Here is a 72,089-nt window from a genome sequence, read left to right as displayed (position 1 = left end):
GTGAAGCAGTCACTGAAACAAAGAATGTCATGTTGGGTAACATGCTCAGTAATTGGTTGGTCCAGCTGTTTCTTGGCCAAAGTTTGTCAGTGGCCATTCATGTGGACAGACAGATTGTTGGTTGTTGTGCTTACACAAAATGCAGCTTAGTGATTGCAGCTTAGCTTGTAGATCACATGACTGGTTTCACAGGTTGACCTGCCTTTGATGGGATAGGTGATGCTTGTGACCAGAGGTGGGAGGATGTATGGGTCTAGTCTCGCATCTAGATCTGTTACAGGGACATAAGCCATGATGCAAGCCATTGGGAACGAGGTTGGTGCAGAGATGGATGATGATATTGTGTAGGTTCATCGGGCAATGGAACACCACTGTGGGAGGGGTGGGAAGGATAGTGAGTAGGACATTCCTAATTTCAGGGTACGATGAGAGGTAGTCAGATCACTGATGGGGAATGTGATTCAGTTTCTCCAGTTCTATGTGGTACTGAGTCATGAGAGGAGTGTTCCCTTGTTGCTGAGAGTGTGACTTTGGAAGGTTGGAGGGTGACGGGAAAGTTAAAGCACAGGAGATCTATTTTTGTACAAAGTTGTGAGGATAATTATGGTATGTGAAGCCTCGGTGAGAAACTGGCTATGTTTCAATGGGCACTGCTTGTCACTACAGATGTGACAGCCATAGGTGGCTAGGCTACATGTGAGGGACTTCTTGGTATCAAAGGGTAGTGGCTGTCAAAGTGGAAGTAATGCTGACGGATGGAAGTTTGATACAAATGGACCTACTTATGTAACCTTCTTTGCATGGAGCTCAATATCGAAGAAGGTGGTTTGTTGGGTTAAGGGCGAGCAGGTGAAGTGAATTTGGGAGAAAGTGTTGAGGTTCTGGAGGAATGTGGATAGGCCATCCTCATCCTTTATCAAGACCATGAAAATGTCATCAATGAATTTGAAGTTGGGATTCTGGGTGGTTAGAAAGGATTCCTCTTATTGGCCTATGAACAGGTTGGCATAAGACAGTGCCATAAGACATTGTCATACCCTTGATTTGCTTGTACGTGGCGCCATCAAAGGAGAAGTAACTGTGGGTGAGTACATAATTGGTCATAGTGATTAGGAAGGAGATTGTAGATTTTGAATCTGCTAAATGTTGGAAAAGGTAGTGTTCAATAGCAGCAAGGATTTTGGCATTATGGATGTTAGTGTAAAGGAAGGTGGCATCAATAATGACAAGCAGAGGACCATATGGTAACAGAACAGGAACTGTGGATAGTCAGTGAGGGAAATGGTAGTTCTCTTTTACATAGGAGGGTATGATGCAGGTAATAGGCTGAAGGTGTTGGCCTACAAAAGCAGAGATTCTCTCAGTGGGGGCACAGGTACCATCCACAATAGGGTATCATAGGCGGTTTGGTTTACAGATTTTGTTAAGAACATACAAGGTAGGAGTGGGGGGAGTGTTAGGGGTGAGGCGAGTTCATTGACTCCAGGTAGTGGTTCTGGGATGAGCCTAAGGATTTGAGGAGAGACTGGAGACCTACTGGATTCCTGCAATGGGGCAGAGTTTCTAGGCGGATGAATCTGACAGCTGATGTAGTCCTGCGAGGTAACCTTTCCAGTTCAAACCACTGTGGTGTAGCCTTAGTCAGCAGGGAGGATTATAATATTTGGGATCTGTTTTTAGTTGGTGGATTTCGGTTTTTTCTGTGGATTTAAGGTTAACTTGCATGTTGAAGGATTTGGAGAATGATGGTGAGGCAAGGTTTGAGGTTAAGAGTTTCTGGAAAGTTAACTGTGGGTGATATGGGGCAATGGTGTTGGGACACGGTTGGTTGGAGAAGTGAACTCAGTCAGACAGGGTTCAACATTGGTCTCTTGTTGAGTCTGATTGGTTCATGCAAGAAACTGTTTCCATTGTAGGGGTCAGGAGAAGGAGAGAAGGTCTTTAACAAGTTTTGCATGATTGAATTTGGGAGTGGGGCAAAACATGAAGTGTTTGGAAAAGACTGATACGTCTGTGGGGATAAGGCTTTGGAAGGAAAAGTTTGTGACTGTGCTTCAAGTCTGTTTAGGTTCTGGATTCAGTATGGTGGTGGGAGGGAATTTTTGAGGGTGGGGTAAGCGTAGTAAGTCTGCAAGGCAGTGTTTGTTAGCTATGAGGGGATGTGGGGGAGGCTTGGAGGTTGTTGTAGAGGTGGTGCATAATGGTAGTCCAAGGTAGGAGTAGGTAGTGAACATTGTGGACAATTTTTAGGTGGCATTGTGTATGCTGCTCTTTTTCCTGGAGGACATGTCTCAGTGTGTGGTATGGGATCAAGGAATTTGGGACTGCATAGCAGGAAATTTTAGTGATTGAGAGGAGGTGCTACATGGAGGTTAGGGCCTGAGGGCATCGCTTTGGTGAGGATTAAGAACTGGAGGAATCTGAACAGATGAAGGTTATTGTGGAAGTAGGGGTTGCAGCTGGAGATGAGTAATTTGTTGGTAAAGCAATTTGGGGGATTCCATCAATGGAGGAACAGTATGTGTGACTGAATTCTGGCTGGGGATACAGAAACTTTTATGGAAGCAGCAAGGATCAGTGGTGGAGGATTAGAATATGTAAAATCAATAAATAATTTAGAAATAAGTGCGAAAAAATTTGCAAAAATACACACAAATACATGCAAAAAATCACAAAAAGAATTAAATGAATGAAGTATGGGGAAACAAAATGCAACATAAGGGAGCAGAACGATAGTGAAAGGCAAAAACCAACTGCAATCAATGTGAAAACACAAAGAGATCAAAGGAAAAAATAAATAAGAAGATTGTAATGTGGGTTGTATGTCTGTGGGTCAATATGTGTGAAGAAGGGGGACAGCAGATATGACTATATTAGGTGAAGTTAGTATGTGCTAATTGGAATCAGAGAGCAGAAGGTGCGCGGGGTGGGGAGGAGTCGGTAGGCTGCAGTTCAAGTTGGTGTGGTACAGAAAGGTATGGAAAATAACACATGAACATACATAAGAGTGACACAGGAAGGGTGATCAATTTTAAGATCTAGGATTAATGATATTGATGGGAGTAATGTGGATCATGATATGCTGCACCAACAATCAGCATGATCTTGTAGCCATCTGTTGTACATGGTAGAGTATGTTGATACAGTGTGGTTCATAAGCAGAGCATGCTGTGTGATTTGGAATGTGACAAGTGAGACACAGGAAAGCAGAGAAAAGAGGACAGACACTGATTACTGTAATGCATTAGAAAATAGTAACAAACGAAACCAGTACTGAGCTATGGGATGGAAGAGAAATCATTAGGCAACATCAAAGAATGGATGACAATATTATGAAAATAATATATTGCTACACACCATATAGCACAGATGCTGAGTCACAGATAGGCCCAACTAAAAGACTGTCAGACAAGTAAGCTTTGCACCAAAAAGGTCTTCGCTGGAACTAAACAAAATACACGCACACTCATGAAAACACAACTCACACACATATGAGCACAGTCTTTGGCTGCTGAGGCCAGAGTGCAAGTAGCAGTACATGATGGGGGAAGCAATCTTGCTGGTAAGGGTAAGGAAGAGGCTAGTGCAGGGATGGGGAGGGATAGCAGGGTAGGCGTGGGGAATAGTGAAGAGCTTGTGGGAACATACTGGGATGAGTTGTAGAGAGGGTAGGGTAGCTAAGTGCAGTCAAGAAGTCAGGCAGAGGGCAAAGTGGGGTGTGGGGGTTCAGGGGTGGGGGGGGGGGGGGGGGGGGGCAGAGGAATAGGAGAGAAGGAAAAATACTGTGGATGTGTTGGTGGACTAGCGGGCTGTGGTGGAATGAGAACAGGGAAAGGAACAGGTGAGTGAATGACAATGACTAACAAGGGTTGAGAGCAGTAGGGTTATGGGAACATAGGCCATAGTGCAGGGAGAGTTCCCACCAGCATAATTCAGAAATTCTGGTGTTGATAGGAAGCATCCAGATAGCACAGACCATGAAGCAGTCATTAATATGAAGTATGTTGCGTTGGGCAGCATACTCAGCTACTGGCTGACCCAGCTATCCTTTGGCTACAGTTTTCAGTTGTCATTCATGCTTACAGACAGCTTGTGATCCACATAGGACGCAGCATATTGGTTGCAGCTTAGCTTGTAGATCACATGACTGGTTTCACAGGTAGCCCTGCCTTTGATGGGGGTAGGTAATGCTTGTGACCAGACTGGAGTAGGTGACAGTGGGAGGGTGTATGCAATAGGTCTTGCATCTAAATCTGTTACAAAGATACGATTTGTGAAGCAAGAGGCTGGGAATAGAGATTGTGCAGGGATGGACTAGGATATTGCATAGCTTCAATGGCCAGCAGAATACCGCTGAAGGAGGGGTGAGTTGGATAGTGGGTAGGACATTCTTCATTTCAGGGTGTGATGAGAGGTAGCCAAAATCCTGGCAAAGAATGTTATTCTTTTGCTCCACTCCAGGGTACTACTGAGTCACAAGAGCAGTGTTCCTCTGTGGTGGGACTTTGGAGGTGGTGTGTGACTGGAAAGTAAGGCATGAGACATTTGTTTTTCTGCAGGCTTGGGAGGGTAATTAGTCTGTGAAGGCCTCAGTGAGACCCTTGTTATATTTAGAGATCAATTGCTCATCACTACAGGTGTGATGGTCATGGGTGGTTAGACTCTATGGAAGGGACTTCTTGGTATCGAATTGTTGGCATCTGTCTCGGTGGCATCTGTCGAAGTGGAGATATTACTGGTGGTTGATAGGTTTGATATGGATGGCGGTACTGATGTAACTATCCTTGAGGTAGAGGTCAAAATTGAGGAAGGTGGCTTGTTGGGTTGAGGAGGACCAGGTGAAGCAAATGGGAGAGAATGTGTTGAGGTTCAGGAGGAATTTGGATAGGGTGTCCTCACCCTCAGTCCAGATCAAGAAGATTTCATCAGAGAATCTGAAGTAGGTGAGGGGTTTGGGATTCAGGGTGGTTAGAAAGGAATTTTCTAGATTACCCACAAATAGGTTGGTATAGGATGGTACCATGCAGGGACTGTAAAGAGTTGGTTGGAATCTTTTCTGTATGAGAGTAGGTTGCTCCATGGCCAACAATATTATCACCCACAATTACTTCTCCTTCTCCTTTTAAGGCATCATGTGCAATAAATCTGGGGTACAGTAATTTGCACCACATTTCTCCAGTCTATGCCAGCCTATTGTGGGCAATCTAGAGGAATCCTATCTAACAACCCCAAATCTCACACCTCTCACCTGCTTCATATTCACTGATGTTACATTAGTTACATTAATACATGTTACATTAGTACCTCCACTCAGATCACCAGCAATACCTCCAGTCTGACAGCTGCTACCCATTCCATACCAAGAAGTTCCTTCCATGCTGCCAAGCTGCCCCTTGCCGTCACATCTGTAGTGATGAGCAGTCCCTCTTGAAATATGCCAAGAGTCTAACTGAATCCTTCACAAACTGTAATTACCCTCCCAACCTTCTACAAAAACAGATCTCACTCACCACCACCCAAAGTCCCACCATCCAGCTACAGAGGAGCCACTGACACACCATGGCCAAGAAACAGCTGGACCACCTAGTTGCTGATCACGCTGGCCAATATGATGTTCTTTTTTTCAGTGACTGCTTCACAGTCTGTGCTGTCTGGATCTTTCCTACCAACACCATCTTCTCTGAATTATGCCAGTCAGAACTCTCTCTGCAGTATATCATATGTTCCTCTAAATCTCCTGGCCTCAACCTTCATTAGTCACTGTAGTCCTTCACCCACCTATCCCCTTCCCTATTCCAGCACTACACTTTCCCTTTTCTGCTGCCCCCTTTCATCCCTGCCTTCTGCCTAACATCCCAACTGTACCTAGCTGCCCTACCTTCTCCCAACCTCAATTGTGTATGCTCCCACAAGCAGCACTTTACCGTTCCCATCCCTATCGTGCTATCCCTCCCCATTGTTGCCCCAGCCTCCTCCTTACCCCTAACATCAACATTGCTTCTCCCATCTTCCATAATGTGCATTCTGGCCTTGGCAGCCAGAGACTGTGGTCAAATGTGCGCTTGCGCTGCGTGCCTGTGTGTGTGTGTGTGGGTGTGTGTGTGTGTGTGTGTGTGTGTGTGTGTGTGTGTGTGTGTGTATGTGTTTGAGAGAGAGGGGCGGGGGGCGGGGGGCAGGGGGGCGGGGGGAGGGAGGGAGAAGTGTATTTGCGTGACTGTTGGTGTTTGTTGTCTACTTCCGATGAAAATCCTTTTGGTTGAAAGCCTACCTGTTTGACAGTCTTTTTGTTGTGCATATCAACAACTCAACATCTCCATCATATCATGAGTAGCAATCTATCCTTTTCATACTACTGTCATTATTCCAGCCTGGATTTTCCATCATATTATTAATTTTAAATATATCTCCTGTACCCTAATCAGATGATTAACAAAAGTTAACGAGAAAAATAAATTACTGTTGTCTATCCTTATGCAACCCCATTGCTGCAGCCAGGTTACTGTTGTCATAAAATGGAGTTATTATTGCAAGTGAGAAAGGCTTTTAAATCATGTATTGTAAAGAAAACCAGGAAATACTGGTGCTGAATGCCATAAACTCAAAATCATTATCATCCAACAATGAGAAACTCTGCAGCACATTGCACAACAGCTATGGAAATTGCCTGAAACCATAACTTCTGAAAGTATATGAATGTATTTTCGAGATTTGACTGTATGGTGAGGAAAACCTGTGACAGATCAATAAGCCAAATTTAAGTCATCATTCAGAAGGAACTGATGTCTATCATTCTTGTACTTTCTTCTAAGGTTTGATCTGGGAGACAACATGAACTATGCAGAAAAACCTCATGACCATTTACCTAAATGTTACAATTTGCAGGTTGGTATTTTGCTCACCAAACTAGCATTCATCAACAACCATAAGAAGTTACCTGCAATAATATGTTGATAAAGTCACACTGTCAAACAATATAAGAAAATTTTTGTCTGTGGGATAGCTTTTATACATGAACACAAATTTGTCTGTAATATGTGTTTAGCTCTCTGAACTTACTGGATCGAACTGAAATACAATTTTTATTTAACTTTTAAATTAATTTACATTTTCCATTAAGTTTTGCTTATTAGATTTGAGAAACAAACATGTACTAAAAAGACCTTTCAATCTTCTACTTGGGATCTGTTTCTTACTGAGCATACATTTATTTACTTTATGAAGGGGCAATTTTTGGTGCAAGGCATTTTCACATGGGCATAAATGTCAAGTATCAAAGTGTTCATGACATTATTTCCTGGCCCACATGCAGACAGCTTGTAATGGACATGGGGTTCTGAAACTAAAATTTTGAATCCTCATGAAATGAGAAAATATTTTGTTCTCATCAGTAACTAAAGGGAATAATACCAAGTCACAAGCAGTCATAAAATATATAATCCCAAAAGAAGCTCACCCATCTTGTTATTTTTTTTATTTCAGTTACTGAATAGCATAAAATATTACTCTCATTTTGTGATGTCATTAGATTTTACTTTTATTTTTACATCACCATTACACATTTATCCACATGGACAGTGAGAATGACATCCCAGTTATGACTGACATGTTTCTCCATCCACTAAAAAATTACTTATGTCAGGATTGGTCAGTCATGGATATATAAACAGATGTTCACCAATAAATATAGCTAAACAGTTTTACTGTTCACAGCTTTTCTACATGCAACTGGAAATGACAAATCATTCTGGGTTCTATTTGATTTGAATTGATTTGATTTTTATTGATCCAGTTTTATCATACAGCACAAATTGTACAATTGATATTGGACATGTCAAAGATAAGTTATAATAATACACAGTATTAGCAAAATAGTAGCCAAATTAAAAATAGGTTCCTATTCCAATTAATTTTGTTATGTATTCAGAAATTCTCTGACAAAATAGAAACAGTGCTTTATTGTAAATGCCTTTAGTTTAGCTTTAAATATTGGATGAGTAGAATTTTTTTATTTCCTCTGGTATCTTATTGTGTAGTATTACACCAACGTTAATTACACTGCTCTGATTGGTGGTTGTTCTGTGATATTTTTGATGTATATTTGATTTCCATCTGGTACTATAGTTGTGTACATTTTTGTTCTGAAGCAGTTTGCCTGTTTTCAGTACGTAGTCCCTAGTGAACAAGATAGTTCCATTAATGATTAATCTTGGAACATTTAGAACACCGAGCTCAGTAAAATGGGATTTGCAGGGGTCCATCTTTTTAAAGCCACAAATTATTCTTAGAGCTCTTTTTTTGCATTCTAAAAACCTTTACACTGTGAGTTGAGTATACCCAGAAAACGACCCCATATCGGACTAGTGAGTGGAACTGTGCATAGTGTGTCTGCAGTACTGTTGTTTTGCTTGTTGTAGCCTTTAAAATTCTTAGGCCATAGCACACAGATGATAGTTTTCTAGATAAGTTATTTCTATGTGTGCCCCACTTTAAGTCTTGCTGGACCCATAGACCTAAAAATTATGTGACACTTACATTTTGTAGGGGGTCATTTATTAATTGTGCTTGAATAGACATTTGATTAGTTGGAGGAATTAATTGAAAATAAACACACACAGTTTTTTCAGTATTTATAATGAGTTTGTTTTTGTGAACCACTCAGAAAGTCTTTTCATATAACTTTCTGCTGTGGACTGCAAAGTTTCTGGACTGTATCCAGTGAGCAATATGCTGGTGTCATCAGAAAACAGGATAGTTTTTAGAATGAGATTTTCACTCTGCATGGATACGAAACTTCCTGGCAGATTAAAACTGTATGCCGGACTGAGACTCAAACTCAGGACCTTTGCCTTTCACGGGCAAGTGCTCTGCCAACTGAGCTACCCAAGCATGACTCACAGAGCTTCTGTGAAGTTTGGAACGTAGGAGATGAGGTACTGGCAGAATTGAAGCTGTGAGGACGTGTCGTGAGTCATGCTTGGGTAGCTCAGTTGGTGGAGCATGTGCCCACAAAAGGCAAAGGTCCCAAGTTTGAGACTTGGTCTGGCACACAGTTTTAATCTGCCGGGAAGTTTCAGGATAGTTTTTGTGGGACTCATATATTCAACTAAGTCATCTACATAAATCAAGAATAGTAGTGGACCTAAGATTGAGCCCTTTGGTGCACGATCTTTTATTGGTAATTCACTAGAAAGAAAGGAGTTGTTTCTTGTTTTATTCATTTTGCTGAATTCATACTGAAGTGATACTTTCTGCCTGCCATTTTTTAGGTATGAACACAACCAGCTATGTGCTACACCTCTTACTCCTTGTCTTTCTAATTTTTTGAGCAGAATGTTATGGTCCAGGACGTCAAAGTCTTTTGATAGATCTAGAAAAATACATGCAGCTAATTTATGTTGATCAAGGGATTTTCAAGTGCAGTCTAAGAATTCGAAAATTGCTGTCTGTGTAGATTTAGACTTTCTAAAACCATTTTGTACTGTAAGAGGTGCATATTTATTTATGATACTTAAAAGCCTGCCATAGAAGAGCAAACTGGTGCTTTTCATTTATTATACATAGAAGCAGTCGAGATCATTGAGTTGCTGGAGAAAATTGGGACTGGTCCTTGACAGTGTACTTGAATGAGGTCTTCAGCTAGTGAAGTGAAGTATTCATTGAATTTTTCCACAACTGAATTTGGGTCTGTGACTTTTGAGCCTTCTAGTGTTAATGATACATTCTTTTTCTTTGGTTCTGAACTACAAGTTTCTTTCTTTATAATTCTCCATGTGGATCTCATTTTGTTAGATGAGTTTCTTATCAAATTGTCATTCCACATAATTTTTGCATCTTTGACTACTATGCCACAGATTCTTTTGTTGGCTTTGAATAATATGTGAATTCTTGGGTTACTTACAACAGTACTACAGAAATCTGTTTCTCTCACTGGAAATTTTTACACCTTTAGTTACCCATTGCTTATTATTGTTAGGTTTTACTGTTTTACTACTTTTGGAAATGCTACATTAAAATAGTGCTCTGAAAACTCATGTACATGCTATCAACATTGTCCTGGGTGGTGATGCTTTGCCAGCTTTCCTTTGCCAGTAATAGATTTAAAATCTTCAGGAAAGGTTCTTTTTTTAACTACTTTTTTGGAACTGCTACTACTTGTTGCATTTATATAAACAGCAGCTGTGCCTCATGATCACTATAACCCACTCTCAGTACTCTGCTTGTGAATATGTAATTTGCTTCTGAGATGAATATTTGGACAATAATGGAATTTGTGCTTTCTGTTAAACTTGTTGTGCAGTCTATTGTGGGGATCATATTGAATGTGTTGGTCATATTTATCAAAGCATCTCTGTTGCTGCTGTCTTTTGAAAAATCAATATTGAAATCCCCCACAAAGCACTATCTTCACATTTAGTATACTGATCCTGTTCAGCAGAACCTCTAGTTTATTCGTGAAGACTGGCAGGTTTCCACTTGGTGTTCTATAAATGTTAATATAAATGTTAATAACTATGAAATTAAGCTCTAGCAGTTCAGTAATGGAAAGTTCAAAGTCTTTTTCAATTAAGTCAGTGTAACTTTTATTGACATCACAGAACTTTATTTGTTTTTTCAAAAAGATAGCAGAGCCACCATGTTTGGAAAAACTCTTGGCTAAAATGACTTGCTAATCTATATCCTGGGATTGAGGTTAATTTTACTGCGTCATTTCGTAGCCAATGTTCAGTCATGCAAATTATGTCATTTAGAGCATACTGGAGTAGTGCTTCCAACATGGAAATTTTATTTGTGACTGGCTGAATGTTATGTTGTAGTATCGCAAAATCTGGGTATTTAGCAACTTTAGTTGAAACAGTTTCTGATTCTTTATCTAATGGCATTTCTAATACAGCACTTCTGTTCGCTGGTGGCAATCAGCAGGTGAGTTAACTTCTGGAGCATGTATAAATTTTGCTTCATCCACATCTGTCCTCTATGGTTTAAACCCTTTCGTAATTTTTCTTTGGCTCACGACTTGATTGTTTGTTTCTCACCTAATCGGTTTAAAGAACTTGGTAATTTGCTTTTGGCCAATGGCACAGTTTGTAACTCGTCTGAAGCACTGCTTAATCTCCGTTTGTCACTTATTCTCTTTTTCTTCTCTCTTCTTCGAAATGTGAGTACATATTTTTTCGGCTAGTAATTTCTGTCATGGCATATTTAAATGAAGTCCATGGACTGTATGGAACCTTCGCTCCAATCTGTTTATATCTACAGTATTGACATTCTTAAAGTTAGTGCATATTTCAGTGATACACTCGTTTGCAACATTAATTTCATGGTTCACACATGACCAGGGTGGTAAATCATGACGATGTGGGATGTTCACAATGAGTACATTTGTTTGGGTTAAATTATTTAAACATTTCTTCATTTCTGTAATAACCTTTATGTCTCATTTCTATAGATGTCATTTGATCCTCCTATTAACACAGCAAAATCGTCTTTATTCAAACTAACTACTCCAGTTGAAGTTGTTAGGTCTGTTATTTCCCTCAATGGGCCCCTGTCTTTAAGAAACCAGACGCTTTGAAACTACATGTTCTCATCAACATTGCAGAAATTTCACTGCCATCACTATCACTTAAGACACAGATTGTTTTGAGTTTCCGGTGGATTTAAGGTTCTTCTTCTCACGTGACTAATGTTGTATTTTGCTGCACGTATACTGAATGTTCTTCAGTTTGCAGTTTCGCTGGAGATATGATTTTTAACACAGGTCCCTTTGTTGCATTGAAGTCTGTGGTAGCGTAGGAGTGTGCACTTACTTTCAGAGTATTTTCACTGTTTCACCTACTTACAACAAGCAACAGTTTGCCTACTTTGTTTTTCCAACTTTTCAACTCTTTCCAACGTGTTCACTGAATCCACGGCAGAAAGCACTTCAAAAGAGTTTTTTTGCACTAAATTTTCACTGTCTTTCAGATCTTTTACCTTCTGAGTACAACTTCTTTCAGACATTATCGTCCATTATCCTGAGACTGAGTCCTCTTTCTTCATTAGCGTCTCACGTTTTTCAGATTGTAGTTTACTGACTTCCACCATATGAGTGTCGATTGTAAACTGTAGACTGGATATTCATTCATTCAGCTTCAGTATTTCATTCTTACAACTTGCACACGTTTTCCTTCCAATGTAATTAAAACGTAAATATAGTAGGTCTTTATATATGTCTGAATTTGCATGCTTCATCAAACAGTATGTAGAGACACCCTCAATTAAGTGCATTGTAAGTAGTAGGTAGAGCTAGTATGTTTGGTGTTTAATAAACACAGCTATTCAACAGTTTTAAGTTTTATTTTGTAAGATATTGACATTTCCTCTATCACTCCCACTTCTGCAAAACAGCCTTGTTGTTATCTTAAGGTTTCCTTACAACTTCTCCATAATTATCAACCCATTTTGGATGAGTGTGGATGCTGATTTGACATTGAATTCTAGAAATATTTGATATTTGCAGTCTGTCATCTATTTTTACAATGTATTTTTTGCATAATTAAACAACACCATTTACTTCTTTTCTAGCTGTATATTTATTATTTATGTTCTCTACAACAAATCTTTACATTTGATAATTGCTCTGTACATCAATTAATCATTTGTTTGCTCTTGAAGCAAGTTGTATCTGTTTTATGTAATCATACAATACGTTTATTTACTGTGCATAAGGATAACTTATTTTTCTTTTTTTAATTTTATTTTCTCAAATTGCTTACCTATATGTACTGACTAAGATGTTAAGGTAACTGGTTGTCGTAGTTTATAACACTGAGGCTCCACTTATTAACTTATATATCTGCCATATGTAACACAAAAAAAAACTACTTAAACTTTTCTTTTACCTGTAGAGTTTGCCACAAGATACAGAGGCTGGAATATATGGTATGCATCCTAATGTTGATGTAATTCAGAAAATAAATAATACAAGTTTGTTCATTGATGCCTTGTACCTCGTTCACGGGCCAGCTGTACCAACTAAAATATCAGACATTGAAGATGTTCTTATCGACACATGTACTATTTTGCTAGAACAGGTATCGTAATTTAATCTTAAATATAATTCAAATTAATCAGTTGTGTGCTAATTATTTTATAAAATACTAGAGATATGAGGTGTGTCTGAAAAGTAAGTGCTGTTTTGTTCTACCATAACTGCAGTGCAAGTTTCACAGCTCTGCACATCTGCTCTCGTCCCTCTGGTTCTTGCTAGTGACTGTTGATAATAACTAAGACACTCTCTGAGCCTCTTACCATGAAGTGTGTTCTGTAATATGATTTTTGAAAGCAAAGAATATTAAGTCATCTGAAATTCTTCATCAACTTGTAGAGATTTGTAATGAAAATGTAATGACTGATGGAGGGGTGAGAAAACGGGCAAGACAATTCAGTACGGGTGAAGCAATATTGCATGGAGTAGGTAGCCTTCTGTTGTCAATGATAGTTTGATTGAGAAAGTGAATGAGGAAATTGATGAAAACAGATGTTTCACAATAAGAAAGCTTTTTCATGAGTTTTGACAAATTTCAACAACTGTTATGCCAGAGATTGTCACAAATTGCTTAAATTTTGACAAACTGCATTCCCATTGGGTTGCACAAATGCTTATGAATGTCTTCATAATGATGTGAATTGGCAGAGCTTTGATATTTCTTACCTGATTCAGTGATGAGGGAGATGAATTGTTAAATGGAATTGTGAATGGGGATGAACTTGAGTTTTTCATGTCATTCCAGAATGAAAACAACAGTCACCTGAGTAGAGATGCTCACATAGCTCCAAAAAAATACAAAAATTCAAAATAACATTATCAGTACAAAAACCCAGGTGCACTGTATTCTGGCACAGACTGGGCATTCTGCTTGTTGAGTTCCTTCCCTGATGTAGAAATGTCAGTGCTGCACAGTATTGTGAAACATCGGGCAACCATCAACATGCAATTTATAACAAAAGGTGTGAAATGCTGAATCAAGGCAATGTGTTGCTTCAAGACAATGCACATCCCCATTCTGTCAGTTTCACTCAAAAGCTTGTTCAACAATTTGGTTGGGAGCAGTTTGATAACCCACCGTACAGCTGCAAACTCATACCTTGTGACTACCAGTTGTTCTTGAACATGAAAAGTGGTTGACGATCATGCAAAAAATGGTATTCAACAGAGGCTGTCTTCCCTGGCAGTATCTTTGTATGAAGGGGACATAGAAAAGTTGGTTTCCCAGTATGATAAATGTCAGAACAATGGTGGAAACTATATAGAAAAATACTCTGAGAAATGCTCTTCCTTGTAAAAACAAATATTGCTTTGAAAAAAATGTTTTTAACAGTTTTTTTCCAAAATGGTATTTACTTTATGGACATGCCTCATGTCCCTACATATTATAAAAATGGGTGTAAGTATATGTGCATTCATCTCTGTATGTTCCACATCTCCTCCTGAACCAATGAACCGATTTCAACCACACTTGGTACATGTACACCTAACTGTCAGGCATCAATTGTTGTGGTGGTAAGAACCACCTGATATCATACTTCTGGATACATGATGTCACAAACAATGAGATGCATGACATTTAAATTTATTACTTCTGTATTAGTAATTCTATTCACAATACATCTTGTAGATATTATCCACATATGCTGCTACATGCACCTACAAATTTACATTGTGATACTACACATAGTTCAGGAGAGATGATGTCATAAACACTGAGACACATGAAAAACTGCAATGTCGTGCATGATGTTTAAATATATTGCTTCTCTGCTACTAACTCTATTCACAGTATATTTTGCAGGCACTTTCCACTTAGTTTGATAAATGTACCTATACAATTATATTATTGTGCAAAGCAGAGTTCAAGAGATACATTGTCAGAAACGCAGAGATGTATGAAAAAATGTGGCATCCAGCATGCAGTTTTGATAAATTTATTCTTTACTACTATGACACCCCCATGAACCATGGACCTTGCCATTGGTGGGAAGGCTTGTGAGCCTCAGCGATACAGAAGGCGTATCGTAGGTGCAACCACAACAGAGGGATATCTGTGGAGAGACCAGACAAATGTGTGGTTCCTGAAGAAGGGCAGCAGCCTTTTCAGTAGTTGCAGGGGCAAGAGTCTGGATGATTGACTGATCTGGCCTTGTAACACTAACCAAAACAGCCTTGCCGTGCTGGTACTGTGAACGGCTGAAAGCAAGGCGAAACTACGGCTGTAATTTTTCCCAAGGGCATGCAGCTTTACTGTATGGTTAAATGATGATAGCGTCCTCTTGGGTAAAATAATCCAGAGGTAAAATAGTCCCACCATTCGGATCTCCGGGAGGGGGCTTCTCAAGAGGACATCGTTATCAGGAGAAAGAAAACTGGCGTTCTACAGATTGGATCGTGGAATGTCAGATCCCTTAATCAGGCAGGTAGGTTAGAAAATTTAAAAAGGGAAATGGATAGGTTAAAGTTAGATATAGTGGGCATTAGTGCAGTTCAGTGGCAGGAGGAACAAGACTTTTGGACAGGTGAACAAAGGGTTATAAATACAAAATCAAATAGGGTTAATGCAGGAGTAAGTTTAACAATGAATAAAAAAATAGGAGTGCGAGTAAGCTACTACAAACAGCATAGTGAACGCATTATTGTGGCCAAGGTAGACACGAAGCCCATGCCTACTACAGTAGTACAAGCTTATATGCCAACTAGCTCTGCAGATGATGAAGAAATTGATGAAATGTATGATGAGATAAAAGAAATTATTCAGGTAGTGAAGGGAGATGAAAATTTAATTGTCATGGGTGACTGTAATTCGAGAGTGGGAAAAGGGAGAGAAGGAAACATAGTAGGTGAACATAGATTGGGGCTAAGAAATGAAAGAGGAAGCTGCCTGGTAGAGTTTTGCACAGAGCATGACTTAATCGTAACTAACACTTGGTTCAAAAATCATGAAAGAAGGTTGTATACATGGAAGAATCCTGGAGATACTAGAAGGTATCAGATAGATTATATAATGGTAAGACAGAGATTTAGAAACCAGGTTTTAAATTGTAAGACATCTCCAGGGGCAGATGTGGACTCTGACCACAATCTATTGGCTATGAACTGTAGATTAAAACTGAAGAAACTGCAAAAAGGTGGAAACTTAAGGAGTTGGGACCTGGATAAACTGGAAGAACCAGAGGTTGTACAGATTTTCAGGGAGAGCATAAGGGAACAATTGACAGGAATGGGGGAAAGAAATACAATAGAAGAAGACTGGGTAGCTCTGAGGGATGAAGTAGTGAAGGCAGCACAGGATCAAGTAGGTAAAAAGACGAGGTCTAGTAGAAATCCTTGGGTAACAGAAGATGAAAGAAGAAAATATAAAAATGCAGTAAATCAAGTAGGCAAAAAGGAATACAAACATCTCAAAAATGAATGAGATTCTCACTCTGCAGCGGAGTGTGCACTGATATGAAACTTCCTGGCAGATTAAAACTGTGTGCCCGACCGAGACTCGAACTCGGGACCTTTGCCTTTCGCGGGCAAGTGCTCTACCAACTCAGCTACCGAAGCACGACTCACGTCCGGTACTCACAGCTTTACTTCTGCCAGTATCCGTCTCCTACCTTCCAAACTTTACAGAAGCTCTTATGCGAAGAAATTAAGTCGTGCTTCGGTAGCTCAGTTGGTAGAGCACTTGCCCGCGAAAGGCAAAGGTCCCGAGTTCGAGTCTCGGTCGGGCACACAGTTTTAATCTGCCAGGAAGTTTCATCTCAAAAATGAGATTGACAGGAAGTGCAAAATGGCTAAGCAGGGATGGCTAGAGGACAAATGTAAGGATGTAGAGGCATATACCACTATGGGCAAGATAGATACTGCCTACAGGAAAATTAAAGAGACCTTTGGAGGAAAGAGAGCCATTTGTATCAATATCAAGAGCTCAGATGGAAACCCAGTTCTAAACAAAGAAGGGAAAGCAGAAAGGTGGAAGGAGTATATAGAGGATCTATACAAGTGTGATGTACTTGAGGACAATATTATGGAAAGGGAAGAGGATGTAGATGAAGAAGAAATGGAAGATACAATACTGTGTGAAGAGTTTGACAGAGAACTGAGAGACCTGAGTCGAAATGAGGCCCCAGGAGTAGACAACATTCCATTAGAATTACTGACGGCCTTGGGACAGCCAGTCTTGGCAAAACTCTACCATCTGGTGAGCAAGATGTATGAGACAGGCGAAATGCCCACAGACTTCAAGAAGAATATAATAATTACAATCCCAAAGAAAGCAGGAGTTGACAGATGTAAAAATTACCAAGCTATCAGTTTAATAAGTGACAGCTGCAAAATACTAACACGAATTCTTTACAGGTGAATGGAAAAAGTGGTAGATGCTGACCTCTTGGTTTCCGTAGAAATGTTGGAACACATGAGGCAATACTGACCTTATGACTTATCTTAAAAGAAAGATTAAGGAAAGCAAACCTACATTTCTAGAATTTGTGGACTTAGAGAAAGCTTTTGACAATGTTGACTGGAATATTCTCTTTCAAATTCTAAAGGTGGCAGGGGTAAAATACAGGGAGCAAAAGGCTATTTACATTGTAAAGAAACCAGATGGCAGTTAGAAGAGTCGAAGTTCACGAAAGGAATTGTAATTCTGTCAGAGACAGCAAAGGACTTGGAAGAGCAGTTGAATGGAATGGACAGTGTCTTGAAAGTAGGATATGAGATGAACATCAACAAAAGCAAAATGAAGATAATGGAATGTTATCGAATTAAGTCAGGTGATGCTGAGGGAATTAGATTAGGAAATGAGACACTCAAAGTAGTAAAGTAGTTTTGAGAGGATATAAAATGTAGACTGGCATTGGCAAGGAAAGCATTACTGAAGAAGAGAAATTTGTTAACATCAAGTATAGATTTAAGCGTCAGGAAGTCGTTTCTGAAAGTATTTGTATGTAGTGTAGCCATTTATGGAAGTGAAACATGGATGATAAATAGTTTGGACAAGAAGAGAATAGAAGCTTTCGAAATGTGGTGCTACAGAAGAAAGCTGAAGATTAGATGGGTGGATCACATAACTAATGAGGAGATATTGAATAGAATCGGGGAGAAGAGGAGTTTTTGGCACAACATGACAAGAAGAAGGGACCAGTTGGTAGGATATGTTCTGAGGCATCAGGGGATCGCAAATTTAGCATTGGAGGGCAGCGTGGAGGGTAAAAATCATAGAGGGAGACCAAGAAATGAATACACTAAGCAGATTCAGAAGGATGTAGGTTGCAGTAATTACTGGGAGATGAAGAAGCTCGCACATGATAGAGTAGCGTGGAGAGCTGCATCAAACCAGTCTCAGGACTGAAGACCACAACAACAACTATGACGCACCTACAGTTGAGCCAACTTAAGGAAATTCCTGACCCTGGCAGCACTTTTAAAAACATTCAGCTCCAAAGCACAGACTGCTGTAGGCAAAAACAATAGCCATCTATAGCGCTATAAAGAGGCACTGCCATACAGTTGTTCACAAAATCATGTTATACAAATGTGAAGCAGCTGCATCCAGCATTCATAAACTGTCCAGAATGCTGCATGTATACGCCTGTGCATTATGCATATTTCTTTGTATGACTTTTCATTATTTCAAAGGTTTTTTCACAACTACATGGAAATGATTTTTTTAATGTTACATATAAACGTATTTCCTATTTTGTTTTCATTTCTAAAAGAAAATTTGCGAAATGAATTCCCTGGCAGTGTCAGGTTTGTCAACCAGTTTATAATAAAAATCAGGTAAAACTGTAGTAATTACAAAAATCAATAAAAAACAGAGATTTATGACATCATGCAAAGTCTGTTTTAATTCAAAATAAGAGAACAATGACAATTTTAGGTGAGTGTGGCGATTTTAATTGAGAGAATCATAATTTATAGATTCAAATGTGATAGCTTAAGCACTGAAAATATTAAGTAGGTACTGAAATGACAGAACTGTAAAAAATTTGCAGCCTTAAGTAATTGAAAAATTTGAACAATATAAGGAAAAGATTGATTGCTACTCACCATAAAGGTGACACGTTGAGTTGCCGATAGGTACAATGAAAAGATACTTACACATTAGCATTCAGCCAAAGCCTTCTTCCACAAACAACCACACCTTACACATGAACAACCACCATCTCCAGCAGTTCAGACTAGAATGCTGTTGTCACGTAGAATGAAACAACAACATTGAGGGGGTGGGATGGGGAAAGGGGGTGAGTGAAGAGCACTGACTCGAGGAGCATGCAGGGCTTACACTGTTAACAGGCACAGAATCAGGAGGCTGCAGAGCAGGGAGCTAGGGAGGAAGGAAGGCAGGCAACAGACAGCGAAAGATGAGATGAGTAGGGAAGGGGAAAGACAGGCTGGTGCATTGGCAGAGACCAGCAAACAAAGAGCATGAGATGACAAGAATAGTGAAGAGGTGATAGGATAGAGGGAATGGAAATGTTTGGTGGAGAGTGTGGGGACAGTAGGTTACCATAGACTGATGCTGAGATAATTTTGGGAGTGGAGAGGGTGTATTAAGGATAACTCCCACCTGTGCAGTTCAGAAAAGTTGGTAGCGGAGGAGAGAATCCCCATGACTTGAGTTATGAAGCAGCCATTGAAATTGAGAATGTTATGTTCAGCAGCATATTGTGCCAGAGGGGTGGCCTACTTTACTCTTGGCCACAATTTGGTGATGACCTTTTTCATTCTAATGGACAGTTGGTCAGTAGTTATACCAATATAAGAAGTTGTGCCTCTGCTGGAATAGGATAACCCTATGGCAGGACTGGAACAAGAAGTGTTGGATGGCTGAATTGGGCAGGTCTTCCATGCAGATATGATTCCTGTGGCAAGGGGTTAGGACTGGGAGTGGCATAAGAATGGACCAGGATGTTGTGGAGATTGGGCTGGTGATAGAATACCACTTTAGGTAAGGTGGGAAGGATCTTAGATAGGATGTCCCTCCTTTCAGAGAACAATGATTGGTGATCAGAGCCAGTGGTTCATTTGTTCCAGTATGGGGTGGTATTGGATGATGAAGAGATCACTCCTTTATAGCTGGATTTTGGGATTGGTTGGAGGTGTGTGGGGAAATGGCATGGAAGATTTGTTTATGGACTAGAGCTGGGGGTTAGCGCCTGTCTGTGAAAGTCTTGGTTAGACCCTCAGCGTACTGGGCAAGGGAGTTCTTTTTACTGTGGATACACTATCCATGGGTGGCCAGGCTGTATGTGAGGTGTTTTCTTGTTGTTGAAGGGATGGCACCTGTGAAAACGCAGGTGTTGTTGGTGGTTGGTGCATTTAATGTGGATAGAAGTGTGGACAGAGCCGTAAGAGAGAAGGATGTTGACATCCAGTAGTTGCCATTCTGGGATGAGGAGGACCAGGTGAAGTAAATGTGAGAAAGGGTGTTGTGGTTATGAAGGAATGAAGATAGGGTGTTGTTACTATCCCCTAGACCTAGACCACAAACAGATCGTCTGTGCCATTTCCCCTCACACCTTAATCCTGCCTCCACCTTCATAAACCAGCTACAAAGGAGTATCTCCTTTATCACCCAGTACCACCCCAGACTGGAACAACTGAACCACATTCTTGTCGGGGCATTAATTATCTATCAGCAACTCCTAAAATGAGGAATAGCCTACCCAAGATCGTTCCCACACCTCCACAACATCTTAGTCCATCCCTAAGCCACTCCCAATCCCAACACCTTGCCACAGGGGTCATATCTCTGTGGAAGACCCATGTGCAAGATCTGCCTAGTCCACCCACCCAGCACTTCCTATTCCAGCCCAGTCACTGGCTTATCCAACTCTATCAGAGGCTGAGACACTTGTGAAAGCAGCCATGTCATGCACCAGCTCTGCTGAAATCATTGAACAGCTTTTTACATTCTTGGAAATGGAAAAAAGAACACATTGACACCAGTGTGTCAGACCCACCATACTTGCTCCGGACACTGCGAGAGGGCTGTACAAGCAATGATCACACGCACGGCACAGCCGACACACCAGGAACCGCGGTGTTGGCCGTCGAATGGCGCTAGCTGCGCAGCATTTGTGCACCGCCGCCGTCAGTGTCAGCCAGTTTGCCGTGGCATACGGAGCTCCATCGCAGTCTTTAACACTGGTAGCATGCCGCGACAGCGTGGACGTGAACCGTATGTGCAGTTCACGGACTTTGAGCGAGGGCATATAGTGGGCATGCGGGAGGCCGGGTGGACGTACCGCCGAATTGCTCAACACGTGGGGCGTGAGGTCTCCACAGTACATCGATGCAGTCGCCAGTGGTCAGCGGAAGGTGCACGTGCCCGTCGACCTGGGACCGAACCGCAGCGACGCACGGATGCACGCCAAGACCGTAGGATCCTACGCAGTGCCGTAGGGGACCGCACCGCCACTTCCCAGCAAATTAGGGACACTTTTGCTCCTGGGGTATCGGCGAGGACCATTCGCAACCGTCTCCATGAAGCTGGGCTACGGTCCCGCACACCGTTAAGCCGTCTTCCGCTCACGCCCCAACATCGTGCAGCCCGCCTCCAGTGGTGTCGCGACAGGCGTGAATGGAGGGACGAATGAAGACGTGTCGTCTTCAGCGATGAGAGTCGCTTCTGCCTTGGTGCCAACGATGGTCGTATGCGTGTTTGGCGCTGTGCAGGTGAGCGCCACAATCAGGACTGCATACGACCGAGGCACACAGGGCCAACACCCGGCATCATGGTGTGGGGAGCGATCTCCTACACTGGCTGTACACCTCTGGTGACCGTCGGGGGACACTGAATAGTGCACGGTACATCCAAACCGTCATCGAACCCATCGTTCTACCATTCCTAGACCGGCAAGGGAACTTGCTGTTCCAACAGGACAATGCACGTCCGCATGTATCCCGTGCCGCCCAATGTGCTCTAGCAGGTGTAAGTCAACTACCCTGGCCAGCAAGATCTCCGGATATGTCCCCCATTGAGCATGTTTGGGACTGGATGAAGCGTCGTCTCACGCGGTCTGCACGTCCAGCACGAACGCTGGTCCAACTGAGGTGCCAGGTGGAAATGGCATGGCAAGCCGTTCCACAGGACTACATCCAGCATCTCTACGATCGTCTCCATGGGAGAATAGCAGCCTGCATTGCTGCGAAAGGTGGATATACACTGTACTCGTGCCGACATTGTGCATGCTCTGTTGCCTGTGTCTATGTGCCTGTGGTTCTGTCAGTGTGATCATGTGATGTATCTGACCCCAGGAATGTGTCAATAAAGTTTCCCCTTCCTGGGACAATGAATTCACGGTGTTCTTATTTCAATTTCCAGGAGTGTATATTGGTATGACTACCAACCAGCTATCCACCAGGATAAGCGGTCACGGTCAAACTGTGGCCAAAAGCAAATTAGACCGCTCTGTAATACAACATGTAGCTATTCTTGATTTGAAGGCTGTTTCCCTATCTGAGCCATGTAGTTCCTCTCTCCCACCAGCAGCTTTTCTGAACTGCACATATAGGAGTTATCTGTACAACACATTCTCTATCCCCAAAATTATCCTGGCCTCAACCTACAGTAACCTACTGTCCTCACACTCTCCACACAGCAGTTCCCACATCTTCTGTCCTATCATCTCTCCCTAATATCATCCCATCATCTCTGTGTGCCGTCCTCTGATAATGCATTGCTCCCACCCCACAGAGCCTCACATCACTGCACCTGTTGACAGTCTAGTCCCTGCATGATCCTCCAAACAGCACCCTTCCCTCCCCACATATGTACCCTGCTATCCTTTCCTCTGCCCCATACCCGCCAGATTGCAGTTTCTATGCAGCACCTGCATTCTGCACTGAACTGCCAGAGGCAGCAATCATGTGTGCATGAGGTGTGCTTGGTTGCATGAATGAATGTGTGTGTGTGTGTGTTTCCTTTTGTGAAGAAGGCTTTGGCTGGAAGCAAACCTGTAAGACCATTTTTGTTGTGCCTGTCTGCAACTCCACATGTCATCTTTATGCTGAGTAGCTATCTATCTTTTCCTTATACTGTTATATTTCAACTTGGAGATATCCTTTCCTAGATTTTAAGACATTTTATAAATCTTAACAACAACAAAATATTTTGTCTGCTGATTTAACCTTCTTACCATGAATGATGAGCTCCTGGTATTTGTTCTTTATTAGTATTGACTGCCTCCTCTCAGGGGCACCAACTTATAGTTGTGTGTATTCATGTTCAAATTGGAAGTCAGATGTACAAATTCTAATGAGTGGGGAAAATATTTTTGTCAGCATTTAAAAGAGAAAGGGAGGACAGAGATGTGTCATATTCCTGATCATTAGTTTTTGTGCCAATATCCTGTGTTAAAATTCAAACCACTCTCAGTGATGGCATGTCACACTATTGATAGTTAAGACAGGTAGTGTGTTTGGTTTTATGGCCTCATGACACTATTTGAGGTGACAGGCTATGCCCCAGCAATAGTTTTTAATCACAACTTCTCTCATAATTATCATCATCATCATCATCATCATCATGGCACAGTTATGGGTTAGAAGAAGTAGTCAGCTACTTGTTCCATAAGTCAAACTCATGATAAATGTTACTGTGTTGAATATATCAACATAACAAACATATAACAGTTATATACAACTAAAGGAGTAAAAATTAAAAATAATATTTACATGGCCACATTCCAGGTTAAGGTGTATGTACTTATTTATTAATTAAATGATTATTATTGCTACTCAAGAAGTGTTCTGTGGCATAGAAGGAGTTGCAAAGAAGAAGGATCTGCAAACTACATTTGAAAAGACTTGTGCTGTATATCAGGTATTTTACCTCCATCAGTGGATTATCAAATGGTTTTGCAACTGCATATTTACACAATTTGTGTGCCAAAGTTGCATTCATTACAGAATAATGCAGATCTTGTTTCCTTCTAGTGTTGTACTTGCGAATATCTCTGTTGGTCTCAAACTTAGATGAATTGTTGGTAAATTACGTAGGTGGATATTCATAACTGCTTAAGAGGTGCCTGCAAAATATACATGTGTGAGCTCCACAGATAATTGTAATCCCTTTCTTCAACTCAACAAATACTTTTCACCTAAGTGAGGATTTATTCAGAATATTTCCCACAAGACATCAGTGAATGAAAATATGAAAATATTTTAACTTATTGACTTCTATGCACCAAAGTTGGCAATTATTCTTATGGCACAAGTGGCCAGACATAAATATTTTAGAAGGTCTACCATATGGTTTTTCAAGCTTAAGTTTCCATCAGTGCCCATCCCATCCTGTTTATTATTTCTTGTTGGTATACTGTGTTAATAAGAGGTAGGAGATTTTTGACAGTACAAAACTGAATGAAATTTTTCCAAAATTTAAAGCTAGTCCATTTGTGCAGAACCATTCAGTAACTTCCACAAAAACATAATTTATTATTTTCTCTGTTGATGCTTCTTTGCCTAGCTTCACAACAATGTTTGTCTTCCTGAAAACAGGATTAATACTGCCTTCTAATTCAAATAAAATGGCAGATTATTAACATAAACAAGAACAGTAGTGGACCGGTGAACAAATCCTGTGGGACACCCATTGTAATTTACCCAAATGCAGATGATATTGCACCCTCTTTTTATTACACAAATAGCCTAAAGAAGCAGTGCGCATTCTATTTCTTAAATAAGAACTAAGCCAGGAATTTGATGAACTACTTATTCTATTAATATTTAACTTCTGTAATTCAATATTATGACTGACACAATCAAATGCCTTTGATAAGTCACGGTTTTGTGTTGTCTCATTGTCACTGTAGGCTTGTACCATGGGAAGCAAGGACGGGATGTTGTCTGGTGGCCGGTATCCTCTTTCTATAACACAACTGCATGCATAAATTAACAGAGTTCGTTATTGACTTAACATGAAGCTACTTAACTTAACATAGGCCAGGTGTTGTAGTACAAGCTCTTCTAATAGTCCTCATTAGCCTCACAGCTACCGAAGTACAACTTCTACTATCCACACTACTCTGGTTGCTATTTGCTGCCTGAGACTGAGACTCTGATTGCGAATGCGACTTCTGCATCCTGTCGGTGACTCACTGGGTGACTGACTGGGTCCTCCGGTCCATGATGGCGATCTAAATACTGGCAGTTGAGAGGGCTTTGGCAGCACATTGTTTGCAAGTCTGTCGTTGACCTCTCTCCTGATAGGTTCTCTTGCTCCGGTGCATACTATTGGTCTTCTCGCAGTCTGGTGACAGCATATGCCAGCACACACAGAATATCTCAGCTGGTGATATGTTATCATTTAAAGAGTTTATTCAGTGCTCAGTAATTGCATAAGTATCTGACTCAGTAGAACAGCCATTTTGAAATTCAAACCTAGACTAGATAAGTATGTCATTACTACACAGTTATGAGACAGCCGTGGAGTACTTTATCTATGCAAAAAATTTAGAAAATTGTGTAGAAATGTCTAAGAACACTACACATTGTGGGGTCACAACTCTTTAGTGTCTTATAGGAAATGTTACCCACTTCATTAGGATTTTCACATTTTCAATTAATGATGATATTTCTTATTTCAAATGAGGCTGTGAGATTACTTTCTATTTCACTAAATGGCCTCTGTATTGCTTCTTCTGTTCTCTTTTGCTTCTTCTTGTGAACTATTTGCACCAATTTTTCCCTCTATTTTTAAAAATTAATTGTTAAAAATGTTAACTATGCATGAATCATCTTTCACAAAGACTCTATTCTCTTTAATAGAAATAATGTCATCTCCTGTGTCTTCTTTGCCTGTCTCTGTTTTAATGATATTCAATACTGATTTGTTTTGTTATCTGATCTGTCAGTTTCATATCTATTATGCATGCCCCAACTTTCCTTAGTGTGTTACAGTTCTATCTACAATAAGAAAGTATTTCTGGGTCGTTACTTGTTCTAGCTATTTTGTACAAGTCCTTTTTTGGTCTGAAGAGACTGTGATACCTATAGTGATCAAGGATTTTTTAAATGAGTTTCCATTGTTACATTTAATTATCTTTTAGGAAAACTACTTTTAAAAATGGATAAATAATTACCTTGAATGTAGAGTTAGCATTATGTTAATTGTAACTGTAACTCCAGTCAGTACCTTTTTTAAGTTTTGTTAAAATATTCAGTAGTTTCTCATTACTCAGCCTCACTGTTTTCGTAGAGTGCTTCCAAACTATATGTCGAAATAAGTTATGTAATGTGACTAACTGCGCCTTGTGATCTGACCGTCTGTTTTCCATTATACAGGCATGTGTCTCTATTGCCTGCTGGTTGAATGAATGCAATATGTGTAAGAGCACTAATATTTTGAGCAGCTCTGGTAGGAACATTTATAGCTGACACCAAATTATTATTCACTAAAGCACCTCTAAATGGCTTTTCCAGTCACATTCCTTCAATAAATTTACACTAAAATCACTAAAATTAAATAGATCTCTTCTGCTGTCTGCCAGACAGCACAATAATTCCTCAGCTAATAGCAACAAATATTACATCCCCTATATCATCTCATGAGCACATGCTTCTATATCCTGAACTTCACTGATTTTACTTATTTATGTTCATTTTTCATAAATATGACAGTTCCTCACTTACCTGTGTTCAGATATGGTGGTTTTTTATCAGTAATATCAACAGTGTCTAGGAGACTTTCAACAGTGAGTATATATCTGTTTACTCCACAACAGTTAGTTCTGTGCTTTGTGTGTGTTCACTGTATATAAAGAGGTGTATATTTTATTTACTCTGTCATTAATAAAAATTCTTTACATGGTAGCAGTTAATGGTTATTAAGTAAAAAGAAGATTCAAGATTCTTATTCAGAAAGTAGACAACTAAAATGGAAGAGTGTGCAAACTCTGTGTAGAATCGAGTTGGACAAACTGAGGTTAAAAGGCTATAGTGATTTGTTAACATTCTTCTGTATTTTTATAAACAAAATGAGTGTAGAAATTAAAATTAGCGGGTGCAATGGTGACAGAAAAGGAGAAGGTAAACTACATGTTGACAACCTTGCTGGAATCTCTGACCTATATTGGGAATTTGATGTTTTGAAAGAAAAAATGAGTCAATCAAATGCATTAAAATTAAAAGCCACATGATGGATTTAAAAGACAAGGATGGACATAAAACTGTAAAATTCAAAGCATTTCAGGCTGAAAATAAAATCAGTATGAACTACTGGAAGCAGTTGTGTTCCAGGCATGTCAAACCAGGACATTTCAAGAGCAACTGTCACCATCTTTGTAATGGAGGTACAACATATGATGACATGTAATAATATTAAGGCAGGTAACAACATGTAGAGGGGTATCTGTTGAGAGACCAGACAAACGTGTGGTTCCTGAAGAGAGGCACCAGCCTTTTCAGTAGTTGCAGCGGCAACAGTCTAAATGATTGGCTTATCTGGCCTTGTAACACTAACCAAAACAGCCCTGCTGTGATGGTACTGTGAACGGCTGAAAGCAAGGGGAAACTACAGCCGTAATTTTTCCCGAGGGCTTGAAGCTCGACTGTATGGTTAAATAATGGCACCCTCTTAGGTAAAATATTTCAGAGGTAAAACAGTCCCCCATTCAGATCTCCAGGTGGAGACTACTTAGGAGGATGCCACCATCAGGAAAAAAAATGGCACTCTGCAGGTCAGAACATGGGGTGTCGGATCCCTTAATAAGGCATGTAGGTTAGGAAATTTAAAAAGGGAAATAAATAGGTTGAAGTAGATATAATGAGAATTAGTAAATTTTGGTGACAGGACTCCTTATCAGTTCAATAAAAGGTTTTAAGTACAAAATCAAGTAGGGATAATGCCAGAGTTGACCTAATTGTGAATAACAAAACAGGAATGTGGATCAGCTAGTATGAACAGTATTGTGAAAGTAATGTCTTAGCCAAAATAGACGTGAAGCCATCACTCCCACAGCAGTACAAGTTTATATACCAATTAGCTCTACAGATGATGAACAGATTGAAAAAAATGTATTGTGATGGTTATTCAGATAGTTAAGGGAGAGGAAAGTTTACTTGTGCTGGGGGATGGAAGTCAGTAGTAGGAAAAAAAGCAAAAGAAAAGTAGTATGTGAATATGGCATGAGGGAAATGACTGAAAGAGGACGCTGTCTGGTAGAAATTTGAACAGAGCATAATTCAATGATTGCTTACAATTGGATCAAGAATCTTGAAAGGAGGTTGTTTATGTGGAAGAGACCTGGAGGCACTGAAAGTTTCAGACTGAAATTTTGGAACTAGATTTTAAACATCAGTTTGGGTTCTGAAGAAATCTTGGAACATGTGAGCCAACACTGACTCCATCACTTATCTCAGAAGATAGGTTAAGCAAAGGCAAACCTGCATTTGTAGCATTTGTAGACTTTTGACAAAGGAATTCTAAAGGTAGCAGAGGTAAAATACAGAGAGCAGAAGGCTATTTAGTACTTTTGTAGAAACTAGAATGCAGTTGTAAGAGTCAAAGGGCATGAAAGAGAAGCAGTGGTTTATAAGGGAGAGGGACAGGGTTGTAGCTTATCCCCAATGTTATTCAACCTGCACACTGAGCAAGCAGTAAAAGATACTAATTAAAAATTTGGAGAAAGAATTTAAGTTCTAGGAGAAGAAATAAAAACTTTGAGATTTGCCAACAACATTGTAATTTTGTCAGAGAGCATAGCTCTTGGAAGAGCAGCTGAACAGAATGGATAGTGTCTTGAAAAGGGGACATAAGAAGTGCATCAACAAAAGCAAAATAATTTTAATTAAATCAGGTGATGTTGAGAAAACAGATTAGGAAATAATAAACTTAAAGTACTAGATACGTTTTGCTGTTTGGACAGTAAAATAACTAATGATGTAAAATGTAGACTGGCAGTGGCAGGAAAAGTGTTTCTGAAGAAGAGAAATTTGTTAATTTCGAATATAGATTCGAGCATTAAGAAGTTTTTTCTGATGGTATTTGTCTGGAGTGTAGCCTTGTAGAATAGTGAAATGCTGACAATAAGCAATTCATACATGATGAGAATGAAAGCTTTTGAGATGTGTTACTACAGAGGAATGCTGAAATTAGATAGGTAATCACATAAATAATCAGAATGAACTGAACATAATTGAGGAGAAAAGAAATTTGGAACACAACTTGACTAAAAGAAGGGATCAGTTGATAGTGCACTTTCTGAGACATCAAGATATCATCAGTTTAGTACTGGAGGGAAAAATGGGAGATAAAAGTTGTGAGGGAGACCAAGAGATGAAAACAGATAGGAGGTTCAAAGGGATGCAGCTTGCAGTAGTTATTTAGCCATGAAGGCTTGCAAAGGACAGAGTAACATGGTTTTTGTACATGTACCAGAACAATTGAGAAACTCAAAGTAGAACTGTAAAGCAGAGTAAAGCACTGTGAAGTTGGATACAGAATAATGATTATTGATAAAGTTATCATTGCCATACATGTTGATATTGTGGAAGAGGGTGATAGGTGTATTGATCTAAAGGACTCTGATTCAGGGAGAAAAGATTTTAGTGATTCTGAGTCCAAAGGCAGACAATGAATCTGTAAATGAGAAAATGGAAGAAAGGTATCAAACGGACATGGAGACAGACAAAAATTCAAGCAGAGAAAGTGAACTAGACAACAAAGAGTGCCTGATAGTTTTAATGATTGTGTCATGAGTAACTTCATTTATAAAAAAACTTCTGCAGTGCCAGTAGTCCAGAAACCTAATAGTAATGAGTGAAAAGTTTGGATACAATCAATAGATAAAGAAATCTGATGCTTAAATAAAAATAAAATGTGAGAACTAATAATTAAACCACATTTATGAAGTCAAGTAGGTTTTTAGGAAAAAATCAGATAGCACATGTACAGCAAAATTATTTGTAAGGGGCTTTAAAAAAAATTGCTTATTTATTCATTTATTTATGATGATATTTAGTCTCCAGTTGCTATAATACCAGCTAAGTGACTTTTGTTGTCATACTCTTGTCGAAAGGGCTTAAATGCAGAATTGAAATTTCTTGTAATTAGATATTGGATGGTGCAATCTGTCTGCTTTAAAGAAATTTTTAATTAGGCAATATCACATTCAACATTAGAACAAATGGATGTACAGACTGCAGTCTTAATGGAAAAGTCTCCTCAGAATTTTATGTACAGCAACCTTGAGGATATTAGGATGACACCAGAAGAGTTTGTTAAGTTATTTAAGGCTTGAGAGAAAGTGCTCAAGCACCATACAATTGCTTGGATGATTTTGTAAAATCTCTGTGTTTTAAATGAAGTAAATGTGATTGTTGTCTGTATGTATTAATAACTGCAAATTATGGAATATTCTGGGAGGAATAATATCTGTGAATTATGTGATATATATAACTATGTTTGTTGATGATTGCTAATTTATAATAAAGGTAAAGAGAAAATGCAAGACATCAATAATATATCATCCAAATGATTTCCAATAAAAGACTTAGGTGAAGTAAAGAATTATCTCGAGATAACTATTGACTATAATTAAGCAAAGAACTTAAAGACTCATAATCAGAAAAGATATATTAAATCTCTATGCTATGAAATATCAAACTGAACATTCAAGTTGTGCAATACACTAATACAAGTTAGTTTGAAATTAGAACCAACTGGTTCTAGCCATTAGCCTGTCTGACAAACTTAAAGAAATATTTCAAATGTGCCAAAAAAAGTGTAAAGTAATCCCTACAGATAAAGGAGGCTGCAAAAAAGACCAAGGAAATTACAGACCTACTACTATTACATCTGTAGTCTCTAAAATAGTAGAAACCATAATAAAAGTCAGAGCATTAACTTTTATGCAAACATCCAATATTCTCAACGATGAACAATATGGGTTCAGAAAGAGTAAATCTACCAAAACAACAGTAGCTGAATTCATAACAGTTGTAACAAAAGCACTTGATGGACAGAAGAAAGCCTGTCGTATGTTCCTGGACATATCTAAAGCATTTGACTGTATACACCGTGACTCCTATTAGAAAGGCTTGATTGTTAGGGTATAGGGGAGAAAATAATAGATATCATTAAATCATTTTTAGAAAATAGAAAGCAGGGTGTAGAAATAAAGCCAAAAATGAAAAATAATATTACAAGTGTCTTTTCACATTTTGAAATTGTGAAATATGGGTTCCTCAACGATCCATCCTTGGTCCACTCCTTTTCATTCTGTATGTCAGTGATATAACCAAAACAGTAGATAATAGTGTAGTCATGTGTGCAGATGACACTTCACTTGTTACCAGTTCTGCAACAGATGACCTACAAGAGAAGACTTTGCTGAATATGAAGAGTTGAAACAATTATTTCAGGGAAAATAATCTTTTTATAAACGGTAACAAAACAACATAGATGCAGCCACATGCAAACAAAAAACACACTTTGGACAACATTACTGTCAGATTTGGAGACCTAGAACTAAAGAAGACAAACAGCTATAAATTTCTAGCTTAACATTGGATAGTTATATGACATGGGAAAATCACATAAATAATATTTGCAGCAAAACAGGTTCAAACAAATTTCTGATGAGAAAAATGTCAAAGCCAGTAAATAGACACACTCTACAAACAATGTACTATTGACTAGTCCATTCACACCTCTCATATGGCATCCTGGTTTGGAGAAATGCTGCAAATGTGTGCACACAAAGGGTATTAAGATTACAAAAGAGAGCCATATGACGCAGTGCAAAAGTATTACCTAGAGAGTCCTGCAGAAATAAATTCAAGGAGGTAAAATTTTTTACTGTAGCATCCTGTCTATGTGTATGAAACAATTATCTACTTAAAATCTAAATGCACTGCATTGCTAAATGGAGAATATCATGAACATAATACAAGAAGAAAAAATGACTATCATATAGAAGGATGTGGGCTAAAATTAACAGATAAAAAATCTGTAAATGCTGGATGCATCCTGTACAACAGTTCACTGCAATATATCAAGATGATAGAAAGTATGTCTCTTTTTAAAAGAAAATTAAAAAGACATCCGATCAATATTTGCCCTTACAGCGTGAATATCTTGAAATAAAAAATTAAATAGTGTGTCAGTATAAATTGCAAAGGGAGACTGCAACAAATGTAAAACTGTTTATAGAATCAGTTCCAGTATGTAAGATGTATGAAATAATGTTTTTTTCAAAACTCCAATGTTATTGTCCTCTACTTTCTCTCTGTTTTTCTCGGCAGTGCTGAGTAAAGACCAAGAAATTATAGAGAAATGAACTATATTATCATTGGTTCCTTTTATAATGTACTTTTAATGACTTTTTTTGTGAAAATTATATAAAATATATGTATATTTGCTATCTTTTTGTAGCAAGCAAATGTATGAAACAGTCAGACTATAAACACAATCATACATAAATTAATATATATCATATTTTTGCTATGTATATGTAAGCTTTATGTAAATAAAATAGAAAGAAACTTCCACATGGGAAAAATATATTAAAAACAAAGATTCCAAGACTTACCAAGCGGGAAAACGCTGGCAGACAGGCACAAGAACAAAACACACAAACACACACACAGAATTACTAGCTTTCGCAACCGATGGTTGCTTCTTCAGGAAGGAGAGGGAAAGACGAAAGGATGTGGGTTTTAAGGGAGAGGGTAAGGAGTCATTCCAATCCCGGGAGCGGAAAGACTTCCCTTAGGGGGAAAAAAAGGACAGGTGTACACTCGCGCACACACACACACGCACACATATCCATCCGCACATACAGGATAGATATTAAATAAACAGGACTGCTCTTCAGACACACAACTCTAATGTTCACTTTTTACAGTTGGGTGAATGTTACCGTATCACAACAACCTTCTTGATAAGGCTGCAACACAAGGTGATATGGGGCTTGAAAAGGCACTGAAAACTACCAAGAAGGCTTACATTTTTTTTACATATGCCAGTTGAGAATATTCATACATTTGATTACATAAGACACTGACCTGGGCCATACTAAGCCCCAAATGGAACAAGCTTGGTCCAAAGCTGATGGGCACCACAACTTTAAGATTTCTATATAAGACATGTCACAATTAGTAGCATCCGCCTGTGATGCCACGCTAAGCGGGGCACCAGGGACACTCAAGTGCAAGATTTGTATATGATGTGTATCACAAGCAGTAACAAAAACTGATACAAATGAAAGTGTATGAGGAAAAAAAGGGGGGGGGATGAGTGAGACAAATGATAAGTCACTTGTGTGGAAAAGTGTTCTCAAACCAGCCCTGACACAACTACACCTAAATAAGACTGTGAAGTGTTAGTTTGTTGTTTATAGATGATAACATTATTAGTGAATTTGAGCCCACTGAACACCAAATGCAGTGATTCCTTTCAAAATGGTTAGATCTTTTTAGGATGAAGCCAAATTAGAAATACCCTTCCTTTACCAATGTTCCCTTGATGACTGAAATTAGTTTCATTGGCAGTGAATGTCAGAGGGTGCATTAAATTCACAATGGTCATTCATGTAAAATCAGAGTCAAATGTACAACCTTAAACTGTACACACAAGTGATTTTTTCCTGTTACTAAATGTTGAAATACAGTAAGTCATTTTACATTGAAATGTGACATAGGCATTTATTAAAAGAAGAAGTGAGTTCTATTTCTTCATAATAGGTTGAAATTGCTTGTAGGCTCTAAGATTTCAACACAAGAATAATTGCAGCAGTGACGAAGTCATTCAAGCTGTGCTGATGCAGTCAACATAGACAGTTTTTTTACAAGTGCAGCATAACAACAAATATGAATCTGAACAAAGATATCTTTTAAGGTGTACATTGCAGCAGGGTCATTCAATGTCAACTTACCTAGCCTTCCCTGCTCAACCATTTCAGATTTCATTGAAATTTTATGATGACATTTGCACATGGCCCCAATTAACATTGGTACTGTTTCCATTCACTGAAGCAATACTGGTCTAGATATAGACAATTGCTTGACTCCATGCTACATGTAGAGAGAGCATGAATTTCTGGCGGCTTTGAGCTGTTATATTTCAGGCATTTCTTTTTGAAAGAAATTAAATTTGTTCATCTTGTACAAATTTGTGCATTGTCATAAGAATAATAATGAAAAGAATTTTATGAATGATAATCAGCAAGACAATTTTAGGCTAAATCTCCCAAAAAAATCAGTGCCAGAAAAAATTTCAAAGTTTAGCCTCACATCTCAGGGACTAAAGGTACAACAAACATGAAACTTGGTGTTTAGTAACCTAACAATGCAACGTTATCAAATTAAAGTTTCATTTATGTACCACTTTCCAAATACTGAATAAGTGCAAGATTTTGTAAAAAAAGTAAAAAAAGCACTTTTGACCAGAGTTTGCAAATAAATGTGTTCTAAAAATGCTCTAAACTGAGCTCATTAGAAAGACCTTCGTGTGAACCACTAAACAAAGTGTATTTGACTAACCAATACAGGCTAACAATGCTGGATAATTTGACTCAAAGTTGGACATGAAAACTGCAGCATGAACAAAAAAAGTGTCTTACACATTGGATACTTATATAGGAGAGTAAACTCTTGCTGAAAATGAAACTTAATAAGCAATATCTCAGCAGCTCAACAATGTGGAACACAAAATTTTGTTCACCTGCAATTTTAATCAACAAATTCAAAGGCAATATGATGTCTTTTTGTGAAACAGTGAAAGTAGGGTTTATTTGAAACTTCTTTAACAAATACCATTTTCTATTAATGCTGCATTCAAAATGACATTTTAACTCCCTCCCGCCCAGAACAGTGGGTTTAATTCCCAACATGGGCTGCAATGCTACATAAACTTTGACAAAATAGCCGGATAAATTGTGTTATGAATAATGCTTTAACTTTGGCTTCTTATATCACATTGATTGAAGGTGTGATAAACATGAAGCCTTACACACAACAAGATAAGGTGTTCCAATATACAATATCATTCATTTATTGCTTTCTAAATTTCTACAAAATGAGTTCAATCCTGATTTCAATAAAAATTACAAAAAATAGAGTACATTCAGTTTACTTTTAGAAAATTTGTTTCCCATAATTTATTTCAGACTTACCATAGTCAGAAAGAGCATGTTTTTAAGTATCCAGAAAATCACATTTGCGATCATATACGGTGCGCTAATACCATGACAACAGCCTACATTGCAACAACATGTTGTCTCAGTTTTGTTGCATGTTGTTTCTGTTTTTAATTTGACAAGTAATATCTCACTATATTGTAATGGTCCACAGTGACATTGGCACTGCAAGTTCAACAATGTGAATGGGCAACCCCTTCACCACTGGGCTAATGCAATACCAGCCACAAGTAGTTGCTTCATCCAGGCTTCCAATCCTGTAATTTGGTTTCTTGATGTAGGTTTCAAACCCTTGTGGTGGTACCAGTCTGTTAACAAATCCATTTTCTAAGTGCCTTGTCTTTGACTCTCAAATCTGTAGGAGTATCTTAATGGGTTGCAAGCACCAAGTAGTATCAATTTTTATTTTAATCTTCTCAACATTGCAGTTTACAGTTTTCAAAATTTCTGGGCCAGTTTCTGCAGTTTGTTTTCTGGAAACTGATTCCTCGACTTGCGCCATAGGGTGGTGGGGTTTCGGGTTCCGCTGGATAGGTCAGGAGTCCACTACACGAAACAAGCGGCTACATGGGTAGTGGGGGTTGTGTGTCATAGGCTTTGCGGTTTTTTAGGTTAGATGGCCCTGGGCAAGTACAGAAAGGGCAACAGCCCCAACAGGTGCGGGGCAAAGTCAGGGCATGCAGGGACCAAGCAGCAATCGGTATTGTAATTGTAAACTGTCAAAGCTGCGTTGGTAAAGTACCAGAACTTCAAGCGCTGATAGAAAGCACCGAAGCTGAAATCGTTATAGGTACAGAAAGCTGGCTGAAGTCAGAGATAAATTCTGCCGAAATTTTTACAAACGTACAGATGGTGTTTAGAAGGGATAGATTGCATGCAACCGGTGGTGGAGTGTTTGTCACTGTTAGTAGTAGTTTATCCTGTAGTAAAGTAGAAGTGGATAGTTTCTGTGAATTATTATGGGTGGAGGTTGCACTCAACAGCCGAGCTAGGTTAGTGATTGGCTCCTTTTACAGAACAACTGAGAGAAAATTTGGAATACATTTCACATAAATTTTCTCAGCATGTTATAGTCTTAGGTGGAGATTTCAATTTACCAGATATATACTGGGACACTCAGATGTTTAGGATGGGTGGTAGGGACAGAGCATCGAGTGACATTATACTGAATGCACTATCCGAAAATTACCTGGAGCAATTAAAGAGAGAACCGACTCATGGAGATAAAATCTTGGACCTACTGATAACAAACAGAGCCCAACTTTTTGACTCTGTATGTGCAGAACAGGTAATCAGTTAATATGGAAGTTAACAGGAATATAAAAAAAGGGAGGAAGGTTTATCTGTTTAGCAACAGTAATAGAAGATAGATTTCAGACTACCTAACAGAACAAAATGAAAATTTCTGTTCTGACACTGACAATGTTGAGTGTTTATGGAAAAAGTTCAAGGCAAACGTAAAATGCGTTTTAAACAGGTATGTGCCGAGTAAAACGGTGAGGGACGGGAAAAACCCACCGTGGTACAACAACAAAGTTAGGAAACTACTGCGAAAGCACAGAGTTTCACTCCAAGTTTAAACTCAACCGAAACCTCTCAGACAAACAGAAGCTAAATGATGTCAAAGTTAGCGTAAGGAGGGCTATGTGTGAAGAGTTCAGTGAATTCGAAAGTAAAATTCTGTGTACCGACTTGACAGAAAATCCTAGGAAGTTCTGGTCTTACGTTAAATCAGTAAGTGGCTCGAAACAGCATATCGAGGCACTCCAGGATGATGATGGCACTGAAACAGAGGATGACATGCATACAGCTGAAATACTAAACACCTTTTTCCAAAGTTGTTTCACAGGGGAAGACCACACTGCAGTTCCTTCTCTAAAACCTCACACAAACAAAAAAATGGCTGACATCGAAATAAGTGTCCAAGGAATAGAAAAGCAACTGGAATCACTCAACAGAGGACAGTCCACTGGACCTGACGGAACACCAATTCGATTCTACACACAGTACGCGAAATAACTTGCCCCTCTTCTAACAGCCGTGTACCGCAAGTCTCTAGAGGAATGGAAGGTTCCAAATGATTGGAAAAGGTCACAGGTAGTCCCAGTCTTCAAGAAGGGTCATTGAGCAGATGCGCAAAACTATAGATCTATATCTCTGACATCGATCTGTTGTAGAATTTTAGAACATGTTTTTTGCTTGAGTATCATGTCTTTTTGGAAACCCAGAATCTACTCTGTAGGAATCAACATGGATTCCGGAAACAGCGATCGTGTGAGACCCAACTCGCTTTATTTGTTCATGAGACCCAGAAAATATTAGCTACAGGCTCCCAGGTAGATGCTATTTTTTTTTACTTTCGGAAGGCGTTCGACACAGTTCCAGACTGTCGCCTGATAAACAAAGTAAGAGCCTACGGAATATCAGACCAGCTGTGTGGCTGGATTGAAGAGTTTTTAGCAAGCAGAACACTGCATGTTGTTATCAATGGAGAGACGTCTACAGACGTTAAAGTAACCTATGGCATGCCACAGGGGAGTGTTATGGGACCATTGCTTTTCACAATATATATAAATGACCTAGCAGATAGTGTCGGAAGTTCCATGCGGCTTTTCGCGGATGATGTTGTAGTATACAGAGAAGTTGCAGCATTAGAAAATTGTAGCGAAATGCAGGAAGATCTGCAGCTGATAGGCACTTGGTGCAGGGAGTGGCAACTGACCCTTAACATAGACAAATGTAATGTATTGCAAATACATAGAAAGAAGGATCGTTTATTGTATGATTATATGATAGTGGAACAAACACTGGCAGCAGTTACTTCTGTAAAATATCTGGGAGTATGCGTGCAAATACATAGAAAGAAGGATCGTTTATTGTATGATTATATGATAGTGGAACAAACACTGGCAGCAGTTACTTCTGTAAAATATCTGGGAGTATGCGTGCAGAACGATTTGAAGTGGAATGATCATATAAAATTAATTGTCGGTAAGGCGGGTACCAGGTTGAGATTCATTGGGAGAGTCCTTAGAAAATGTAGTCCATCAACAAAGGAGGTGGCTTACGAAACACTCGTTCGACCTTTATTTGAGTATTGCTCATCAGTGTGGGATCTGTACCAGAACGGGTTGACGGAGAAGATAGAGAAAATCCAAAGAAGAACGGCACATTTCGTCACAGGGTTATTTAGTAACCGTGATAGCGTTACGGAGATGTTTAACAAACTCAAGTGGCAGACTCTGCAAGAGAGGCGCTCTGCATCGCGGTATAGCTTGCTCGCCATGTTTTGAGAGGGTGCATTTCTGGATGAGGTATCGAATATATTGCTTCCCCCTACTTATACCTCCCGTGGAGATCACGAATGTAAAATTAGGGAGATTAGAGCACGCACGGAGGCTTTCAGACAGTCATTCTTCCTGCGAACCATACGCGACTGGAACAGGAAAGGGGGGTAATGACAGTGGCACGTAAAGTGCCCTCCGCCACACACCGTTGGGTGGCTTGCGGAGTATAAATGTAGATGTAGATGTAGATACTGTTGGCCAGATCATGGTATCAAGGAAAAAGAGCTTGGAATTGAAATGTTGTTCTGGCACACAACAATCATCTTGTCTTTGAGGCCAATGAAATGAATGAGCTGAGCCTTGAGGATGCATAAATTTTATCAGAGCGTCACGTTGTTCTGTTGATGTTTTAATAATGTTGCCAATCCTTCATTCATTATCATGTATACAGGCAATGTAACAGCTAGGCAATGACTCAGTCTTAGCATGGTTGTGCTAGATAATGTGGCAACAAAATTTATTTTATTACTAGAAACTTTGCTGGTATGAACTGAGCTCAAGTCAAGTGGTATGATGATGATCTGTCATAGCAGCAACCATGCTGCTTTTGGCCACCTTATTTCTTGAATCTTTTGGCTTTCTTAGATTTGCTGTTTTGATACATACGGTATTCAGTGCAGTCTATGGTTTGGTTGCAAAAGTTGAATAATTCTTTTGATGTCAATATTTGATTTGATGATGGCCTTTGTAGGCTTGTATGGGTAGGCAATCACTTGGTAGTGCCACCAAGTAGCAAAAATTTTCCAGTCTGTTTCAATGTTGAGACAACTCTTAAAATTTTCATATTGTTGAGCAGAGACATCACTCAAATAACATATTTCAGTTATCTTTGTTTTAGTCGTTAAAAAGTAGATCAACTTTCAAACAAACATTTGTACAGATACCATATTATGTTGCAGCTGATCTGAAATGTTGCAACGATGAACAGTTTGTGACATGTCCTTGTTGACATAATAAGTTACAATTGTGAAACCATGAGCACCATCTTGAACAACTAGCTAACAGTTTTTAATAACCTAAATTTAATAAACCAAGTTACAGGATCAGGAACCTGGGTGAAGAAATCCCCTTGTGGCTGGTACTGCATGACCCTTTGGTGATGGGGTTACCAGTTCATATTCTTTAAAGTGACAATATCACCATGAGCCAACACCATTTAGTGAGATATTACTTGTCAATTTAAAAATAGAAACCATGTGCAACGAAGCTCAGATGGTACAGCACTTGGAATCGCTTCACAGAAATGTAGACTGCCACACATATGACACTAGAAATAAAACCCAATTACAAATCATAGCTCATGACACAAAATTATATGCTAATGAAGGTAAGCATATGGGCATTAAAATATACAGCCACTCCCATCAAACTTTGAAACAAGAAAAGATCAGAAATTAATGAGAATTAAATTAAAAGGAAATATTACTAAGTCAGTGTTTCTATTCTGTACATGAAGTTCTTGAAGCAAAATTTTAATTACTTTTAACAAGCTGGGTTCTGTTTTAACTATAATGTATGGCATGTAATTTTTATCCATGTGAGCAATACATGAACAAAATTTGGTATTATAATTATAACCTCCATTAAGGACCCATCATTATGGAATATTATTGATAATGATAACTACGCAGAACATATGGATTATTTCTTAGTTATGTACATTTTCATTTGTTATTCATTTGTATGTATTTCTACTTAGTAAGATAATTTGAGCTATTGTACCTTAAAGCTTTATGGTTTTGTCTATATCTCTTATACTTATTCTGCTGTGTGAAGTATGCACCACCAACATCTCTCATCATACACCATCTTACCATAATTTTTAATTGACCTTCCTATATCATTCCGGTCGTATGTGAAGTATGTTAGCAGCAAGAAACAATCAATGCCTTCTCTGGACGACAACAATGGAGATACTATCGAAGACAGTGCTGCCAAAGAAGAGTTACTAAACACAGCCTTCCGAAATGACTTTACAAAAGAAGATGAAGTAAATATTCCAGAATTCGAATCGAGAACAGCTGCCAACAGGAGTAACGTAAAAGTAAATATCCTCGGAGTAGTGAAGCAACTCAAATCACTTAATAAAAGGAAGTCTTCTGGTCCAGACTGTATACCAATTAGGTTCCTTTCTGAGTATGCTGATGCATTAGTTCCATAATTAACAATCATATACAACTGTTCACTCGACGAAAGATCCGTACCCAAAGACTGGAAAGCTGCACAGGTCACACCAATATTCTAGAAGGGTTTTAGGAGTAATCCACTAAATTACAGGCCCATATCATTAACGACAATATGCAGCAGGATTTTAGAATATTATTGTGTTCAAACATCATGAATTACCTTCAAGGCAACATGCTATTGACACATAGTCTACATGGGTTTAGAAAACATCGTTCCTGTGAAACACGACTAGCTCTTTATTCACATGAAGTGCTGAGTGTTATTGACAATGTATTTCAGATTGATTCCGTATTCCTGGAGTTCCGGAAGGCTTTTGGCACTGTACCACACAAGCGGCTCATAGTGAAATTGCATGCTTATGGAATATCATCTCAGTTATGTGACTGGATTTGAGTTCCTGTCAGAGAGGTCACAGTTCGTAGTAATTGATGGAAAGTCATTGAGTAAAACAGAAGTGAATTCTGGTGTTCCCCAAGGTAGTGTTATTGGCCCTTTGCTGTTCCTTATCTATATAACCAATTTTGGAGACAATCTGAGCAGCTGTCTTCGGTTGTTTGCGGATGACGCTGGCGTTTATCAACTAATTAAGTCATCAGAAGATAAAAAAAAACTGCAAAAGGATTTAGAAAAGATGTCTGAATAGTCTGAAAAGTGGCAGTTGACACTAAACAGCAAAAGGTGTGAGGTTATCCACATGAGTTCTAAAAAGAACTCATTAAACTTTGTTTACATGATAAATCACTCTAATCTAAAAGCCATAAATTCAACTAAACACTTAGGTATTACAATTATGAGCAACTTAAATTGGAAAGAACACAGAGAAAATGTTGTGGGGAAGGCTAACCAAAGATTGCGTTTTATTGGAAGGACACTTAGAAAATGTAACAGATCTACTAAGGAGACTGCCTACACTACGCTTGTCCATCCTCTTTTAGAATACTGCTGTGGAGTGTGGAATCCTTACCAGATAGGACTGTTAGAGTACATCGAAAAAGTTCAAAGAAGGGCAGCACATTTTGCATTAATACAAAATATGGGAGAGAGTGTCACAGAAATGATACAGGATTTGGGCTGGAAATTATTAAAAGAAAGGCATTTTTTGTTACGACGGAACCTTCTCACGAAATTCCAATCACCAACTTTCTCCTCCGAATGCGAAAATATTTTGTTGACACCGACCTCCTTTGGAGGAATGACGACCATGATAAAATAAGGGAAATCAGAACTCATATGAAAAGATATAGGTGTTCATTCTTTCCACGCACTATACGAGATAGGAATAATAGGGAATTGTGAAGGTGGGTCGATGAACCCTCTGCCAAGCACTTAAATGTGATTTACAGAGTATCCATGTAGATGTAGATGCTTTACTGTACAAATTGTATGTTTTACAGAACTAAAAATAAATAAATGAACAGGTTGCTGCAATGTAGTCTTTTGCCATTGTACATTCCCTCAAATGTGTCCATAATTTTCAGCTATTGTTAGTGCACATCAGAAAATTTTTGTGGATGCTTGAAAACATGCTCTTTCCAGTTGTCATTAGTTTGAAACTGATTATGGAAAACAAATTTTCCAAAGGCATATTGAATGTAAATACTTTTTTTAAAAAATCAAGTTTTAACTCATTCGGTAGAAATTTAGAAAGCAATATGTGAATGACATTTTATATTGGAAAACCTTTTTTGTTTAGTTATTGTGTCCAAAGCCTCATGTTCACCATGATATAAGAAGCCAAAGTTAAAACTTTTTTTACAACACAATATTTTTGGCTATTTTGCCTCAGTTTATGCAGCATAGTCAGCCCATATTGTGAATTAAACACACTGTTCTGGGGGGGGAAGTGGGCTAAGACATGTTGTTTTGAATGAAGCTTTAATAGAAAACAGCATTTGTAAAAGAAGTAACAAATAAACCATACTTTCACAGTTTCACAAAAAACATAATTTTTCCATCAAATTTGTAGATTATTGGAAAATAGCAGGTGAATGAAATTTTGTATTTCACATCCATGAGCTACCAAGATATTCCATATTAAGTTTCATGTTCAGCATGCTTTTACTGTACGACATAAGAATCCAATGTTTACTACACATTTTTTCCGTGTCACCGTTTGCATGCCAACTTTGATTACAGTTATCCAGCATACTTAGCCTGCATTGGATAATCAAATACACTTTATCTAGTGGTTCACACCAATGTTTTTCTAATGAGCCCAGTTTGGAGAGTTTTATAGAAGATACTTTTTTGCAAACTCAGGTCGAAAATGCAAGATTTTTTACCTTTTTAGAAAATCTTCAACTTACTTATTCAGTATTTGGAAAGTAGTACATAAATGAAACTTTAATTTGAAAACATTCTGTTGTTAGGTTACTACAGGCCAAGTTTTACATTCATCATACCTTTAGTCCCTGAGATATAAGAGGCAATCTTTGAAATTTTTTCTGGCACTTATTTTTTTGTGAGATTTTGCCTAAAACTTGCTGGCTGAATGTCACTCATAAAATTCTTTTCATTATTATTCTTAAGGGATCACGCGAAGTTGTAACAGATGAACAAATTTAATTTCTTTCAGCAAATTAATGCCTGGCATATAAAAGCTCAAAGCCACCAGAAATTCTTGATGGTCGGGCAGGAAAATGTTCTGAGATTAGACAATTTGACATAGAAAGACCCAACAGTGTTTCTGCACATGCATGAGAACAGTGTTCTCCTTCTCAGTGTGCAGTGTAGCTGATTTTAAATCTGAAAAACACTAATATTTCACAAGTTCATTGTCTGTGCCTTTAGTACCACATGTACTTGGATGACAGTCTTCAACACTATACCAAGTTAATAGAATGCCAACATTGTTAACAAATATCTTAGCACTACTGATTGGATTTACACCAAATCAGCATGTTAATAACTGTATTTGGAGATGTCATCTTTCACATATTTGTAAATAAGTACACGTTTTACTCATTCGAATTCTTGCATATAGTGCTAAGAATATTACTGAGACACTAAATGATGCCTGATATTCTGATAAATATTATTTACTGATACATCTAATTGGTAAGTTGTGGAACACATCCAAAACACAGCTTCGAGATCAGCAAAGTGCAGTACTGTTTATGTTAATAATCAGTATTGAATGCTGCTAAAGTTTTTGGTGGTCTTGCTCATTGTTTCAACTAAATGACATAAATGACATTATACTACAATAATATTTAAGCAAACACTAAACTAATGACACAGGGGTCCTGCAAGAGAGGAGGCTCTATGTACTTTTTGTACTTTTTCCATTGTATTGGTATGGACATCCTCCATGTTGTTATTGTTTTATTCCTTACTAGGTAATGATGTAATTGCAAACAAAATGGAAAACTAAGTGTTTTTTAATATTATTCAATAAGATAAACTAGATAAACAAAAAAGGAATAAGAACATGTTTGTGTGTCTTTTGCAACTCAAACTTACTATACTTCCATTATTTTGAACAAAGCTTCAAATATGTTATGCAAAAATGGAGATCAGAATAATTGTAGTTCTAAACCTGATTTTTTATCAGTGCAGATTAAAGAGGACAGTGGGAGACTAAATACCGCTTCATTTATTACAGTGTTTGTAATATTAGTTTGCAGAGAAACTAATGTTTCTGTTGCTTTTACCATGAGCTATGCTGGCTAAAAGAAATTTGTATCTCAAAGGAATTCTGCATGCCCTATTAATTTATTTGCAAGATAAGAAAAAATGTTAATTAACTTCATACCGTTAGTGACATTATTTGTAGTTGTTTCAAGTTTCTTGAATTATACCACATTGCTATCATAATAAAGAAGTACGACAATGAAAATTGTCACAGACCAAGCAAAAGATTAGACTCCCACATAAAATTATTAGTTTCAGAATCTATTTAATATTAGTATATTGAATGAATCATATACAGCCCTAGGCAAAAATCAACATACTTTTTTAGGTTATTCAAAAACATTAATAGATTTTTTATGTGTCATTAGCAGTGCAAAGGAACCTTAAAATATAATTATCAATTGTTTCACAGCTTCCAGAGAAAGAGTTTGATGAAAAAGCTGCAAGAAAAAAGTATCCACTCTCACAGAAGGAAAGCTTGAATAATGTTCTCGTACTGGAAATTGATAAATATAACAAACTTCTCAAGACAATTAGAATTACGCTAGAAACAATAATCAGAACAATGAAAGGCCAAGAAATTATTATCTCCCCTGAAATAGAAGACTCAGTATCTTCCATACTGAAAAACAAGATACCTGCCTCTTGGTGGAAGGTATCATATCCAAGTACCAAAATGTTGGGGGCTTATATTGCTGATTTCTCCAAAAGATTTCAATATATAATGGTAAGACTCATATGATTTATTTCTCACTTAGCATCTTATGTTCTTAAACTCTGGAGGAAATGTATACATCTTTTACTTTACTGATGGTGGTGTAATTGTAAACATAATTTGACATATAAAGTAATAGACAATTTGTAAATAAAAATAAAGTGTTTGAGTTCCCACACAGATTCATGCTGGAGGTCTGCATGCTTTATGTGAATGCTGAGCTTGTCTTTTTTCACTGCTTTATTTAGTTGTTAATAACAACAGTCTACTTGTTAGAAATTTATTTATTTTTAGTGTTTTAGCCATAGTACATCATTCAAACATCTGCCAAAAAACATTTCAGTTGTCAGGAAAGTACAAGCACTACTTGTAGATGACATATTAACACATACTCACATACATTCATTGGCAACTCAGTTTACGCTTTACATGACTTACAACAGGAGTCAACTCGTTTAGACTGTCATTACAAGGACTAGTCTATGTCATTACATACTGCTAGGTGTCACAGAGGCAGTGATGATGAGATTTTGCATTTAAAGTCAATGGATAAATTATTAATAGAGGAAGTATCAGAGACAAATGTAAAAACAATAGCAATGAATCCTTTTATGAACAATTAAAAGTTACAGTTAAAAGTGTGCAAATAAGAGTACACCATTAAATCATGTGATTTAAGTGAGAGCTGGTGGTAATAGGAGAAAAGAAAGACAGAACATGTTTAGGTGGGCACAAACCAACACTGTCTCCTACAAATGAAAGCTAGTAGCATCAATGATTGACATTTCTATAATGAAACTGCATAGGAAAGACCCACTGAAAGTCAGTTATGTAATACACATGCACAAGATTGGGAAGAAGGAGTTAGGAAGTATCATGTATGGGGAATTAAAGGCTTTATTGACTTATAGTGCTACTGCACTAACTAAAATCCAGTATAATGATCCAGTTTAAAAATATATGTTTATAAAAACAAACAAGAGGTGGAAAATATCTGTAATGTTTAACATGGATTATAAAAGAGTGTTTATAGCAGGTTACATAAAGGAAGGGAAATAACAAGCAGTTACCTCTAAAAGAATGCTAACAGTGTAAAGCTACAACTAAAGAACAGAGGTAAGATTGACTGTGTATCTGTTCAGTAATCCACCAATATATGTAAGCTGAATGTCAGAGTAGGGGAAGAGTAGGCAAGGAGGGGGGCATAAAGCCACTATGCCATTGCCCTGCACTTATCTATTCTGGAATAGAAGTTCTCTCATAAGACCTATTGAACATTGTCTTTCTACATTGCTGCTTTGTCCCTAAGTTAATTTATTGTACAGTGACTTTGTCAGTGGAATGGCATCTAAGTGAATAAAGGTATTTCTCCACATGCTTTGTACCCAACCCTTCTCCCTATTATTATGCATTTTTGCCTGTGCCTCTTCCTATCCTGACTAAAATTAGTGAAATTTCACTTTAATCGTAAATATGTGATGGTGTATTACCTAACAGATTCACGGTGGCTCTCTCCTCTGTTCTTCAGTTACAGGTTGAAAATGTGAGTATTCTTTTAATTCATGTCATTTCCCTATGTTTATGTTCTCTCATAAGGCCTGTTAAACATTGTCAGGCTGGCACATAGTTATAATCTGTCAGGAAGGCTCCTATGATTGCACGCTCTTTTACAAAGTGAAAAATTCATGCTGGAAACAATACCTCCAGGCTATGGCTAATCCAGATCTCCTCAGTATTGTTTCTTTCAAGATTGATAGTCCCATGAGTTATGCAGGTGAAGTTTGGAAGGCAGGAGATGTACTGGAAGGATTTAAACTGTGAGCACACCTCAAAAGATGCTCGGATAGCTCTGTCCACAGAGCAGTTGCCTGTGGAAGCAAAGGTCTCAGGTTTGAGTCCCAGTCCAGCATACAGTTGTAATCTGCCAGGAAGTTTTGTATCAGCACACACTCCACCGAAGAGTGAAAAATTCATTCTAAATTAGTGGGTTTCTCCATTGCTTCTTTGTTTTTTATAGAAAAGTTAATTTATTGTTATCTTCAAAATATTTTTAAGATGATATTTGTAGTTTATTTTTGTTAGTGCAGTAGCACTGTAAAATAATAAGATAAATCTCCTCACACCTGATCCCTCCCCTCCCCTCTCCTCCCCTCCCCTCCCCACCCTTGTACTGTTCTGGTGCATGTGCATTGCCTAACAAACTTACAGCAGGCTTCGCCACAGTAGTTTAGTTAGAGATATGTCAGTGCTGTTTGTCACTGGCTTTCATAAAAAAAATTGTAGTCTCCTATTTAGAGTGTAAAACTTATTTACTAACTTTGCTGAATACATTGAAACACAGGATAAATGACACATAGTTCCTAAAAGCTGCTGAGTGTGTAAACTATTTGGATTACAAATGAAAACAGTCAGGGTGGATTCAGTTTGAATTATGGTGGTGGTGGAGACTGAAATGAATCATGTAACCAAATATGGAATGGTAACAAAGTTCACTGAAGTAGAACTCAGTAGCAGTACATGTACATCCCTATACTCAGATCACAAGCAGATCAGTCATAACATGAATAATCTAAAGAACAACTTGTGTAGTGCAGAGTCATCTTCAATACTCCAGTTGACCTTGGAAAAGAACACATAGTTGGTGAGCAGAAAAGATATCCTGTGTCCACTTGGCCTTAAATCAGCTGGCTTTTGAGCTCATGTGACATGGTGGCTGGAGATGCTACTCACGAAAACTCCAACAGATGTCAACATAATAGTTAATGACACATGTCATTAGTATGGCATCACCTGTTGATATGCCTGGCAGGATTAAAACTAGTGTGTAGGAATGAACCTTACAAACATAACTGCTTCTACTACTTCTGACTAAAAGACAAGAAAATTTTTGCCGTCTAAATACCATAATCTGTGGTTTTAATAAAATTTGGGGTGTAAATTGATGTTGTAATCTACCTAAGAATTATTGGAGTTTGAACTGTGGAATTGAAAACAAGATTTTTTTATTATTCCATATGATGGCTGTGGTCATAGGAGCATGTGTTTTGGTGTCTGTATGGTTGTGTGCACGAATGTGCATACCATTGCTAGAAAAAGAGCTAGTGCTCACAACCTCTGTTATGTATTTCTATGCTCCCTACATTCATTCACTATAGGTGAATGGCTGCCTTTCCCTTTCTTTATGTATGAACTTTAGTTTTATTTAACTAACAGTATTTGTGATTGGCTACTCAGTATGGCCCCCCACAAACCATGAACCTCACACATATCAGAAGAGTATGGTGCCTGTGGAGAGGCCAGAGCCAACTTAGCTATGGTAGCTTTATTGTATGGTTAAACAATGATGGCATAATCTTGGATAAAATATTCTGAAGGTAAAATACTCTCCCATTTGGATCTTCAGGTTGGGACTAGTTGGGAATATTTGCATAGGTAAATTAGTAAACATGTACAGTGAAACTGATTGTTTGAAGTTAGATGTAGTGGGAGATTACAGAGTTTGATGGCAGGAAGAACAAGTTCCAATATGAAATGAAACAAGGATGTTGCAGGAGTAAGACTACTAATGAACTAGAAAACAGAAATGTAGGTGAACTTCTATCAAGGGTGGTTCATGCCAAACATCACCTCATCCCTTTCTCCAGTGTACATGTTGCACCATCCTCCATTAAAACCCAGTGATACATGCTGAGGACACCTTTGCTATTGCTCTGCCTCATGCCAAAGTAAGTTTGTTGTGCAACACCTCCTTCCTTGTCTTAATCAGACTAAGTGAGTTCTCAAGACTTACTAATAATGTAGCCACTATCATGATTGATGAAATCTTGATAGATTCTTTAATGACAAAGTCTCAGAAGTCTGATGTCTGTGTCAGAAACTTAGTATGGTTGTAATCTGTTCAATTTAATTCTGACAGGCAATATTCCATTACTTCCAATGTGGCAAGACATATATAGGTCAGACAGTGCTTACTGTTGAAGGTAGTTGCAAGAACACTTGACACCATACCAGACTGCAGTAGCCTAACTATCCTAACACATCGACAGTTGCAGAACATTGTCTGTCACAATTACATGGAATGGGTTACAATAATACTAAGGTCCTGACACTTCTCAGACTGTGTCATTAAAGAAGCTATTGAGATTTTAGTATTAGTCCAATTAAGAAGATGAAGGAGATATCTCACATGAACTGACTTTGAGGGAAGGTAGAGCAGCAGCAGAAATTCCACTAGCTTGTGTCCCTGGGCAGGAACTGAGGATAGAACACTGTGTTGCTGGGAGGAGGGGAGAGTGGCTGATTGGTGGGAAGACAGGGGGAGGGGAGAGGTTGGGCATGTCACAACAGGCCCTAAGCACTCAGTTCATCAGTGCACCTGATGGTGATATGATGGTGACATGGCTGCTTGCCAAAATATAGTGCCTGTTAGATACAGCCATTCATCCATGAACTATCTCATCAACTTACTGAATAATTTGTCATAGCCATGATAAAAAAAAAAAAACTTGATCCACCACAATTGCCCATATTTATACGCCAACAATGTCCACAGATGATGAAGAGATACAAAGTAATGTATGATGAAATAAAAGAAATTATTTAATATACTAAGGAACATGAAAATTTAATCATGATAGCTGACTGAAAAGCATTAGCAAGAAAAGGAAAAGAAGGAAAAAAGGAGAACATTGACTGATGGAAAGAAGCAAAAGGGGAAGCTGCACGAAATGTTTGTTTAAATTTCATGAAAGAAGATTGTGTTTTGGATGTGTAGGCACATGAAGGTTTCAGACAGATTATATAATGGTAGGATATGGAAAAGACTTTAAACTGCAAAGCATTCCCAAGTGCAAATGTGGACTTTGACTAGAATTTATCCATTATGGATACAATTAAAACTGAAGAAACAGTGAAAAGGTAAGAAATTAAGGAAATGGAACATAGATAAATTGAAAGAACCATAGGCTAAAGTTTCCAAGGGATCATTAGAGAATGACTAATTGAAATGGGGAAACAAATGAAGCAAAAGATGAATGGGTAGAGAAGAGGTAGCAAAGACAGTAGAAGAGCAACTATCTATCAAAAAGAAATGAGATTGACAGAAAGTGCAAAATGGAGAAGCAAGAATGGTTGGAGGAGAAGGAAATAATGGGAGACTGTTTTACCTTCAGGATATTTTTCCCAAGATTATTCCGTCATTGTTTAACCATACAGTAAAGCTACGATAGCTAAGTTGGATAATGTTATAAGGCCAAACTCTTGCCCCTTTAACTATCTACAGTAGAACTATCCATATTTGTGAGACATGCAGGCCACCCTATTAGTGCATGGTTCCTGGTTTGTGGGAGGCTATTCTCAATAGTCAAACACATGTTTTGTTAGTTAATATGCAAAATAATGGAAAGGCCACCACTCACCTATACTGGTTTGATGCATAGAGCACAGAAACATGTAACGTAAATCAGAAATACCAGCAGCTTTTGAGCATTAACCACTTTTCTAGAAATAATATGAACATTCCCACAATCACACAGACACCTGAATGCTCATTCCCATGGCCACAACCATCATATGGAAAAAGGGAAAAAACACTTATTTTCAGCTGCATGGAAGAAACACGCATGACATTGGGAATAATAGATGCTATACATAGAGAAATTAAGGAAACCCTTGAGAAAAGGGACACAGTTTTATGAATATCAAGTGCTAAGATGGCAAACCAGCACTGAACCAAGAAGAGAAAGTTGTAAGGTAGAAGGAACATATAGAAGAATATACAAAAGAAACAAACTTAAGAAAATATCATGGAAAGAAAAGAGGAAATGGCTGAATATGAGTTAGGGATGCGAAACTATGAGAAGAAATTGATAGAGGACAGCAAGATGTATTTCACAATAAGCTGTCTTGAGTGTACATAGAATTATTAATGAGGATCCTTAGTATAATCAATTATGCCAAAACTGTTCCACATTATGTGTATCATACATGAGACAGATGAAATAACTTCACACTTGAAGAAGAGTATAAAACTCCAAATACCAAAGGAGGCATGTTCTGACAAGCATTAGTATTTTTGAACCATTAATTTAAACACATAGTCCAGTCACATTATTTGACCACCACCTATGTTGGCAACAATGTGCAATAACCAGTCAGGTGGCACCACTTGCAGTGGAAGGTTTATACAGTTCATTGATTTGACACGGAAAACATGCAGTCATTGCCATAATGCAGAAACAGAGAAATTTAGTGATGTCCAAAAGGGCATGATCATTGGCCTTCAGCCCAAGTGTGGAAGCATTTTTGAAATGGCTACATCTCTAAATTGTTTGTGTACCACTGTGATTCAAGTGTACCTTGCCTGGGAAAATGGCATTATCCAAACCCAATGCCGATACAACTGTAATGCACCATGGACCACAGATGACAGGGATGAACAACGGCTGCAGAGATATGTACAGATGAACAGACAAGGAACTGCTGAGCAACTGACCACCCAGATGAACAAAGGTGCTGCCAACAGTGTCTCCTCAATAACTGTTCAGCAAACATTGCTGCATATGAGCCTCTGTATGGGAGAAAACTACAGAAGTCAGAGCCCGGACCTAATACAAGACTGCAGCCAGACAGCAGATGCCGGTCATTGAACTGCGCTATCAGCTCCCATGTCAGATCTCAAGAGCTGAAATCAGGGCACAAGCCATGGACATTGGCCACAGCTGGCCATTGCTCCTGCTTGATCAGCGTCTCTCAGACGCACCAAGATTTCAGTGACACTGTCCTGTGTGTCAGTGCCCTAGGCTAGCCTTCAAGAAGGCACACTGGCTGGACTGCCTTCTGTGTCATTGACGATTACGCCAGACCCTAGGCATTTCCTTGTTCCACATGGTTCAATGATGCCAACAAATGCAGCCCTTCCGTGAATTCAGTGCTGGGAAGCAGCATTTAAATGCTGGCCAAGCTGAGTACGTCATGTTTGGCACATCAGGTTGACATCTGGCGCCTGCTGTGTGTTTGAGGGCATCCTTGCTGTGAACTCTGCCGCCACCAGTCTGTGAAGGAGGGACCTCTGTCTGTCTGCCCAGCCAAGGCAGGCAACACAGCACCATTTGCCCATCCCTGCTCCTCACCATCGGTTGAGACTTCAGATCTGGCCACCAGCATTGCTGTGCCACTGGAACGATATGACCTCCCACATTAGAGAAGACTTGATGGCTGCTCGTGACCACACAGAGCTGCATTTTGCCACCTCAGCTTGCTTCAAATACTGGACATGCTAGCACAGTGCTCAGTCTCCCAAGCAGCAAATGCATGCTGCCTCCCATGCATTAGCATCTGAAACTACATATTCAGGATGTTACGATGGAATCTGAACAGTGCCAGGGAATGGAGCACCATCATAATAGTGTCTGAATTGCATGAATTTGTAAAGAACTTATAAAGAGTTAAATGCAGAGGAGAGAGCAGATAGGTGGAAAGAATACATTGAAAGCCTCTATGAGGGTGAAAATTTGCCTGATGTGATAGAAGAAGAAACAGGAGTCGATTTAGAAGAGATAGGGGATCCAGTATTAGAATCAGAATTTAAAAGAGCTTTGGAGGACTTACGGTCAAATAAGGCAGAAGGGATAGATAACATTCCATCAGAATTTCTAAAATCATTAGGGGAAGTGGCAACAAAACGACTATTCACGTTGGTGTGTAGAATATATGAGTCTGGCGACATACCATCTGACTTTCGGAAAAGCATCATCCACACAATTCCGAAGACGGCAAGAGCTGACAAGTGCAAGAATTATCGCACAATCAGCTTAACAGCTCATGCATCGAAGCTGCTTACAAGAATAATATACAGAAGAATGGAGAAGAAAATTGAGAATGCACTAGGTGACGATCAGTTTGGCTTTAGGAAACATAAAGGCACGAGAGAGGCAAGTGTGACGTTACGGCTAATAGTGGAAGCAAGGCTAAAGAAAAATCAAGACGCGTTCATAGGATTTGTCAATCTGGAAAAAGCGTTCGACAATATAAAATGGTGCAAGCTGTTCAAGATTCTGAAAAAAGAAGGGGTAAGCTATAGGGAGAGACGGGTCATATACAATATGTACAACAACCAAGAGGGAATAATAAGAGTGGACGATCAAGAACGAAGTGCTCGTATTAAGAAGGGAGTAAGACAAGGCTGTAGCCTTTTTCCCCTACTCTTCAATCTGTACATCGAGGAAGCAATGATGGAAATAAAAAAGGTTCAGGAGTGGAATTAAAATACAAGGTGAAAGGATATCAATGACACAATTCGCTGATCACATTGCTATCCTGAGTGAAAGTGAAGAAGAATTAAATGATCTGCTGAACGGAGTGAACAGTCTAATGAGTACACAGTATGGTTTGAGAGTAAATCGGAGAAAGACGAAGGTAATGAGAAGTAGTAGAAATGAGAACAGTGAGAAACTTAACATAAGGATTGATGGTCACGAAGTCAATGAAGTTAAAGAATTCTGCTACCTAGGCAGTAAAATAACCAATGACGGACGGAGCAAAGAGGACATCAAAAGCAGACTCGCTATGGCAAAAAAGGCATTTCTGGCCAAGAGAAGTCTACTAATATCAAATACCAGCCTTAATTTGAGGAAGAAATTTCTGAGGATGTATGTCTGGAGTACAGCATTGTATGGTAGTGAAACATGGACTGTGGGAAAACTGGAACAGAAGAGAATCGAAGCATTTGAGATGTGGTGCTATAGACGAATGTTGAAAATTAGGTGGACTGATAAGGTAAGGAATGAGGAGGTTCTACGCAGAATCGGAGAGGAAAGGAATATGTGGAAAACACTGATAAGGAGAAGGGACAGGATGATAGGACATCTGCTAAGACATGAGGGAATGACTTCCATGGTACTAGAGGGAGCTGTAGAGGGCAAAAACTGTAGAGGAAGACAGAGATTGGAATATGTCAAGCAAATAATTGAGGACGTAGGTACTCTTAGATGAAGAGGTTAGCACAGGAAAGGAATTCGTGGTGGGTCACATCAAACCAGTCAGTAGTAAAGAGTTGTTGTATCTTTACTACAGCCTGCCTCTGCTGTTTCTACATCCCCCATCTTTGACACAGAACACAACCCATGCCCAGAGAGCCAACCTCCTTTGCATTTACACTCTTTACGTTGGTGTCAGACGAACTGTTGAAGATGGACATGAAGTTTCAGAGGAAGCCACTCGGCCTGCAAGATCCAGGCAATCGCAGAGCCGAGTGGAGGGTCTGAATCAGAGGCTCAGATGGTTCTGCAACGATGTAGGCTGCAGATTCCTTGACTAGAGCCAAAGAGTGTTTGGGTTTCAGGTTCCGCTGAATACGTCAGGTGTCTACTATATGCAGGAGGCAGCTACATGGGTACCAGAGGCTGTGTGGCATGGACTGGGCGGTTTTTTAGGTTAGAGGGTCTCGGGAAAAGACAAGAGGGGCTTCATTCACAAAGGGTACAGGTTGAGCACAGTAAGAACGTAGATACAGGAACCATTGGTATAACAGTAGTAAATTGTCATAGCTGTGTTGGGAAAGTACCAGAGCTCCAAGCGCTAATGGAAAGCACTGATGCTCAAATCATTATAGGTACTGAAAGCTGGCTAAAGCTGGATATACTGGTAAACTCAGCCAAAATTTTTGAGAAGAACCTAACAGTGTTCCGAAAGGAAGGGCTAAACACGGTTGGCAGTGGCATGTTTGTTGCTGTCAGAAGTAGTTTATCTTGTCGCCAAATTGAAGTAGAAACTTCCTGTGAGTTAGTATGGGCAGAGGTCATTGTTGGCAACCGGAATAAAATAATAATTGGATCCTTTCATCGACTTTCCAATTCAGATGATTTAGTTGCTGAAATGTTCAAAGAAAATGTAAGTTTGATTTCAAACACGTACCCAACTCATACAATAATAGTTGCTGGTGACTTTAATTTACCCTCGATATGTTGGCGAAATAAATGTTTAATTCTGGAGGTATGCATAAAATATCATCTGAAATTGTGCTAAATGCATTCTCTGAAAATAATTTCAAGCAGTTAGTTCATGAGCCCACGCAAATAGTGAATGGTTGTAAAAACACACTTGACCTCTTAGCAACAAATAATCCTGAGTTAATAACAAGCATCAAAACTGATTCGGGGTTTAGTGAACACATAGTTGTCATAGCGAGATTGAACATTGCAATCCCCAAATCCTCGAAAAATAAGCGAAAAATATATCTATTCAAAAAAGCAGATAAAAATTCACTTGTCGCCTTCCAGAGAGACAATCTCCACTCATTTCAAATTAATAATATAAGTGTAGACCACATGTGGCTTAAATTCAAAGAAATAGTATCAGCAGCAATTGAGAGATTTATACCAAATAAATTAACAAACGATGGAGCTGATCCTCCTTGGTACACAAAATGGGTTAGAACACCGTTGCAGAAACAACAAAACAAATATGCCAAATTCAAACAGATGCAAAATCCCCAAAATTTGCGATCTTTTACAGAAGCACAAAATTTAGCACGGACTTCAATGTAAGATGCCTATAACAGTTTCCACAACAAAAGTTTGTCGCAAAATGTGGCAGAAAATCCAAAGAGATTCTGGTTATATATGAAGTATGTTAGTGGCAAGAAACAATCAATGCCTTCTCTGCACGATAGCAATGGAGATATTATCGAAGAATGTGCTGCCAAAGCAGAGTTACTAAACACAGCCTTCCAAAATGCCTTCACAAAAGAAGACGAAGTAAATATTCCAGAACTTGAATTGACAACAGCTGACAACATGAGTAACTTAGAAGTAAATATCCTCACAGCGTGGGATTTTCCGAGTGGTCTAAGGCACTGCTGTCATGGACTGTGCAGATGGTCCCGGCGGAGTTTCAAGTCTTCCCTCGGGCATGGTTGTGTCTGTTTGTCCTTGGGATAATTTAGGTTAAGTAGTGTGTAAGCTTAAGGACTGATGACCTAAGCAGTTAAGTCCCATGAGATTTCAGACACATTTGAGCACTTAGCCAGTCAGAGTGGCCGAGTGGTTCTAGGCACTTCAGTCTGGAACCGTACAACCGCTATGGTCACAGGTTCGAATCCTGCCTCGAGCATGGATATGTGTGATGCCCTTAGGTTAGTTAAGTTTAAGTAGTTCTAAGTTCTAGGGGACAGATGATCTCAGAAGTTAAGTCCCATAGTGCTCAGAGCCAAATATCCTTGGAGTAGTGAAGCAACTTAAATCACTTAATAAAAGCAAGTCTTCTGGTCCAGACTGTATACCAATTAGGTTCCTTTCCAAGTATGCTGATGTAGAAGCTCCATACTTAACAATCATATACAACTGTTCGATCAATGAAAGATCCATACCCAAAGACTGGAAAGTTGCACAGGTCACACCAATATTCAAGAAAGGTAGTATTCCACTAAATTACAATCCCATATCATTAACGACAATATGCAGCAGGATTTTAGAACATATATTACATTTGAAAATTATGAATTACCTTGAAGAAAACGGTCTATTGACACACAGTCAACATGGGTTTAGAAAACATCATTCCTGTGAAACACGACTAGCTCTTTATTCACATGAAATGTTGAGTGCTATTGACGAGGTATTTCAGATCAATTCCATATTCCTGGATTTCCAGAAGGCTTTTGACACTGTACCACACAAGCGTCTCATAGTGAAATTGCGTGCTTATGGAATATCATCTCAGTTATGTGACTGGATTTGTGAGTTCCTGTCAGAGAGGTCACAGTTCGTAGTAATTGACGGAAAGTCATTGAGTAAAACAGAAGTGAGTTCTGACATTTCACAAGGAAGTGTTATAGGCCCTTTGCTGTTCCTTATCTATATAAACAATTTTGGAGACAATCTGAGCAGCCGTCTTCAGTTGTTTGCATATGACGCTCTCGTTTATCGTCTAATAAAGTCATCAGAAGATCAAAACGAACTGCAAAAGGATTTGGGAAAGATATCTGAATGGTGCGAAAAGTGGCAGTTGACCCCCAATAGCAAAAAGAGTGAGGTCATCCACATGAGTACTAAAAGGAATTCATTCAACTTCGGTTACACGATAAATCAGTCTAATCTAGAAGCTGTAAATTCAACTAAATTCCTAGGTATTACAATTACAGACAACTTAATTTGGAAGGAACACAGAGAAAATGTTGTGGGGAAGGCTAACCAAATATAAGGAGACTGCCTACACTACGCTTGGCTGACCTCTTTTAGAATACTTCTGTGCAGTGTGGGATCCTTACCAGTTAGGACTGATGGAGTACATCAAAAAAGTTCAAAGAAAGGCAGCAGATTACGTATTATTGTGAAATATGGGAGAGAGTGTCACAGAAATGATACAGGATTTGGGCTGGAAATCATTAAAAGAAAGGCATTTTTCTTTGCAAAGGAATCTTCTCGCGAAATTCCAATCACCAACCTTCTCCTCCGAATGCAAAAATATTTTGTTGACAACGACCTACATAAGGAGGAATGATCACCACAATAAAATAAGGAAAATCAGAGCTTGTACAGAAAGATATAGGTGTTTATTCTTTCCATGCGCTATATGAGATTGGAATAATAGAGAATTGTGAAGGTGGTTTGATGAACTCTCTGCCAGGCACTTGAATGTGATTTGCAGAGTATCCATGTAGATGTAGATGTAGATGCAGATGTAGATGAAGATGAACAGCTTTAAAGACAGCAGTCAGTGCCATAGTTTATAGCAGCAGCTTTCTGAAGGGGACAGGGAAGTTGTCAGATGGAAGACAGAGATCGCAGGAAGGTGGGACAGTATGAGATGTAAGTAGTGACACAAAACTTTTTACATTCACTCATTGGATTCCCTACATCTTTTGATTTGTCCTATCACTACTTTTTTCATAATGTTGGAGCCAGATACCACTTTGGTGTTCAGTAAAGGACCGAGGGCTTAACCATTAACTCCAGAAATATGCACCCAGAGCAATTTACCAGGGCACTCTGCCGGGTGCACTGATCTACCTCCTGTAGTATATTGGGCTTGTCATAAAAAAGGACATTATGCCATCCAGTGCAGAAACTGTGCCTGGCTGAGGTATGGAAAACTTTGGGTACCCTGTAAACAACAGTGATTTTTTTAGGTTAAGCCAGAAGAGGCATAAGAATTATTGCTGTAAATATAGAATTATATAGAGTAAATATTTTATGATGAGGAAAGATGATAGGAGTAGCATGTACACTAGTATTTAGAGATAGGCATAATGTAAGACTCAAGTTCATGGCTAAGTCAGGAGTATTAGGAGATGTAATCAGGAGAAAGTGATGCGCAAGGAAAGCAGTTAGCTACATAGGTCATTAAGATAGGATGAAGCCATGGTACAGTGCTGATGGATTAGGACCAGATTAAAGAGTCACAGTGCTATTATTTGGTTAGTTTTCATTTATTTCACATCATGCGTTTATTGTCTCAAAACTGCCGAAGTGCTGAGATTCCACACAGATGTGAGATATGTCATTGGCCATGATGTCATCAGTTAAACTGCACCTGGCACCTCAAGAAGCAATGTTCATGAAAAAGTGACATAGTGGAACAATCTACCCAATGTTGGAAGAGATGTGCATATTAAGGAATTAAAGGGATTTTTTATTCTATGACACAGGTGAGGCTGATATAGTGCCTGAGGCTGGGAAAATGTTAAGTTTGTGTACAGCACAGATGCATCCATTATACTACCTTAGCTGGGTCAGTGAATTTGGAGAGCTCTTGAAGTGAGGCCACTTCATTACTTGTTTGTGGAGCTGTTGAGATTTTTTGTGAAGTAATGGACATGTGAGTTAGAATTAACTATAATGGGGTATAACGTACTTTTATTGATGTATTGTAAGGATGTGAGTTCAGAAAGATTCCCAGGCCATGGTGTCTTGAAGCCACAACCAAAGCAATGTTACCATAGATCTCCAACTATTATAAATAAAGTTTTCCAAATTGCTAAAGTATAAGAATGTAGCACAAAAGGACAGTGTGCAAACCACAAAGTTCACACAGGCCAGTATTGCTAAGCAATACGGCAGTGCAAAAATCATTCTGTTGGCATGGGTCATTTTGTTCCACCTAGGTTAGATTTGATTATTTGCTGGGTCACAATGATAAAGTAGCAGTATAATTAAAGGAAAGAGAATTGTACAGGTCTTAATGTATGTGTTTTTTTTAATGTTTGTCCTGGATAATGGGTCTATTGTCTATGTACTTTGTACTATAGCTGAATGTAATGTAACTAATAAGCAAATGTGGGACATGTGTATTAAACATGCAGAAAATAAAAAGGTTAGGACACCTCCCTGATTCCCGTTATCCCCCCACGAGAGGAATGACATAGCTGTAGCTGCTAATAGGACTGAAGGTGAACTAATGTAACCAGTGTGCAAATGAGAACATTTCATCTCAGAGGTGATGAGACGGTGAAGATAGTGCTAATGAAGACAGACAAGTAGTGTACCACGTGATACTGTGAGAGGAGAAGCAAATACAAATTGTAAAAGTGTAAATTATCTAGTTATTTTATTTCAGTAAAATTTCAACACACAGGGAAGTAGAACATAATAGGAGAAAGTTACAGGAGAACTTGGAGCAGAAGTCAGAGCTCAGAACTGCAATGAGGCCACAGCCAGACAACAGATTCTAGTCACTGAACTGCATGATTGTCTGGCATAGTACCAGTCCACAAACACCAAAATCAGGCCATCACTCCTGCATGATCAGCATCTCTCAGCAGCAGCAAGACTTCTGTGACACTGTCCTAGGTGTCAAGGCCCTCGGACAGCCCTCAAGAAGCCATGCTACCTCAACTGACTTCCATGTCACTGATAATTATGCCAGACCCTAATCATTGTACTGTTCCAGATGATTCATATGTCCCACAAATGCAACCTTCCCGTGACTTCAGCACCAGGAACCAGCATTCACACACTGGTCCAACTGAGTACGTCACATTTGCCACAGCAGGGCCATACTAGGCACCTGGTGTGTGTCAGCCGGGGATCCTCGCTGGGAATTCTGCCTCTAACGGTCCATGAAGGAGGGATCTGTGCCTATCCGCCCAGCCTGGGCAGGCAACACTGCACTATCTACCCACCTGTGTTCCTCACCATCAGTTCAGACTTTGACTCCAGGCACTGCCAACACAGTGCTGCTGGAATGACATCACCTTCCGCATTAGAGGAGACCAGGTTGATGGCCTTGACCGCAGAGCGGCCACATCTCACTGCCTCAGCTCACCTCAGATACTGGAGACACTAGTGCAGCACTATGTCTCCCAAGTAGTACATGCTTGACACCTGCCATGCGTCAACGTCTACAGCTGTGATTCCAGAATATTGCAAGGACACTCTGGGCCATGCCAGAGAATGAAGCACCATCAGATGAGTGTATGAACTGTATTAATTAGTGAAGAACTAATAAACAGTTGTTGTATCTATACCAGGACCTGTCCGTGCTGTTGTCCACAGGCCTCATCTTCGACAGAGAATTCAGCCCATGCCCAGACAGCATACTACCTCCCTCGCTTTTACACCTCCTCAACAGGCATATTGTTCATGCACCCATCCTGACTGCTGTTCATTGGCTGGAAATTTCAGATCAGTGACGTGACTGGACATCCATAGGCTGGTGACAAATGGTCTCTTCAGATAAATCATGTTTTATGTTCCATCAGTCAGATGGCCATTGGCATGTAACATGTGAAAGAAACAATTGTCAGAAGAGACCTGGCCAGAGGATAGAGTGTCGTGGTCTGGGGAATGTTTTTGTTGCATTCACTGGATGATTTTATCATTCTGGAAGGCACATTGGATCAAGGCAAGAATGTATCTATCCTTGGGGACCAAATTCACCCCTCCTTGCAATTTGTTTTTCTATGGCATGATGGATCTACTAGCAGGACAATGCAACATGTCACATAGCCTGCAGTGTATGTTTGCAGTTCCAAGAGCACCATGTTGAGCTTACTGTGGTTCTCTGGCCAACAAACTTCTAGATTGAACCCAAATGAGAATATGTGGACCATCTCTTTTGGGCTGTGTACACCATAGATCCTCGACCAAGAAACAGCACAACTGGCCACAGCAATGGAATTAGCATGGCTCCACATCCCTGCCAGTACCATCCAAAACCTCAGTATCTGTATTCTTGCTTGTCTCACAGTGATGCACACTGCAAAATGTGTTATTCATGCTTTTGACAGGTGGTCACATTAATATGACTGGACAGTGTACCAACGTAAATCATTTATGGAAGAGTGGAAAATTGGTAGAAGCTGACCTGAGGGAAGATCAGTTAGGGTCCAGGACAAATGTATGAACACACAAGGCTGTACTAATACAGTTATGTATCTTAGAAGATTTAAAAGAAGGAAACCTATATTTATATATTTTGTAGAACCTGCATGTACATCCATTCTCCACAGGTCATAGTACAGTATGTGGCGGTGGTAACCTGTACCAGTTTCCTGTCCCATTCAAAAATAGAACAAGGGAAAAAAGACTGTCTATATGCCTCAGCATTAGCCCTAATTTCTCATATCTTATCTTCATGATCCTTACATGGAACATAATGTTGACGGCAGTAGAATTGTTCTGCTTCAAGTACTGGTTCTCCAAATTTTCTCAACAGTGTTCCTTGAAAAAATGTGACCTTCCCTCCATGGGTTCCCATTTGACTTCCCAAAGCATCTCCATAATAGTTGCATGTTTTTAAAAGCTGTTGGTAACAAGCTAGTAGCCCACTGTTTAAATGTCTTCCTTTAATCCAACCTGGTGTGTGTCCCAAACACTTAAGCAGTACTCAAGAATAGGTCTCACTGGTGTCTTGTATGCTGTCTTCTTTGCAGATGAACCACACTTATCTCAAATACTCCCAATAAAGTGAAGCTGGCCATTTGCCTTCCACACCACAATCCTCACATGCTTGTTCACATCACTTTGCAACAATATGCCCACATATTTAAATGATGTGACTATGTCAAGCATGACACTAATATCACTGTATCAATATATTATGGGTTTGTTTTTCCTACTCACCTGCATTAACTTACATTTTTATACATTTAGAGCTAGCTGCCATTCATCACACAAACTAGAAATTTTGTCTAAGTCGTCTTGTATCCTCCTACAGTCAATCAACTTTGATACCTTCCCATACACCATAGTGTCACTGGCAAACAACCACAGATTGTTGCCCACCCTGTCTGCCAGATCATTTATGTATGTAGCAAACAATAGTAGTCCTATCACACTTTCCTGGGACCCCCCTGATGATACTCTTGTATCTAATGAACGCTTGTTGTCGAGGACAGTATACTGGGTTCTATTACTTAAGAAGTCTTTGAGCCACTAACATTTCTGAGAACCTATTCAGTGTGCACATAGCTTCATTAACAGTCTACAGTGGTGCAACATGCCAAATGCTTGGGGTTGGAAAACACTTTTGACAGTGTTGACTGGATACACTCTTCGAAATTATGATGTTATATGTAGTAAATTACAGGTAAGGAGTTGTTAACTTGTACAGAAACCAAACTGAATTTGTAACAGCTGAAAAACATGACAGAAAGGAAGCAATTGAGAATGGAACGAAATTTTAACTCGTCCAATTGTTTTTTTAATATGATAGTAGAGAAAAATTTAATAGACACAAAGAAGACTTTTGGAAAAGAAAATTTTTGGAGAAGAAATAAAAATTTTGAAGTGTATGCTTATGAAACAGTAATTCTGTTAGAAATGGAAAATGACTCAGAAAAACAGTTGAAAGGAAAAAGCGGTTATAAAATGAACATCAAAAAAAGCGGAACAGTGATACAGAAGTGTAGTAAAATTACACTGAGTGATGCCGAGGGAAATAAATCAGTAACTGGAACACTAAAGTAATAGATAAGTTTTGCTGTTTGGCCACAAAAACAACTAACCATAGTCAGAGCAAAGAGGACATGAAATGGAACCTGACAATAGCAAGAAAAGCTTTTCTGAAAAAGAAAAATAAATTAACATCTAATACAAACTAAACTATTAGCAAAACTGCTCTAATACTTTTTGAATGCACCCTTATATAGAAGTGAAACGCAGATGATAAACAGTACAAACTGGAATACAACAGACAATTTTGAAATACAGTACCACAGAGGAATGATAAGGACTATAGAGGTAGATTGGATAAAAAATGAGCATTGAATCAAATTGGGGTGGAAAAGGAAATTACAGCACATCTTGACTAAAAGATGTGTTAGTTTTATAGGATACATCCTGAAGCACCAGGAAATAGTTAATTTGGTAATGACAGAATTTGTGGAGGGTAAAAGTTGTAGGAATTGCAATAGTTATGCAAAGATAAAGAGACTTGTATAGGAAAGACTTGTGTGAAGAGCTGCACAAAACAAGCTTTCAGGCCAAAGACTACAGGAACACATTGATTGTAACACATGACAGTGTTTTTTTTTTTCGTATATGCTCCCTTAAACACAAACAGTTTATATCAGTTTCACAACTATTAATTATTTATGCCATTTCAAACACTTGATGTTCATTATCTATTTACACTTTTCCATAGTGTACCTTCCTCAAGGTTCTCTTTCATGAAGGGTACTATGTAATGTGATGAACAAATTAAGAAGAAGCATTTTGCATTGAAAATAAAATGTTATTTTAATAACTAATACTGACTGCGGTGTATTTCAGAAATGGTACAATGATGGGCCACCAAAAGTTTTCTGGATGTCAGCACTGTTTTCTACACATCGCTTTCTCACTACGCTGACATGGAATTATTCATGTAAAAATGACATTCCATTCAATAAGTTGTCAATTGATTGTTCACTTACACCACAGTCAGATGTAGATGAATCTCATTCTGATGGCGTCCGCATATCTGGCCTGTTTCTAGAAGGAGCAAAGTGGGACAGTGAGAAGTAAGGATAAAATTACTTTTCTTTCAAGTTTCGTATTTTATATTTTTTGTGCTTTATATTAATTTATATTTCACACACAGGTACCACTATTATTAGCATATATACATATTTGATGTTTTGGAAGACTGCTAGCTTTGATAGTGCATCTCACCATTTCAGAAACTCAGTTGCGTGTACAACCTACCTGATCTTCAGTTAGCAAAGAACTCTTCTTCAGAAGTGTGTAACAGTACATTCTTGTGAAGCTTTCATCAAAATTTATATAATACAATGTTATAAGGATTTTAACTGGGAAAGTTTTCTAGATTGATTCCTTATTTGACTCTGATTATGGTAATATGAAATTTCGCAGTGAATAAAAGTACACATCATTCATTTTTCTCCATCTACTATTCCTACTACTATTATTATTATTTATTAGTCTTGCAGATCATACATTTTGTACAGTAAAGCACATGATGATATAGGGCAAGTTAGTTAAAATTATGGTAAGACAGTGTATGATGAGAAATGGTGATGTTGGTATGTACTTCACATAGCAGAATAAATATGAGAGATATAGACAAAAACATAAAGCTACAAGACACAATAGTTTAAGCTGTCTTACTAAGTAGAAATACAGACAGATGAATAACAAATGGAAATTTACATTACCAAGAAGTGATGCGCATGTTTTGCATAATTATCATCACCAAGAATATTCCATACAGATGTATCCCTACTGGAGATTATATTTAGATTACTTTGTTATTACTTTGTTAAATGGGCACTGCCAGTGATGATACAGATGCAATACTGCTGCTTTTGCTCCTTAATCAATTAGCACAGCCTGTTTTTGTTTCATTATAGCACTGAATATAGATTTTTTATGTGCTGTTATCAAGTTTAACAAGTATTTTCTGACAATGCATCTAACACTCTGACTTCTTTTCTTGGGTTAAATGGCATGGTATCCACTGATTGCAAACATAATTAACATGATTTTTGTGTAAAATCATAGCAATACCTTCTCATTCAAATCCCATAATCACATTGTACATGTTTATAGGCTCTTATTAATCAACATCTGTTTGTGAAAGAAATTTTTGTTAGTAGTGTAGGTGAATGAATCTTCTAAACTTATTTATTGTTTGTTACTTAATTGATAAACAAATGAATCACAGACAAACTGATAGAAGATTCTCAAAATACCTTTACATTCTTTGTCTACATTCATATTCTATAAACCACAGAGAATTGCATGGCAAAGGGTATTTCCCACTGCACACATATTAGGGTTTCTTCCACTTCATTTTGCATATAGAGCTTTACTTAAATGTTCCCACAACAGTTAGTCTAAACTTGCCTTTGCAGTTCCTTCAGGGTGGAAATACGGGAAGTTGTAGTATATCCCTAGATTTCTCATTTTACAGTGGTGCTTGAAACTTAGTAAGTGGTTTTTGTGTGATGGTTGGCATCTTCTTCAGTCATCTGCCACTTCTACTTTACCAGCAAATCTGTCACACACACCCATAAGTCAGACAAAAAAGCAAAAATTTACACTGGTCTTCTTTGTAATCATTCTATATCTCCTGTTGGTCTAATTTGCGCCTCACACACTTAAACAGTATTTTACAGTGAAACACATCAGTATTTTGTAAGCAATATCCTGCATATCCTGACAGCATTTTTCTGGTCTCCATTCCACTGAACTCAAATTTGCCATCTACTTTACCTGTTCGAGAACATTTTATCACATAAGCGACTTATCAATTGACACCCGCTCTGCTCACCTGTTTTCCCTTGAGCACTTTTACCCATTTTTGCCACTAATTGCAATGCATACTGTAAACAAATCTTTCACCTGGGTGCCCCTGGTGCCACTCTGAGCTTGTCCCCCCCACCCAAGCGGAAACTAGTAGCTGTGGTATGCCCTGTATAGAAATCTTATTGTTGCGACCCTCTCAGCTTGGTACCGCAATCAGTGGCTTGTGTCACATGGGCCTTAAACCACCCCTGAGCCTATGTATTTATTACGTTTCATTCATCTCAACAAATTGTTACACCCACATATTTTCATGAGCTAACTGACTCCAGCTGTGGCAATTGCTACTGAAATCATAAGACAAGTTCCTATAGTTGTGCCATAAGTTTGAGAACTATAAGGTCCTCCTAAATGGATCGTAGGTCAAGGGTGCTCTATGATTCAACATCTACTACTCACGTAACTGGCTGTGTGTGGGATCCATACAAGTTCTGTATTCCTTCTTCTTCTGTCTCATGACACTCCATCCAGCCCAGGTAATGACCACTATAGGAGACCAAGAAGTATTACTGTAACATCCAAATAAATGCCCCTCACAGATTAAAACATTAAAATCCTAGTGATTAGTGCCAAAGTATCTGCAACAAGATGCCTGAAAGTTAAACACTACTAAGAAGCAGTGGGTCTTACATATAACATTGGACACAGAAATCTGACTAAAATCATAACTTGCACTTGTGAGATATTTGGGGCTAATGAGAAATTGAGGCAGTGTATTCACTGCTGTGGACAAGAATGTCATATGCACCAAGATAGTAATTAAAGCTGCATTTAAGTTTCTTTGGGCAAGACTCTGTATCAGGAGTGGCCATAGATATATAACAGGATCCTTCTGTCAATCACTAGACTCACCACCTGATACAAATAAAAACTTTGGAAAAAACTCAGGTTACTAACATGTATATTCCCCAATCATCTACCAACTGATTGAAATAATTTTAGTTCTGTAAGAGGTGGGCATGACAAGATATATGAAATGCATTTTATGCAAGACAGTATGAAACGTATTATACAAAAAAAAGCTAGAACAGATAGCTCTAAAACTCATTCATAATTGAATTATATTGCATCTAATGGCAACAAATAGACTGGTCTCCATGAGGATGTCTGCACTGAAACTGGAATAAGTGACCATTACAAAGTCATAACCACATTGATTACAGAAGTGTAAAGGTCATCTAAAACCAATAAAACATGTACATGTTCAGTATTCTAGATAAAGAGATAGTAATGTTATATCTGAAAGAGGAACATGAAACATTTTGCTCTGGGCATGAGCATTAACTATAACAGTGACTTGTAATGTGCCTGTTTCCATTATTCTCAACTACTGAATTTCCATAGATTTCAATTATACTTGCAATTTATTCCAAGATAATGACTTTGTTACAAAGTCTTTAAAATCATCCAAGAACAGGAAACAAAACATAAAATGTACTATTTTTGTGCATCTGTGCTCTCACAGTTTTTTATGTAATCATTCCATGAGCTGCCTAGAATTTTTGCTATTTGTATACCACATATGGAACTAGTGATTTTTAAATTAATATCAACATCTGATATCAATACTAGTTCCACTTATTCAGAACTTCTTTGTCATACAACATTTTAATTTGTACAAGCAATATTAGCACATCCTTCCACTCTGCTTGCTCATTTACAACTTACACACTATTTGCCATAATACAAATGTATTACAAAAACTTCTGACTTTTCCTATCCCAAGTAGAAGTTTTTGTTACATAAACTGTTACTGATGTTTTTCCATTTCTTCAGTAAGACAATCTGCTATGTAAATGCTTAATGGAATAGACTGGGAAACAGCAGTGCAGAAACCTAGTTCTAAAACTGTTGTTACAATAGGGAGAAAATTTTTTAATACTCATCTTGTTTTACTGAAGTATTTTGTGGCTCAAATGTACATCTATTTGTGATCTAGGGGATGTCTGTGGTATTTAATGTAAGTGAAGATACTTATTCACATTTTGAAGACATCATGGTTTATTTGCAATTCACATGTGGCAAACAATCAACTTCATGCCTCAGCTGTATGTACTATGCTAAAGAGAGCCTTCCACATTTTTTGCAATAAACACTGTCAGCAAACTGACTGTGCTGTATTGCATTTCAGATACATTCTCAATTAAAAATCACAAGTTTGAATTAAATGATGTACATAACCTGCACTGAATTCATAATGTCCAGACCAAACATACTACACAGTTCTAGAAATAAACACTGCTCTTCATGAAAGCTAAACAAAGACTGCCTTACTTCTGGCATGTAGCCCAGTGATATATGACAGCTTGCACTTCTAGGTTGCTCCAGAACTGGTAGTTCATCAAAACAATTTTGGTACATATTTTTCTGCTTACTTTGGTGAACAGGTACTAAGAAAATACATGTCTTGAGATAAGCAAAATTTATAAGAATATAATAATTATATATTACTGGACATTATTTTGAAACAAAGATTTTATAAAGTTTATGAAGTATGTTGCATCGCTAAAATAACAAATATATTCCAATTCTTTTATATGATTGTTATCTATGAAAAATTATAATAGGTCTTAATTTGGTGGAAAATAAAAGGTTATTAGAAACGTTTGTGTCAAAATGCTGCATAATGTAAAATACATGCCAATTAGGGCCAAATGAAACAAATGGAATTTATAAGAAATTTACTTCTGTAAAATTAAAGCCAAATATGGAGTTCCAAAATATTACAGAAAACACAGAAAAGAATGAAATTTACATAAATGTTCCCATGCAATACATCACTCTCAGGCTGTCTTTTTGAACAGCAGATTTGCAGTTTCAGATAAACCATAGCTTAAAATGGTGGAATCATAGATTTTGTCTATCAGGATAGGACTCAATCTATTTTTGATCAAAGGTACCTGTTAATGGAATCATTATAAACTCTCACCAAAACTATACACCAAAGAAATAGTACCAGTCATTATAGACTTCTCACTATTAACAAAAGTTCACTCATTTTGCACATTTTTAGATCTTTTACAAATGTTTCAGTATTGTTATTATTATTATTATTATTATTAACTTGATTGGTCACATCAGACCACTTGAATAATTCCATGTTCACTTTCTCTTTGAAGATTGGACTACTTGCTTCTTGCGCTCAGCCCAGTACTGATTCAGTTGTTCCGAACCCAATTTTCTTAACTCGTCTACAATCTCTACCAGCCTTCTGTGCCTCACTTCTGCTGAAAATTTATGACTCATAAGGAGAGTGTTAATTTTATTTTTGTTCTCTGCATCAGTAATTCTAAGTCAGACTGCTTCAAGATCGCTGAATTTCTTTGACGCACTGTCCTCCTGTCTTCTTTCCAAGACTTCTCATCATTAGTTGTTTTAAAATCCTATTGTCAGACAGTTGTAAGACATGACAGAAATATGAGATTCTTTTCTTCTTCATTGTTCTGATGGTTGGGTCAATCTCACAATAAACAGTTTCATTAGCGAGGATTCTCCAGACTCCATCAATCTGGTATTATTTATTGATGCATGTTCTGATAATTCTTCATTCATTCTTGAGGAGTTGATTGGTTCTTCTTTCATTTTTAATTTGGAACAGAGGTTCACGTGCATAAGTTGCTTCCGGGAGAGTTACAGTTTTGTAATGTTGGATCTTAGTGTCTATTCACAGCCATTTCTTATTATATGTTGAGCAGGTTAGAAATTGTGTTTTTTCATTTTGATGGTTCTATTTATCCATGTTGCTTTCTCACCCAAGTTGTGCAAAATAAATTCTCCAAGATATTTAAATTGTAGAACTATGTTAACTACTTCATCATTTATGAAGATTTTATTTATGCAAAGAGGTTTCATGGGCATGATTTCAGTTTGCTCAAAGGATATTTGTAATCCTACTTTTGAAGCAATTTCCTGGAAACTTGTGATCTGAGCATGAACTTCTTCCACGTTAAGAATATTGAACATATTTCTTTCTTTCTATAGTTTGATATTTTCAAAATTTTTGTTGATAAAATACATTTATTATTGTTGTTGTTATTGAATGTTTCAATAATCAACAACAACAACAGTAATACATTTATTATTGTCATTGTTATTGAATGTTTCAAAAAAAGTCTGTAGTACAAGATATTTGAATAATATAACATGACCCCCCCCCCCCCCCCCCCCTTTCAGAAGTTTGAGTCCTCCCTCGGGTGTGGGTGTATGTGTTGCCCTCAGCATGAGTTAATTTAAGCTATATTAAGTAGTAGTGTGTAAGCCTAGAGACTGATGACCTCAGCAGTTAGGGCACATAGTACCTTATCACCAAAAATGTAACATGAAACGTGGAACAATAATAACTATCGGAAAAAGCTATTAACTCTTTGACTTTTCTATTGTATCATATTTGTGAAAATGTTTTTATTGCTTGCTATGCCCTACATAATATGATTAAATGAAATGAATTCAATGTTTATACAACCCTCAAAGTGTTAATCCTTACTTCCATACAAGCCCGTAACATTTTAGCTGCTGAGTGTGAGGCATATCTTATAGCTTCTGAGACACTTGAAGACTTGCGATATTGGTGTCATTTAAATTCTGTACCACAGAGAAACTTTATGTCTTTAAATGTAGAATGTGGCAGGCTTTTAGTGAGACTGGATGTGATTATTACATGCAAACATATCCATTGGTAACAGTAACACTCAGGAGGGCAGGTGACATTGTTGCTTCTACAAATATTATAAAATTCCCACTGCACTGAGCTAGAAACTGTTTATTTTCTTTCTGCATTGAGTTAATATGTTTGACACTCCTTCACAATGAACTGGCTGGACAGATCGGGATGATCTTTGGGGTAGTGGTAGCCTATACCCTGAATTAACACAGAGCCTACCTTTTAATTAAAAGAAAAAGCACTTTTCCTGTAGAACAGTCAATGTGACAACTGTTCCCAAAGGCTGGGTAATATGACTATTGACTATCGATACCACAAATTTGCATCAACCCAACAAACTTGCCTTTCCAGTTCAAATGTTTGCAGCTCCCTTTGAAAGTGGCCAACTGAATTGCTATAAATAAGAATCAAGCACAAACGTTGAAAGTGACATGCATTCATATGGTGATATCATGTGTTTCACACAGACAGTTCTACACATACAGCTTGCATGTAGCATCAGCCAGAAATTTCTCCATAAATGCAGACAACAAGAAGTCTTGGAACATTGTCTACAGGGAGTGGATTTCTGGTTGACCATACACCAAGACAATTCTAATTCTTTCCAGTCCAGACATGTAACAGAAAGTAATGAAATTATTTACTCCCTTTTCTGGCACATTATGTAGTACTCTATTGTGTTTTTTTCCTGAAGTGATTTGTAAGCAACATGTCTTCTGTCAGCTTCTCCCATCGTCTCAAAATTGGCGACTTCCACACATACAATACACTATCCCCCCACCCCATACCCCCGACATATATCACAGTTAGCAGTGTCTTGCAGTTCGATATAACAGATAATTTTTTTTTTGTGGCACATATGCATGGATAGTGGGTTGTAGGAGTAATATATTTTACCATATCTTGTTGCTTATTAGACAGTGACACTGTAGCACAATTTCATTACAATACACCCCCAAGAGTTTTGCTTGCATTACATGTCAATAAACTTCTAACAGCAGCATAATGAAACTCCCAAATGTTCTGTTTTGACTAAACAATGGTTTTTGTGAAGATGCACTCTCCAAATTTAAAACCTTCTTTTCAGTTGGGTGTGTTTTGAAACCAATAAATCTTCTCGGTTAATGCGAAATTATACAAAGAGTAAAGTAGATATACTTTTAAATTGTAAAGAAAATGAGAATTTCTCAAAAATATAATTCTTTTATGGCATTTTATTGGTGTAGCAAAACTTAAGTCAGTCACAGATAAATTCACATTTTATCACCTGTTTCTGGTGGACACATGAAAATTGTTGCTTCATTGCCAAGCAGACAGGAGAGCCCATCATTGGGTGACATTCATCACTTTATGGTCTGTTTTGTTCCATTTCTCATAAAACACAGTAGTCGGCCAAGGGAGGTGGCGCAGTGGTTAGCACACTGGACTCGCATTCGGGAGGACGACAGTTCAATCCCGTCTCCAGCCATCCTGATTTAGGTTTTCCGTGATTTCCCTAAATCGTTTCAGGCAAATGCTGGGGTGGTTCCCTTGAAAGGGCACGGCCAATTTCCTTCCCAATCCTTCCCCAACCCGAGCTTGCGCTCTGTCTCTAATAACCTCGTTGTCAATGGGACGTTAATCACTATCCA

At 38.4% G+C, this 72,089-nt stretch overlaps 1 protein-coding gene and 1 non-coding gene across 2 annotated transcripts; both read left to right on the top strand.

Annotated features, from left to right (window-relative positions):
* The first annotated feature begins 12,773 nt into the window (after positions 1 to 12,773).
* On the top strand, positions 12,774 to 64,193 carry LOC126267675 (dynein axonemal heavy chain 12-like). The gene is made up of 5 exons (XM_049972975.1): positions 12,774 to 12,781; positions 12,890 to 13,073; positions 44,752 to 45,066; positions 63,765 to 63,987; positions 64,075 to 64,193. The coding sequence occupies exons 1-5, from the start codon at positions 12,774 to 12,776 to the stop codon at positions 64,191 to 64,193; spliced, it is 849 nt and encodes a 282-aa protein (XP_049828932.1).
* On the top strand, positions 16,679 to 16,753 carry Trnas-cga (transfer RNA serine (anticodon CGA)). Its single transcript has one exon. It is a non-coding gene; the product is annotated as a tRNA-Ser (tRNA).
* Positions 64,194 to 72,089: the final 7,896 nt, after the last annotated feature.

This window comes from Schistocerca gregaria, chromosome 4 (genome assembly GCF_023897955.1).
Source record: "Schistocerca gregaria isolate iqSchGreg1 chromosome 4, iqSchGreg1.2, whole genome shotgun sequence".
In the NCBI taxonomy this organism is placed as follows: domain Eukaryota; kingdom Metazoa; phylum Arthropoda; class Insecta; order Orthoptera; family Acrididae; genus Schistocerca; species Schistocerca gregaria.
The sequence above is the reverse complement of the archived record's forward strand: the minus strand, read 5'-3'. Positions and strand labels throughout refer to the sequence as shown.

Excerpts from the sequence above, each read along its gene's own strand:
- LOC126267675 (XM_049972975.1), top strand. Across the intron at positions 13,074-44,751 it reads GTACTATTTTGCTAGAACAG|CTTCCAGAGAAAGAGTTTGA; the intron begins GTATCGTAATTT and ends ATTGTTTCACAG. Across the intron at positions 63,988-64,074 it reads AGAAGGAGCAAAGTGGGACA|GTACCACTATTATTAGCATA; the intron begins GTGAGAAGTAAG and ends TTTCACACACAG.